Source organism: Musca vetustissima, unplaced genomic scaffold (assembly GCF_032173495.1).
Source record: "Musca vetustissima isolate MV318-11 ecotype Yass unplaced genomic scaffold, APGP_CSIRO_Mvet_v1 utg2259, whole genome shotgun sequence".
Classification (NCBI taxonomy): Eukaryota; Metazoa; Arthropoda; class Insecta; order Diptera; family Muscidae; genus Musca; species Musca vetustissima.
The window spans coordinates 2,164-63,831 of record NW_026885331.1 but is presented as its reverse complement, the minus strand read 5'-3'; the positions used below and the strand labels follow the sequence as shown (position 1 = coordinate 63,831).

The 61,668-nt window shown below is 35.3% G+C and overlaps 3 protein-coding genes across 3 annotated transcripts; 1 reads left to right on the top strand and 2 right to left on the bottom strand.

Moving 5' to 3' along the window:
- Positions 1-17,243: 17,243 nt before the first annotated feature.
- On the bottom strand, positions 17,244-18,121 carry LOC133332561 (follicle cell protein 3C-1-like). The gene is made up of 4 exons (XM_061540936.1): positions 18,118-18,121; positions 17,822-18,053; positions 17,494-17,665; positions 17,244-17,429 (listed from the first exon to the last, which is right to left on the bottom strand). Exons 1-4 carry the CDS (start codon positions 18,119-18,121, stop codon positions 17,244-17,246), a joined length of 594 nt encoding a protein of 197 aa, XP_061396920.1.
- Positions 18,122-21,886: 3,765 nt separating this feature from the next.
- On the bottom strand, positions 21,887-24,229 carry LOC133332563 (dolichyl-diphosphooligosaccharide--protein glycosyltransferase subunit STT3B-like). The gene has a single exon (XM_061540937.1). It carries the CDS (start codon positions 24,217-24,219, stop codon positions 21,889-21,891), a length of 2,331 nt encoding a protein of 776 aa, XP_061396921.1. The 5' UTR covers positions 24,220-24,229; the 3' UTR covers positions 21,887-21,888.
- Positions 24,230-26,584: 2,355 nt separating this feature from the next.
- On the top strand, positions 26,585-27,982 carry LOC133332564 (thioredoxin domain-containing protein 17-like). The gene is made up of 3 exons (XM_061540938.1): positions 26,585-26,729; positions 26,795-26,879; positions 27,832-27,982. Exons 1-3 carry the CDS (start codon positions 26,585-26,587, stop codon positions 27,980-27,982), a joined length of 381 nt encoding a protein of 126 aa, XP_061396922.1.
- Positions 27,983-61,668: the final 33,686 nt, after the last annotated feature.

Here is a 61,668-nt window from a genome sequence, read left to right as displayed (position 1 = left end):
GACGAACTAAGGGCAGTTTTTGATAGACCAGCTGAAGGAAGTCTTCGATAGACGAGCTTTAGGTAGTCTTTCATAGGCGGGCCGAAGGGAGTCTCTATAGACGAGCTGAAAGGAATCTTTGATAGGCGAGCTGAAGGTAGTCTTTTTATAGGCGAGCTGAAGGGAGTTCTTGATATGCGAGCTGAAGGGAGTCCTTCATAGACGAACTGAAGGGAATCTTTCATAGACGAACTGAAGGTATTCTATAGGTGAAGTGATGGAAGTCTATAGACGAACTGAGGGTAGTCTTTCATAGACGTGCTAGTCGAAGTTTATTCACAAACTGAAGGCAATTTCTAAAGACAGTCGGAAGTAAGTCTTTATAGACGAGCTGAAGGAAGCTTTTATAGACAAAACTGAAAGGAACCTCTCCTTGTAGACTTGCTAAATTAATTCTTTATAGATTTTGTGAATGTCACTTTTCTTATCTCTTTTTTTAACTATTTTTTAACACAACTTTAACTTATCATGTCTGTCTTTTACAATTTTCTTCCGGGTTGTGTAGTTTCCCAACTATTTAAATAACTATCTTTTCTCTACATTTTTTTTTCAAAACATGTCGATATCTTTAAAGTATCGATACAACAACAAAACCTTATGCAAACGTAAACGTATTTGATAAAAAACAATAATGTAAACAAATTAGAGTATATTGATAATAAAAACAAATAATAGATAAATTTCACAGACACGTTTATTATATTCTCTAAGATATAGATAGCTTATGCAATTCCATTGACGCACAATATTCTTGTCAGTAACAATTAGAAAAAAATAAGAATATAATAATACTTTTTTATGCAAAAAATAACTCAAGTGTTATCTATTTATATTCGTTCGTTAGAAGGGATCGAAGGGAATAAATAGGGTTTTTCATTTTATTTTTAGTGTGCAAAGTCCAGAGCTTAGTTAATAAGGTTCTGATATTTTTCCATAAGAAACGTGATATGGGGTAAACACACTCATTATATATATATATATATATATATAGCGTGCGAGTTGTGATGTGTCTAGTCAAGAGCTGGTTGTTTTGCAATTTTTTATCAATTAGTTTTACGATCTTTTATCGATATGTTTTTGTGAAGTTCGGAAATGTAGCGTATGTACGTGCTACAAAATTTTCCACTTAAAAATTGGTTGTTAGATTCGATGTAAAATGTATGCAAAGTGATTGTAGGTAGAATATCTTACATACAGCATAAAAGGTTAGGACAGGTACATGAAATGAAAATATAGGGAAAATACCAAAAAGTGGACCTATAGCGACATCTCTACAAACCGATTATGTAAACATAATACAAATTTCAGAAATTTTCAGAAATGGATAATTATACCCTCAGCCGTATGGCCAATGAGGGTGTATACACTTTGACACTGTTAAAATGTGCCACATCGAAATATTGGTTCTAGACCTCATGTTTCTTTGGGCCAAATTTGTTTAAAAAATTTTGATTTCATCCAAACTTTGCCCATCTTATTATTACTTCAAAACTTAGTTCAAGTTCGAAGATGGGGGAATATCGGTCCATTTCTAATGGTACCTCCCACACAGGGGCTAGGCCTAAATGCGGGTTATAGTTCATATATATTTTTTTATGTTGATATCCTCCGCAGGTGAAATGATTACAACAGAATCTTAGAACCAAACCGAAAACGCGGAACAAATTGAATAACTATTTTAATATAAAAAAGAGGGGTTATATGTGGGGACTACACAAAGAACAAAAACAAAAAAAAGGGGGGGCGAATATTAATAATTTTTAAAATACCAAATTACAGCGAATTCGGTAGAAAAACGCGCTCAATAACCCCAAAATACCGAAAAATGGGGGTACCCTTATATGGGGGGCTATACGAAAAAATTGACCTATATTTATAATTTTTTGTGGAGAGATTTGGCTATTAAGAACTCAAAATACTAAATTACATCAAATTCGGTGGAAAAATACGATCAAAATACCCCAAAATACTGAAAATTAGGAGATACCGTTATATGGGGGCTAGCAGAAAAAGTGGACCAATATTTATAATTTTTAGTGGAGAAATTTGGTACCCAATTGGAACCCAATGTAACAAATTTTAAGGAATTCAGTCGAAAAACGCAATCAAGAACCGCAAAATATCGAAAATTGGGGGGTACCGTTATATGGGAGCTATGCCTAAACGTGGACCGTTATATCCCATCTTGGAACTTGAACTGCCTGCAGACAAAAGACAAACCTATACAAAATTTTAGCACCCTATCTCAATTCCTTCAGAACGTGATTACAACAGACATACGGACCGACGGACATGGATGGCTATATCGTCAGCATGTTTACCCTGATCAAGAACATATATACTTTATAGGGTCGGAAATGATTATTACGATGTGTTACAAACGGAAAAACAAAACTAATATACCCTCCATACTATGGTGGAGGGTATAAAAAAATAGGAGAATGAGTCTTCTATCACCAAGGACCCGAAATACCAAATTAAAAACACTCTTGTTGGAATGTACGCCTATTAAGATACAAAAAAAAAACCAAGGACCTTTATATAGGAACTATGTCGAAACATGAACCTATATTAAAATTTGTTGCGAAGAAGCTTTTCAATCACCAGCGATACTACTGAATGTCACATTACAGTTATTTTTTAGTTGGGAAAATGGGGTCCAGATGTATAAAACACCGTAAATGGATCGTGACTGACTGGATCGTGACGTATTTGCTGAAGCATTTTCAATAACCAAGGTATTATCAAAAGACGTTTTTTATGTGCAGGCCAGGGTATATTATTTATTTTACTTTTGACCTCTTAATAGTCCACAAGTTATTGCAAGTCCGTGCCTGCAATACTATCCTCTGACTGGGCTGGTCATAAGCCTATTGAAAAATTATAAAAAAATAATAATTTTCTATTTGTTTTGACTAATTTTAAAAAATCCTTATGGAGTTCTTCCGAACATATGGTTAAATATTAATGTTTGACCTTCATAATTTCTTCTTCAGATTATTTTCTCCAATTCCATCATAAATAATCTGGACAAACGAACAAATGTATACTCTTGTCTTTATGGCATTTCACAGCATTTAAAAAAAATACCAGCATACAAATAATTCCTGTTCTTAAACAAAATTAAAAAAAAAAAAACTAATATCAAAATCTTCACACGAATAAATGGAGCTAGGAGTCACATACATATCTATTTAAGGTTAATGGTATTTAAAAAAAAATAATATTTTCCTATAGCCCGAACGTAATTCGTGATAAAATTTATATATTTGTTTTCCGAACCATTAAGTAAGCATTATTTCCATCCACTGCACCCTAATGTTTTCAAGGTTTATGGTAAAAAAAAACAACATCCATCCAATTCGGTTCGGTTCGTGATGAAAGTTAGAGCACACATCTTTTTTTGTATATCCCCCACACACAAATTTGTTAAGGGGTTTAAGGAAAGAAGAACAACATTCACATCTCACTCGTACTTACATGTTTTACTGATGTTCGTTCTTAAAGAAAACAAAAAAATATTGGCGGCTTTTTTTTTTAAATCATGGCACATGTTCACATTATTTTGCAGCACATTTTGAACTTGTACAATTTGCACTCCTCATAAATCAAATTTTAATTAATTTATTTTTTTTAATAAACACAATCCTATTTTTTATTTTCTCTATGTGTAGCCCGTCGAAGACTTAGAAGAGGAAGAAGAAGAATATATAGAGGAAATAGAAGATAGTGAGGATGAAGTGGATGAAAGTAGCTCTGATCCTGATTGGTCCAAGACACCCATGGTGCGCCGAAAACGTCCAAATGTAAGTATTAAAAATTACATTTTTGTTTATTTTTTGTTTCAAACCCGAACTTTAAATTTTTTTTATCTCGAATATCAATAATTATATTAATGACAAAAATCCTTCCCATCCCCCCGAACACCTTTCCCTCCATCATCACAAATAAAAACCCAATCAAATTAAATAAAAATAATATATAATATGTGATTACAAAAAAAGGTACGACTTGATTTCAGAACATGCGGACCACCGCCGGTGTCAGAGCATCAACATCCATCAAGTCCATCTCCCAATCAGATATCTCCCACAATATGGATGAAGACCAACAACAGAACTCCTTTGACTCCACTCATTCACGAACACTTGGAGGAGCTGCAAAAACGTCTGGCAAGGGTCAGCACAAGCGGAAGTCCAAGGGCTGCCAATGCCGTGGTGACTGCCGCAACAAGCGTTGCGGATGTAATTCGCTCGATCAGAAATGTACGGTAAATTGTCAATGTACCTCGAATTGTCTCAACCGTATTATAGGGCCAGTGAATGAACATCCCGATGACGATAACTATGACATGATGATGGATGCCAACAATGAGGCTGGTGGTGAACAAACAAACGATGTTGCAATAAAACTGGAAAAAGACTCACCTCCTAACACAGCTGATAGTGATAATGAAAATGCAAATAAAAGCAATGCTACCGATGATACATATGTTACAACAAAAACCACAATAACTTCCACGTCATATTTAACACCGAAAATGGCTAGGTAAGTTGTGACAGCATAAAAACTAAATTGTCGTCAGATACTAATGAATATTTTGTTCGTTTACAGACTCTCCACAATTAACTTTGAGACTGCCACGGCCAAAAAGAAATTTTTCAACGATTAATTCCACATTGAAATACAAAAGTGCCTAACAACCCAACATCCTTACATTTGTTATACAAATATTATCCTGTGAAAAAAAAAACAATACTTGTTATTATCTTATTTTTCCGTTCAACACCAGTTGCTTGTTCCCTGTATTTACTTAAAAAATCTCATTAAATTGTAATATGTTGCTTTAATATTTTATAAAAAAGAGAAAAACTAATTTACATTTTTTAAATTACTTACAAATGCAGGTCTATGAATCATAGAGGCCTTAATTTCATTTTTATTAAAACAAAAGATTTCTAATTATGAAATTTAGACCTCTAAGATTCTCAACAATACTGCTAGACATATACATATAATATATATACATATAATATAAAAACTTAATTTCTCAACTAGTATTATTATTTTTGTTTTAATGTAATTTAATTTCCCCCTTCGCTTCATTCACATCATCTCTTCATAAATTAATTATTTTTCGTTTCTTTTTTATTTATTTGTCATCATTATTTTAGAAAATAATTTATTTATATATATGTGTAACTATGTATTCATTTTAAATATTAAAAAACACAATTTGTTTATATTACCTCTATTTGTATTTAATTTTTTATTAACAATAATTCCATCTTGCCCATTTACACCAACATCATATGTTCCATTCCATGCCATTTCATTGCACACACATCTGATTTGTTCATCACAAACATCATTGTTCATTTCAAAACCAATTAATTCGAACAAAAAATTAATATATTATTTTTAGTAGTTATATATATATGTGTATAATTTATAAGTTCTTTAGTTTTATGGAAAAACACACAATTTTTATAAATACATGATTTTTCTTTTAATTATATATAAAAACATAAAACAATGTGATTTTATTCTTAAAGATCGGTGTGGGAAAGTAAATAGTTTTATAGCTCAATATTCGTATGCCTTAAAAATTTGGCATTGAAAAATAATGTTTAAAAAATCCACGCCTTTTAATAGGTCTTGAAAAATAATTTTGAAAAAATTATTTTTAACCAGTAGAAAGGTGTCAGTCGGTGTTGCCGACAGATATATACCCCCAGCCTATGATTTGCGGAGGTCTTCGGAATTGCACACAGGTTTTATTATTAACTTTATATAAGAAATATGTTTTTATAAAAGAGGTTTCAGATTTAATGTTGATAAATTGTTATAAAATATTGACCATTTGTGAGGGAGGTACAATTTTGTGGGGGAGGTGCCAGAAATAGTGGACCAATGGGTCCCATCTTCAAACTTGATCTAGGCTTTGTAAAGGTTAATAGGTTGTGCAAAGTTTGGTTCAAAAGGACACTCCATTGATATTGGTATTCACCCTTATTACGGATGGCGTAGTCGTGTTGAAAAATTGGCACTGTCGCATTTATACGACAAATCGGTATTATGAAAGGCGTTACAATACGCCAAATCTGTCGTGAACGATTTTTTTGACGACAGCATACAAAAATATATAAAAATGTGTTAAAATTGAATTTTAAAAATATTTACTGATTAACTGTTACATTCAACTTTATTTTATTGCATTACTCAATATTCATAAGAATTACAATTACCACAAAAATTAATTAGAAAACAAACAAAATTACATAGTTTTTCCAATACAATATAAAAAGGGTTCTAAAAGAACAATTTTTGATTTGGTTTTGTAAAAGAGTAAAAGAAAAATCTATTACAATATTTGGCGTTGTCGAAAATTTTACATAATACCGACCAAAAACGACTACGACAACGCAATCGATACGCCTACCGTAATAAGGGTGATTATAAATATTGAAAATGTTGACGCTCTGTGGGGGAGATAGTAGAAAGAGTGGACCAATGGGTCCCATCTCCATCTGGACGTAACGGTTGCAGTAATTAACTGCTCTCCGGTACATCTTCTTGGCATCGACTTGCCTAGCAGTTACTGGTGAGGTGAGGAATTGGTGCTGCATGTGAGGGATTAAGGTCGACCATAGCATAGCCTCTTACCATGGCAAGGACTTGGTATCTAATCCTAAATAAGCTGGTTGAGGTGCCCAGGTATCGACAAGGCTCCGTTCTAATGCAGTCGGGACCATGACTGCAAACCGTACAACGCTGATAGGCACGAGGTCGCATGGCACCCAGCGTTAGGTTGGGGCACTTTAAAAAGGTAGTGACCCAGACCTTTTGAGATGGTTATATAGGGATCATAGGCACTCGATCATTTCCTCCGAGACTCTCCCCTGAGCCCGTCCGCGACTGTTTATTTGTTATTCACAGCTACCCAATGAATAGTATTGAGCAACCTGTTAACGCGTCCGTTAGCATTCAGCTTAGAGCGGGCATTTAAAAATAGTTTTAATAATTTAAAATATAAATGTTGTTTTTAATCCTCGCCTTATAGCAGGCATTGAAAAATACTATTGAAAATGCCTTGAAATTATTTTTTAAACCTCGTCTTACTGTTAGCCCATAAAATTAATTGTAAAAAATATATGTATATTTTTTTGAAAATTTGAGTTTTAATGATTGATTTTCCACGCTTAGTGTTCTGAAGTTGGCTAAAAATAGTCTATAATAATTAATATATCCCTATGGACCTGCTTTAAAAATCCAGGTGACATAGCTACTATAAAAAAAATCGACAGAGAATTATATTTTGATTTTTGTAAATCAGTCTTTTTCTTCTAAAATTTTGTTCGTTCTCTTAAACTGCCTATTTGCAAAAGCACATCATTTTCTCATATGAACAATAGTTTGAAAATAAAAGAGAGTTGGCAACACTGTTTTTCGCAAACACTAAATTGCATACTTCCTGTTCATATGTTTTTTTAACAACACAAATGTCAAGAGAACGCAACGACGTTGGTGTGCACTGGAATGTTCTCTCCGCATTAGAGAGTTGGCAACTCGGTATTTTGCATACTTCCTACATCCTATGTCGGCAAAGAGAAATTCTCATTGGAATCTCTTGATTATCGAGGATCTGATCAGAGAAGAAGAAACTTATTTTGTTTAGTTTTCGGGCGACTTTTTAAACGGACGGACGTGGTTTGTCTAGCAGATGAAAGCGTACAAGAAAAAAAAGGGAAACAAAGTTAGCATTGAAGATATTAGTGAGATTTTAGTTGTCGCGTACAAGTAAATTTAAGAAAGAATTATTGTGTTTTTAAGTAATTCATCCTATATTTTTAATGGTAATTGAAGTGAATATTATAAAATCGTGAAAGAAAGAAAGGAATATCCAAAGCGTGATAAAAATTTTGGAGTAAATAAAATGCTTTAAATGGTTGAAGTGTGTGTGTGTTTGGTTTATAGCAAAATGCAACAACTCGAATGTATTTTTGGCGGGAATTTCGTGAGCTTTCGTATGTACATGTGTGAGTAACTCTGTTGTTTGTGAAGTTTCTCCGTTGATGTGTGCTTTTGAAACCAATACGGCTATGAGCACTGTATGCAACAGAAAAATAGCCATTGCAAAAATCGAGTTGTTCGGAAATGCAAGGAATATTGTTGTTGTTTTAAGAAGGGAAGGAACAAGTGTGTTTGTGTGTATTATACACACATTACACAAACAATTTGCGAAGCTGTGTTTGTCTATGGATTTAACAAAGTAAGTGATAGGATAAATTGTTGTTTTTCTTCTGTATATAATATGTCAATATAGCGATACCAGAAGAACTATAGTTTAGTAAAACCGAACAGATTTTTTTGATTTTTTATCAAAAATTTGATATTTTTACCCTAATTATGGGGATTTTTTCTTTCTGGGTGTTATTTTACCCAGATGTTCGAGCAAGGGTATCCTGGTTTATGGACCCGTTTAATTTTAAAGCTTATGAAAATACATTTACATACAGTAAAAAACCCGTTCTTGGACCCTGATTTTTTTGAGAACCCCCTAAAAGTCGAACAAGGCTCCATTATAGTCCATCACCAATTCAGACCCTTTCTAAAATGGTGCGATATGGACCTTAGAACCCTGTAAAAAGGAGACAATTCGCGTAGCCGAAAATTGTTGAAGGTTGAAGGTTTTCAATATTTTTGGTGGTCTTCGCAGAAAAGGATTGTGTAAGATATTCCAACAAAATAACTAAGAAAGATCTGAACATCGAACATGTGAACATAGAATTTTACCTAGAGAAGACCTATAGAATGTCTTCTATTCATAATAAACCTTTGAACGTTTTACATTTCTGCAACCTTTCGATGACACTTTCAAAGAAAGGCGTGGATTTTTTAGCAATATAAATAAATAAAAATTTTCAAGGGTACAAAAAGGCGTGGATAAAAAAAATGTTCAGGGGTCCAAGAAGGCGTGGATTAAAAACATTTTTTTCAAGGGTCCAAAAGGGCGTAATTTAAAAAATCAAGGGTCGAAAAAGTCGTAAAATTTTCAAGAGTCGAAAAAGGCCTGGATTTTTCAAATATTTTTTTTTCAAGGACCAAAAAGACGTGGATTTTCTAAAAAAAAAATAAGGCGCCAAAAAGGCATGGATTTTTTAAAAAAAATTTCAGGGGTCCAAAAAGGGGTAATTTTGAAAAAAAAAATTCATGGCGCCAAAAAATGCATTTATTAAAAAAAATCAAGGCGCCAACAAGGAATTTATATATGGGTAGCTTTAAAAAAAAAACAAAAATTTGATTCTTTAATAATATTTTTTAGGCATCCAAAATGCGTAGTTTTCGAAATGCCAAGAAAGGTTTATTTTTTTAATATTTTATCAAAGGCCTTCAAAAAGTTTGGAATTTTTATACCCTACACAACTATGTTGTCAGGGTATTATAGCTTTTTGCATGTAGGATGGGTTCTGGCCAATGAAGACCCCTATTGTTTTTGGGAAAGATCGGTTAATATTTAGGGGATGAAATGGACCAAATACTAAATTTTTGTCGGTTTTTCTGGTCGCTCCACAGGCCGCAATAATGACCCGAACATCGTGAAATTTTGCATGGAGAACGGGGTCGGGCCAAAGAATAAGCATGCCTGTTTTGATAAAGATCGGTCAATATTTAGCGGGTCAAATGGACCCTGACTTTTGTGTGAAAAATGACAAAATTTGTATTCTATAGCGTATATATTTACCCCTGAAGGACATAGACCCGAAAAATTGATATTATATCCAAGAGGAGTGGTTGACCTTTAAATTAAGACCAATTATATTGTCGCATGTGCTCTGATGTGGGAGTTACACCTAAATATTTACAGGTATCTTCGTATTTGTATGTTATTTAGTAACCCATTATCACTCTAGAGAGCCGAACATAGCGCTGATCGCTTTGAAATGTTTCATGAGGTTCCAGTTATGGTCAAGGACAACGCCTTTAATTTTCGGTGATGATCAGATAATAATTTTGGATTGAACGTGACCGAAAACTTAATTTTTTTGTGTTATTTTCGAGTCGATCTACAACAACACAACCCACGGTGAAGGGAATCTGGACAATAACTGTACTGAATACTCGTAATATTCGGAAAATATGTCAGTGTGAGGAAGAGGTGCTGTTTACCTCTAATCGGGCAAGAGTGTGCAAATATCACGAAATATTGCCCAGGCTCGGAATACACATCCGTAGAAAATTTGAGTTCAGTGGTAGTTGTGTAGGGTATCGTATGGTCGGCCCCGTCCGACTATACTGCTCCGCTCACTGGTTAAAAATGTTTTTTTAAGGACCTAACATGACATATTTACAGAAGGTAGTCTCATCTGACCATTTGATTTTGATCCTCTCCTTACTATGTATGATATTTAAATATGCTCCTATTTAAAAGCTGAAATGAGTATTTTAAGAAACAACATTTCAAATATGGGACTGTTTTTACCCTCCAATATCTAGGTTTGCCAAATTACAGCCACTACAAAGGAAAATGCGTCTAGAAACCTCAAAATATTGGCAATGAGGCGCTACCTTCTTAGGGGATTATGCCCAAATATGGATCCAACTTTCAACGCCAAACCTCTTAGGAATAATGACAATGTATGTGCAAAATATCAAAGCTCTATTTTCAACAGAGCTACGGCGATTTCAACAGACGGACCGACAGGCGGAAATGGCAAAATCGACATAGAAGTTCCGTCCCAGAACCTAAAACACCTTGTACATTAGAACTTTTTATGAGGATTTTTTTTACATATATGCAAAGGAATTGACAATTGGAACCCACTGAGTTAACAAAATCCGGTTAAATGTAAACGTACTATAAAATAATCTATTAATTTTACATGTTTTGGAACTTTTTACTCCGAAACCGTTTCTGAACGCATAAAACTGTTAAAACATTGAACCAGATTAAGGAGAGCACAAAACAAAATGGCGTTCTCTTTGTAGATTTGCGTTCCCAAACTTTTCAAATTATTTTGTACTCAGAGAGGGATTTTGAAATGTTTCCCTTTTACTAGCTTTACTATTAAAAAAGTACTGAAACAGACCAAGAATTTTATTCCGATCACGAATGCATTTTGTAATTTCAGTTTTCTCTTCGAAAACATTTTCTTTCTCTTCCTTAAGCTGTCTATTTCCAAAAGCATAGCATTTTCTCATATCCACAACAATAATGTGAAAATATAGATAGTTGGCAACACTGTTTTTTGGCAAACACTAAATTGCATGCTTCCTATATCCCATGCCCTTTTGTTTCAACAACAACAACGAATGTCAAGAGAACACAACAATGTTGGTGTCCGTTGGAATGTTCTCTCTGCAATAGAGAGTTGGCAACTCGGTGTTTTGTCAATTGTAAATTGCATACTTCCTATATCCTATGTCGGCAAAGAGAAATTCTCATTGGAATCTCTTGATTATCGAGGATCTCATCTGAGAACAAGAATCTTCTTTTGTTTAGTTATCGGGCGACTTTTAAAACGGACGGACGTGTTTTTTCGAGCGGATGAAAGCGTAAAGGAAGAAAAACAAATTTAGTGTTTTTTTGTAGTTGTCATGTACAAGTAAATTAAAATAATTATTTCGTTCTATATTGTCAAAGGAAATTGAAGTGAATTTTATAAAATCATGAAAAAAGTCAAGAAATATCAAAAACGTGATGAAATTCTGGACAAAATAAAATTAAATGTTTGATCTGTGTGTGTATATTTGGTTCATTGTCAAAGATCTATCATTGTTCTAACAGCCTGTTTTTGTAAATGTAAAATGTCCATTCGTTCGTCGAAGAAACGAACGATTACTCATTTTGGTTTTCGCAAACAAATTACCGGTTGTAGTGAGTGAGAAATAGGAAAGAGCTTTTGGTATTCGTATTTTTTTGGTTTTTGTTATACAAAACGGTGCGTTATTTACGAACAAAAATGTCAAAAACAAACGAAGAGAAAATACCATTCGTTTAAAAAATAATAATAAAGAAAACTATTTGTTCATTACAATTTGTGTGTTGTTAGTGAAAAGAACGTAACAAATATGGAAAATTCTGATGAAATATATAAGAAGAAATGGTTTGTAAAAAATTATATATCCCTATGAAATGTAAAAAATTATATTGAATTGTTTGAACCCCTAGCAACAAAAGGACAACGATTGCCCAATTCCAAAAATTGGTTGATCTCATGGAACTTTACCCACAATTAGCAACTGGCCGTCCTGTTTTCGGATCCAATAAATTTGAAGTGGATAACAAGTGGAATAATGTCGCTGTATCATTAAATGCCATAGGTATTCTCCTTTGGGGAATATTTTGCTTTTCTTTATAATTAAAATTAATTGCAATCGTACCAAACATTTTGAATTTTCTATTTTGACACTTTTTATGTAAAAAAAAACTGTTTGTAAACAATAAACAGAGTTACCCTCATTTTGCAATAATTCTATTGGAAAATTTGCAACAATATACCAAAAGAAACACTTTGGCACTAATGGTTAAACACGAATGAAAAAGCTCAATCGTTTCTAGACGAAAGCTTTTACAATTATTACAAAAACCAAATTTTCGACGTATACGTTTTAATACGAACGATACGTGTGACTGCCGGAACAAATTACAAAAACAGGCTGTAACACACAAAATGCAAAAACTCGCATGTATTTTTGGCGGGAATTTCGTGAGCTTTCGATGCGTTTGAGGAATATTAAATCTACGTGTGTATGTGTGTGTAACTATGTTGTTTGTGAAGTTTGCACGTTGATGTGTGCTGTTGAGCACTGTATGCCACACTGTATGCCACTATGTAAGCACTGTATGCCACAGAAAAACAGCCATTGCAAAAATCGAGTTGTTCGGAAATGCAAGGAATATTGTTGTTGTTGTTTTCAAAAAGGGAAACTACAAGTGTGTTTGTGTGTATTGTACACGTATAACTCAAACAATTTGTAAAGCTGTGTTCGTCGATGGATTAAATAAAGAAGCTGTGGCGTGAAAATGTAAGTGATTGAATATGTTTTTGTTGTTTTTTTTTCTGAATATAATATGTGAAGGAATATTTTTAAAATAATTTTATAAGACTTAACATGTGTATTAATGCGATATGGGGTAGTGCATATTGACATCTCCAAAGTTATAAAAATGTGGTGATTTTAGATTTAAGTTTCAATCTTAAAGCATGGCTATAAGTAGGGATTACAGAGAAAAAATTATCACTAAAAAACAGAAAAATGAATAGCCCAATAGCTTGTAGCTAAATTTTCAACTAAAGTTGCTGTAATTTGGCAATCGTGGAGCTATGAGCAACATATTCCATTTTCCCCATAATTAGAACAGTGGATCTATGAAATAATTATCACATGTATGGTTTTCGATGAGGCTTATTACGATTTTTTTTAAATGAATTAAAAATCAAAACAATTTTTTTTTTTAAATTTTTATAATTGAATCGTTTAAACGACATGTACATTAGAACTTATTTCAGGGTTAATCTACTTTAAGAGGATCTATTTGACAAATATGTAATGGAATTGACAATAAAAACCCACTCGGTTAACTTAATCCGGTACAATGTAAACGTACTATTACATTCCGTTAAATATTTGCTATTTTTTTACGTTCACCTTCCTTATTCATAAAAAACACGGTAATAAAGAAAATTCCTGGAAAAAATATTATTTAAAAAAAGTACCCTTAAACTTTGGACTACATATTTATATAGGGGTGAGAGGGGCACATATGAACAGCGCTCATAAAATCTCGGTTTAAAATTTTTCCGATCCCCAACCATTTTTTTTTTGTATGCCAATTATGTTCTTTATCTGTGTAAACCATTTTGGGGTCAGTTTTGAACACTTTGACTTCGTCCATTAAAACAGTAATATGTATATTCATTGTAAAGGTTACAAATGTACCTATTAGTTAAAATTTATAAGAAACCAAAAATTATAAAATAAAAAATTTTATGAGGCTTGAAAGAAAAAAGTGTTCAAAGGTGCCCTCCTCTCCACTATTATTTTTAAGTAGGGATAGAAAAATATTTTTTTAAAAAAAAATCCATGACATATTGAAAAATATTTTTGTTTTTCCACGCTTAGGACTCTGAAGGTGGCTCAAAAATAGTTTACAGTGGTTAATCTATCCCTATGGACCTGCTTTAAAAATCCAGGTGACATAGATACTACAAAAATCGACATAGAATTATATTTTGATTTTTGTAAATCAGTCTTTTTCATCAAAAACTTTCTCGTTCTCTTTCTTAAGGGGACCCCCCCCCCCCTCCCATTCTCGGGGTCAAAATTTTTTTTATTTAATTCGAATCTACACTAATAGTACGTTTACACTTAACCGGATTTCGTTAACCCAGTGGGTTTCAATTGTCAATTCTTTTGCATATATGTCAAATAAATCCTCATAAAGTAGGTTAACCCGGTAAAAAGTTCTAATGTATATGCCGTTTAATTCAAGAATGTCCCTACAAAATTTCAATTGAAAATCTCAAGAACCCTTGAAGATATAGACGATTTATTGTGTCAGCATCAAGTGACGGCTAAAGGGCTTCTCAAACGTTAAACGCGTTTTTCACAAAACTAATAACCTAATCGATTCCAAATTTTTACACGTTTCTCTGTGAGTGTATAGCTATCGTATGAACTAGGATAAAGCCAATCGGTGAAGATCTTCCTTATTTTTTAACTCAGCTTTTGGTCAAAAATCGGCAATTTTCCAAAAATATTTTTTCAAAGGTCCACCATTTTGTAAATTTTAGAGCGAAGTCAATAATCTTAGTTCATACGAGAGCCAGACATGTACTCTTTGTAACACCGTTGGAATTTTCGGATTCCGATGTTCCAGTTAGGAGTTATCATGCCCGCCATCAAAAATAAGGACTTTTCTTTAATTACAAAAAACAACAACAAAACAATAACAAAAATGTTTTGTAAATTATTTTTCTTCTCTTTTAAATCTTCAAATATATATGTGCAAAGTAACAAACCTTAACAAGCATTGGTATTGATTTACCAGCCCATTGAAAATCTTGAAAAATTAAAATCGAGAATGGGTGGGGTTCCCTTAAACTGCCTATTTCCAAAAGCTCATCATTTTCCCATAACAACAATAGTTTGAAAATAAAAGAGAGTTGGAAACGCTCTTTTTTCCCAAACAGAATATTGCATGCTTCCTGCAATGGAATGTTCTCTCTGCAATAGAGAGTTGGCAACACTGTTGTTTGCATACTTCCTGCGTCCTATGCCGGCAAAGAGAAATTCTCATTGGAATCTCTTGATTATGGAGGACGATCTTATCTGAGAACAAAAAACTTCTTTTGTTCAGTTATCGGGTGACTTTTAAAACGGGCGGACGTGTTTTGTCGAGCGGATGAAAGCGTGAAAGATGAAAAAAGAAAAACAAAGTTAGCATTGAAGATATTAGTGAGTTTTTAGCTGTCGCATACAAGTAAATGAAAAAAAATTATTGTGTTTTTAAGTTATTCATTCTATATTATCAAAGGTATTTGAAGTGAATATTATAAAATCATGAAAATAAGTCATGAAAAAAAATATGAAAAACATTATGAAATTTTGGGCAAAATAAAATTAAATGTTTGATGTGTGTGTGTATGTTTGGTTCATTGTTAAAGATCTATCATTGCCCTAACACACAAAATGCAATCACTCCAATGTACTTTTGGCGGGAATTTCGTGAGCTTTCGACGCGTTTGATGACTGTTAAATGTATGTGTGTGTGTAACTATGTTGTGTGTGAAGTTTGTCTATTGATGTGTGCTGCTGAAACCAATACGGCTATGAGCACTACATGCAACAGAAAAATAGCCATTGCAAAAATCGAATTGTTCGGAAATGCAAGAAATATTGTTGTTGTTTTCAAAACGGGAAGAAACAAGTGTGTTTGTGTGTATTGTACACGCATAACCCAAACAATTTTCAAAGCTGTTTTCGTCGATGGATTTAATGAAGAAGCTGTGGCGTGAAAATGTAAGTGATTGAATATGTTGTTGTTTTTTTTTTCTTCTAGTTTAGTAAAAACGAATCGATTTTTTGGGCATCTTCTCCGAATTAAGTATTTTTATCCTAATTATGGGGATATATTTTTTTCTTGGGGGACCGGGTTATTTGAACCAGAAGTTCGATTACGGGTACCCGGTTATATCCGGTTCTATAAATCCGATTAATACAAAATGGGTATCATTTTAAAGTTTATGAAAATACCTTAACATTGAGTTTGGGAGATACAGTCAAAAACAGTTTTTGGACCCCGATTTTTTTGAGAACCCCCCCAAAAGTCGAACAATGGTCTATTATAGTCCATCACCAATTCAGACCCAAAAGATAGACTACACAATGCCCTTTCTAATATGGTGCGATATGGGCCTTAGAACCCTATAAAAAGGAGAAAATTCTTTCGCGTTGCCAAAAAATTCTTTCATTTATAAAAACCCGGTTGTAGGTTTTCAATATTTTTTGGAGGTCTTCACAGAAAAGGATTGTGTAAGATATTCCAACAAAAGAACTATGGAAGTTAATCTAACTAAAGAAGGCCTGAACATAGAATTCTACCTAGAGAAGACCTATAGAATGTCATCTATTCATAATCGACCTTTGAAACCTACCACCAAGAACAAATTTGGCATACCGTACTGAATTAAGTCTGGAACGATGTGTATTAAATTTCGTGAAAATATGTTAAGATTCGATGTACCTCCCGATTGAAATGAAATTTATCATAGGTTGCAGAAACACATGATAATGTTCCTTCGAGGGAACATTGGCATGCCATTGTAAGGATACATATGTAAGTGGTGTCGGTCCAGTCCGATTTAACTACTTTCCTTACTGGTTTCAAAATAATTTTTGGAGGGTTAACAAAGGCGTGGATTTCTTCAAATATTTCAAAATATAAAATATTCAAATACCTGATATTGAAGTGTATAGAAGACCCGTTCATGTGGATTGTTATATTTGACTAGCTGAACTGATCTGGATACATAGGACTGTCCAGGTCCAATATATATTTTTCTAAGGGAGTTGGATTGTTGTCCTAATTAAGTCGATTAATTTTTTTTTTTGAGTTCTGGAAATCAAGAAGCCATTCTATTTTTCAATCCTATTAAACATTTTTTTAATATTCTAAAAATTACATATCTTTCCCTATTCTACTGTGGTAATTTACAATTATAAGGTTCACGATTTTTACAACAATATTCTCGTCCTGCAGCTAAATTGGTGTTTACCCAAATATCCTGGCAATTCTTGGTAAACAAATAGGCTCGCTGTTTATGTATGTCATGGTCCAGGGCAGCACAAAGAATATTGGCCGAATTTGGTAGATGGCGGACAATCTGAAGGGGACAAATATTAGAATATATAAATAAATTTTTAAAGTAGTTTTTCTTAGTCTCTTACCTGTTCCAAACATTTCGTCTGACAATGTTTCTGTCCGATACCATTACAGGCGAAAGTACGATCCAATGAATTTGAAACCACCGCCTCACCACGTGGTGGATCTGTTGAACCCTTTGTAAATTGTGTATTAAGGAAAATACCACAGGTACAGGGTACAAGTTCGGTTGTGTTTGTCGAACGATTTGTCGTAACACGGGAGGGGTTCTTTTTCAATTTTGTTAAAATTTGTTTGGGTCCAACAGCAGCAGAAGTTGTAGATTTTAGAATTTCATCATTTTCCTCAGTTGTCAGAGATAATGTTAATGCTGTGGAGGATTCCAGATTTGATTTTAGTGTTAACTCGTTGGGACTGGTGGTAGTGTCACTACTGGTTAGTGGGATAGATGTTGTTGTTGATTTGTCATTTATTCCCAGAGGTTTCTTCAGGGTTTTATCTTCTGCCAAATTTGTCTTCTTATAGGTTATTTGACTTATGGCTGCCTCGGCGGTCAATAAATAAATACAAGAGGTACAGAAAATTAATTTCCACAATGGGATTTGATTGCAGGGTTTATGGAACGCTGTAAAGAAAATAAAAATATTTTTTATTTTTTTTAAAGAAAGCTGCTGATGACCTGCACTTACCCATTTCAGAATGATAAATACTGCTGATGCTTGAAACAACCCATGCTTTTATTCTCATTGTATTTAAATGATTGGACGCCACCACCTTCGTTAATATTCTCAATTACAAAATTTCTTCCACAAGAATTTTGCTGATGTCTGAAAAATTTTACTACAAAACGTCTATGCTACGCTTTTTTGCTTGGCAATCAAGAATGAGGTGTGTAATTTGACTTTTTAATCTTGAGCTGCGAGTTCAAGTTTAAATGCAAGAAAATACACTTAAGAGGTCTAAAGGTAATCCAATATTTCGCTTGATTATTTTTTTTTTTTTCAAAAATCCACGCATATGGTTCAACCTTAAAAATATTCACAATCTAAAGCCTTTAGAAATATATATTGGACCTGGAAAGACGCATATATCTAAATCGATTCAGCCTAATATAAGGCGTGGATTTTTAAACATGATTTTTTCCTCTTTCATCTCAATTGTGGACACTGACCTCCCCGTGTTGCCACATGGGGTACCTGTTTTCATCACTCGAGAAAATAGTGAGCTAATATGTGCTGCGAGTTCACCCATAAGAACTATAACAAAATGGGTTGAGGCGTCGGGTTAGTTGCCCACACTCGGAAAACCGAATCTACTATGAAAAAGAAAATCAAACCCACCTAATGTTGACTACCCCCGGAAACGTATAAGGACCACGATCTGCGAATCTGCACTTGGAATGTGCGCACGTTGTACAGTACAGGCGAAGTGTTCGCTATGCGGATGTACTCAGGAAGTGCAAAGCCGATATTATTTCCTTACAGGTAATACGATGGAAAGGGACTGGCGTAAGTAAATCAGAAGATTACGTCCTGTATTATAGATGCCATGAAACGAGACGTGAATTTGGCTGCGGATTTATGGTTAAAATGAGAATAAAAGACCTCGTCTCCAGATTCACTCCACTAGATGAGCGAACTGCTATAATTCCCATAAAAGCGAAGTTCTTCTACATCAGTCTCATTTGCGCCCATACTCCGACCGAAGATAAAGATGAACAGACCAAAGACATATTTTATGAGCGCCTAGAAACAGCATATGACCGCTGCCCTGGCCATGACATTAAAATATTGCTAGGAGATTTTAATGCAAAAATCGGAAGGGAAAATATCTTTGGCCCCGTCGTCGGAAAATTCAGCCTTCATGAAGAAATATCCGACAACGGCATAAGGTTGAATGACTTCGCGGCAGCAAAAAACATGCTAGTTAGCAGCCACCAGGATTTCTCCTGATCAAGCAACGAGAAATCTAATTGACCATGTTGTGATAGACGGAAGGCATTCGTCCAGTGTTTTAGACGTTCGATCGATACGAGAAGCGAATATCGATTCAGACCATTACTTTGTGGTAGCCAAGGTTCGCACCCGTCTTAATGTAGCAGCAAAGGTGCGATCTAATGTAACACGGAAACTCGTCGTCGAAAAGCTACAAATACAACAGGTAGCCAAGGCCTACTCCGCTCAACTTACCCACCTGCTTGTCGAAAGCACCACTTGTCCCGATAATAGTATAGAAGCAGAGTGGCACATGGTACGATCAGGAGTGTCGTAGTGCTACTGATGTGAAAAACGCAGCCTATAGGTCAACCCTGCAGACAGTAGCAACACGTAATGTGATGGAGAATTATCGGAAGAAACGATGAGAGGAGAAACTGTTCTCAGAAAAAAGAACAAGAAAAACGTGAGCGCGAGCAAATCGAGATGTACAGGAGTCAGAATGAAGTCCGGAAATTTTACTAAAGAGTAAAACACAAAAGCGAAGGTTTTGGTGCAGGCCAAGATGAGGTCATAAACGCAATTAATCGGCTCAAGAACAATAAAGCAGCAGAAGCCGACGGGTTACCAGCCGAACTATTCAAGACTGGTGGTCAGATGCTGGTAAGGAGCATGCACCAGCTGATTAGTACATTTTGGCTAGAAGAATGCATGCCCAATGATTGGAACTTCTTTGTCCTGTGTCCCGTGCACAAAAAAAGTAGACAAGACGATATGTGCCAACTATAGAGGAATAAGTATCCTTCCCATCGCATATAAAGAGCTATCCCGCGTGCTGTGTGAACGATTGAAGCCAATGGTCAATGACATTATTAAACCATAAAAATGTGGCTTCAGACCTGGCAAGTCCACCATTGACCAGATTTTCGCTCTGCGCCAAATCCTGGAAAAAACCCACGAAAAACACATCGACACATTCCACCTATTCGTCGACTATAAAGCCGCATTCCTTCAGAGGTGTTTGGCCATGTCTGCGTTTGGCATTCCTCTAAAATTAATTCGGCTATGCAGGATAACTTTAACTGTTACAAGATCAGCAGTTAATGTCGGAAAGGACCTCTCGGATCCCTTTAATACCGAACGAGGATTCAGACAATGTGACAGTTTGTCGTGTGACGTTTTTAACATCCTGCTGGAAAAGGTCATACGACAGGTAAAGGTGAACAGAAACAAGGCCACCTCACGCCAGACCAAACTCACACTCTACCAGACGCTGATACTACCCGTGCTGTTATATGGATCTGAAGCATGGGTACTTGCGCAAGCAGATGCTCTTGAAGTGTTTGAGAGAAAAATTTTCCGAAATATCTATGGACCGATCTGCGTTGATGGTGAATATCGCCGTCGAATGAACCATGAGTTGTACCAGCTTTGTTGTTTGACGTATTGAGCTGCAGCGACTACATTGGCTAGGTCACGTTGTGAGAATTGATGAAGATACCCCAACCCAAAAGGCATATAAAAGCGAATAAGATGGAAATATCAAGTGGAAGACAACATTGCCGAATATGATCTTTCAAACTGGAAAAACTGCGAAAAAGACCGACGCGCCTGGAAATTTGTTTTAAGCTTGATTTATGGAACGAAAGTTCTGTCACGAGCCAGCTAATTAAAGTAAGTAAAATCTACGCATATTATGGTCCTTGAAAAAAAAAATATTCTTTACAAAGTCTACGCCTATTCCTGGACCTTGAAAAATACTCTTAAAAAATCCACGCCTCACGTGGCCCTTGAAAACATTTTTTCAAAAATCCAGTCTTTAAAAAAATCCTAAATTTGCGATCTCTAACATGATATCAGCATACAGACGGGCATTTCGAAATCGATATAGAATTTTATTCTGATTATTAAGATTCACATACGCCGATGTATACCTCGACACTTTTGACGGGATGACAAGTTTAATTTAACGTCTGCATATAGAAACCTCGGGTAGATTTCTGTCTTTAGAATACCTTTTGAAGGTCTCTGTCTATAGAAAACCTACTCAAGTTCTCCTATCAGTTGAAGGCCTGTTAAATGAATTGAATTGAACTACAATAAAGTACAAAAATCGATCTTATTTTTTTCCTTATCACTTAATCTTGTTAGCTTTGCATTAAAAGTTTTTTGTTGTTTTATTTTTTATTATTTTGTTGAATAAAAACTCATTCATTTATTTATTAATTATTTTTTTAATTTGAAGTCACACATCGATTGTATAATAAATTGGAAATCATAATAGTAATAATATTTTTAATTCTTCTTCTTCATATAACGTATAAATTTTCAAACAGAAAAAATGCACTTCTCCATCGATCAAATACACAATACATACAGATCTATATTCTACGATCCGACTTCCTTACTCAGTCCGTCAGCAGCAGTATTCTACATTTGTTTCTTCTTCTAGTTGTTGTTGTTGTTACAAAGGAATTCTATAGAAAATTAAAATTAAATACAAAAAATCGAATCGAATCGGCTCATTTATTTTTGACTTCTTTTGCCTTTGACTACAACGGGTCTGCTCTTAATATAACCACGCTTGCGTTTCGAGTTTTTACGTGATACAAAGTTGGTGGGCGATACAAGACGTTCGTCAGCCTTAAGGGCGGGTCGATTGAATTCGTGCAGTTTTTTCACGCGATATATGCGTACCAACCAATGTTCGCTGGTATAGGCCTCTTCCAGATAGGTTAAATCAAAATCTTTATTACCAATTACAGCATTACGTGTTCTATCATATCCAGCGGGTCCTCTATAGTCCAACTTCAACTCACCAAAACGATAGTAACTTAACTTGTACATCAGACAATTGAGTAGGGCTGGGGCACCTTCACTGTCGACACGGAATTCACCACGATCGGTAAAGTAATCACTTTCCTTGATATCCTTGGGATGTTCACCCTCGGCAATACGTACCATCCACAGGAATTTGTTGATATCATCGCCCGAATAGCCAATAACACCACCAAAGATTACTAAAACGTAATCCACATCCAAGGAGGTCATAATTTCGTAAGCATTCTCTTCGGTGGAGGACATGGCCTTACCCACCAAGGCTATGTGACTGTTGTTCCAAGTATTGTTATCCACCAGGGTAGTTCGATTTGCCATACCGGCTATTTGATAACCATAATCCCACCAGGACATAATGCGGGCATCATCGGCGGTGTTTTGCGACAACCAATAGTAGGCCTCACGGAAATCATCCAAAATATTACGAGAGCCATCCTGGCTGTTGTGGAAGGCCAAAACAATGGAGGGACTAGAATAGGCATTGCTGGTTACCCAGGTACAATGAACGGCAAACATCATGAGGATCATTAATATGGCCAAGATGACAATGCTACGGAGATTCGAACCCACGCCATTGGTACCCTCTTGCTGTTGGGGATCGTGCTTCACACGATGCTTCAATTTGCCAGCCTTGTCATACAACAACTTCTTTTCCGTGGGACTTTCATCATTTTCCTCACTGTTGGCGGCAGCATTTACTGCAGCAGGACAGGTGTTGTCCTCTCTCAAATACACATCCAACAGTCCAGAGAATGCCACACCGGCCAACATACATACCACAGGTGTCAGAGTCAGCATTAGACGCACCATAACACCGGCAAAGTATACCGCACTGATGGCATATAGCACCACAAAGACACGCTCATCGTTGATCTTCTTCACACAATACCACACACCCACTGGGAAGGCACACACCAAAATGTGCAGGTCAAAGAAGAATGAGAACCAAGTGGTCGGTTGATGTTCCGATACGGAGGCGATGATGGGAATGTGGATCTTAGCATAACCAGTATCCCACAGTGAATAGAAACGACCACTCCATGGAGCAATGACTCCCATGATGGTCAAAGCCACAACACCGAGGAATACCACAGCGGCAGCACAAAGACCTCCCACAATAAACAGCCTCTTGAATTCACTCTTCGATAGCACCGTCTGTAGATGTTTCAATGCGGCCACAGCCATCAGCAACAAGAAGACACCCGCAGCAGCCATATGTTCACTGGTGCGAATGGGTTGGAAGCCGACAAATGGAATCTGCATCGACAAGATCAGGCCCAATATATAGAAGGTACTGTAACTGGTCAACAGGCGTAGCGAATAACGGCCCATAATCAGCAACACAAACACATGCAAGGGGATCAAGTTAATGATGAACACATAGCCACCCCAGGCTGAGACCATGTAGAAGTAGGACAAGGCAGCTCCCACCGACCAGAACACCGAACCCGTCTTCACCGCTCTCACCCACAGGAAATAAGTAAACTGCAGGGCAAAGATGGCAATGCCTTCGTTATCATATGAACCGGCTACCGAACGACTGATATAGCCCGGCACGATGGCAATAAAACTGGCCGCAAATAGACCAGCACCCGATGACCACAGCTCTTTGGTTAGCAAATACGTCGAGATGGCGGTCAGACCACTGAATACAGGCGCAAGGAATACGCATATATCACGTATATGCACTGGAATGTTCAACGCATGCAGCAGGTAGTGGATACTGCCCGATGTTATCATCAGGCCGGGGTAGACGGTACCGCCCACAATGCGGCCCAACGGATACCACGCCCGCTCATCGAACCAGTTGAGGAATTTGTAGAAACCATGCTGGACCATATAGGCCGTGGCCCGGTAATTGAACCATGGATCGAACTCATGAATAATCGACTCGAATCGGATGACGGCAAAGAGACGCGAGGAAAAGCCGGCTAGCCAGGCAATCAATAGCACCGCAAAGGTTATCAAACTGCTATAACCGGCAGTTCTATTGAAGATTTTCGACGCAGGACGATTCATGTCGCTCCGCCAGTTTTACCACGAAGATGAGCTGGAAGCAGAAAAAAACCTATATCACAGTTTGCCTTTTGCTGGTCTGCTGGACGACTTACAATTATCGATTAGAATATCTGCCTGTTTACTACAATGACACGTAATTCTTTCTTCTTCTTCTTCTGGTGGCTGCTATGGGCGATTGTTGTGTGTGTTGGTCGTGTGGTGGAACATTTATCGAACCACACATCTACCGGCAAACAAAAATTGTTTTGTGTTATCAGTTCGCGGTGAGTGCCGATGGCCGTTTTGTTTGACGTGGTAAACTTTCACCGGTTGTTCGCTGAAAAAATAATAAAGATGGCGTGCGGATGCATGTTAGAGAGAGATTTTAATGTAGTGTTTACACACCAATAAATTATATTGACTGATTTATGGGCATTTTTATACCCTCATATAAAGGTATTTTGAAGGTTTTAGCTGTATTTTACGAACGATTTTTGGATTGAGAGAAAAATATTTGATATAAGTCCATGTCCACAAATGGTCACCTTGTCTGAAACCTCGTTCGGTATTAAAGGTTCCGAGCCGTATTAATTTTGCAGGAAAGCCAAACGCAGACATCAGTTTAAACACCTCTCAACGGATACGGCAGTCAAATGCGGCTTTATATTCGACAAATAGGTGGATGTGGTTTTCATGGGGGTTTTCCAGGATCTGGCGCATAATGAAAATCTGGCCAATGGTGGATTTGCCAGGCCTGAAGCCGCATTGGTATGGTCCAATAATGTCATTGACCATTGGCTTCAGTCGTTCCTACAGCACGCTGGATAGAACTTAATATGCGATGGGTAGGAGACTTATTCCTCTGTAATTGGCAAATATCGTCTTGTCTCCTTTTTTGTGCTCGGGACAAAGGATGCTGAGTTTCCAATCAATGGGCACACATTCCTCTAGCCAAATTGTACTAATCAGTTGGTGCTTGCTTCTGGCCAGCATCTGACCACCGCCCATGAATAGTTCGGCTGGTAATCCATCGGCACCTGCTGCTTTATTGTTCTTCAGCAGTTTAATTGCTACTCAGACCTCATCTTGGCTAGGTATTCACTCTATACCGTCATCTATTATTGGTTCCGGGGTATCCTCTTCACCGCTACTATTTGATACCAGAAGCTTTTCAAAATGCTCCTTCCAGATCCTCAACACGCTGTATATATCTATCACCAGGTTTCCATCTTCATCTCTACAGGACGATGTGTCTGCGCCAAAGCTTTCGGTTTGATGCTTTACTCGTTGGTAAAATTTTCGCACTTCATTCTGACTCATATACATCTCGATTTTCTCCCGCTCACGTTTTTCTTGTTTTTTCTTCCTTTTTTAGAAAATGCGTTCCTCCTCCCTCCTTTTCTCCCGATAAATATATTTTATTTTACGAGCATAAGTCTGTGGTCTGCTCATCCTCGTCTACGGTCCGAGCATAGGCACTAATAAGACTGATGTAGAAGAACTCCGCTTTTATGGAGATTTTAGCAATTCGCTCATCTACTGGAGTGAATCTGCAGACGAGGTCTTTTATTCTCCTGTTAACCATAAATCCGCTGCTAAATTCATGTCTCGTTTCATGGCATCTGTAATACAGTGCGTAAACGTCTGATTTACTTACGCCTGCCCTGTTCCAAGTGCAGATTCGCAGATCCTGGTCCTTTATACCTTTGCGGGGGTCGTCAACATTAGTGGGTGTGGTTTTCTTTTTTTGCTTTTTCATAGTAGGAGGGGTTTCCAGAGTGTGGGCAACTAACACGACGCCTCAGCCCTTTTTTTATAGTTCTTATGGGTGAACTCGCGGCACATATTAGCTCACTATTTCAATGGGTGATGGAAATAGCTACCCCAGGTGACACCGCTAGCCAATCGGAGCTGTTGCTTGGTATCTATCATCGCCTACGCCACCCATAAAAATGTCCTTGTATTTTAGGTCTCACAACAGCTTAGCGTGTGAACATGCTATTATTCTTTATTAAATGCAATATTTTTTAGTTGGCAACTATTATCTGATATCAGCTGTTCCACAAAAAATCTCGACGTTGCCTTCAGGTGACCGCATCAGTAAATTCCTTATTATTCCACATATTTTCAACACCAATTTCCACACAATTGACCAACAAGGTCACCCCATGTTTACGCCTTATTAAGAAAACAACTATTGCCATATTTGCCGGTTCGATTTATTCCATTATTATCAAAATTATCAACACCAGTTTATCTCTGGTCAATAAAAAAAGTTTTGAAAATCACTTGATTAGTAACAAATCGATTGATGAGATAAAACTAAAAATTTTCCCTCACTATTCGTTCAGTAACAAATCGGTGAACAAGTTGTGTGAAAACAAAAATGGTGCAATTGGAAAATACCAAAGGTTTTGATGGCTTCCAAAAGTCCGTCGAAGAGCTGAGTAAATGTGGCAAAAAGTTGTTCATTTACTTTACCGGTGAAAAGGATGACAAGGGTGTTAGTTGGTGTCCTGATTGTAATGTGGGTAAGTAGAGGATACAATTATTATCACTGAAATAAAAATAATATGATCCATAATGGTCCTTATAGCTGGTCCCAAGGTTGAAGCTGCCGTCAAAGAATTTGCCGGGGATGATGCTGTCTTCCTAACTGTTGACGTGGGCGATAGGCCTTTGTGAGTATAGTTAATCTGTTTATTTTGATTTATAAATATATATGACGTTCGGAACAACTCTAGTTTAGTAAAAACGATCAAATTTTTCTGAAATTTTTTCCAGATGTAGGTATTTTTACCCTAATTATGGGGATATCTTTTTTTCTTGGGGGACGTACCCGGTTACCCGGTTATTTGACCCGGAAGTTCGGGTGCGGGTACCCGGTTATATCCGGTTCTACGGATCCGGTTAATATAATATGGGTATCATTTTAAAGGTTATAAAAATACCTTTCCATTGAGTGGTAATATGATGGGGTTATCTCAAACCATTTTTGGGATATAGTCAAAAAACTGGGTTTTGGTCCCCGATTTTTTTGAAAAACTCCCTAAAAGTCGAACTTGGGTCCATTATAGTCCCTCTCCAAACAGGACCCAAATGATAGACCACAATTTGCCCTTTCCAAAATGGTGCGATATGTGGCTGTATCTGTTGTGGATCAAAAGATATGGGCCTTAGAACCCTATAAAACAAGGAAATTCTGTCGCGTAGCCGGTGTTGGTATCTGTCCATAGGAGAAAGTCTTAAATCCCCGGCCGAAGGCCGGCTAATGGGCCCAAGTTCGACTTTTAGGGAGTTTTTCAAAAAAATCGGGGACCAAAACCCAGTTTTTTGACTATATCTCCAAAATGGTTTGAGATAACCCCATCATATTACCACTCAATGGAAAGGTATTTTTATAACCTTTAAAATTATACCCATATTATATTAACCGGATCCGTAGAACCGGATATAACCGGGTACCCGTACCCGAACTTCCGGGTCAAATAACCGGGTAACCGGGTACGTCCCCCAAGAAAAAAAGATATCCCCATAATTAGGGTAAAAATACCTACCTCTGAAAAAATTTTCAGAAAAATCTGATCGTTTTTACTAAACTAGAGTTAAGCCTGACGTTCTATTGTTTTGCAGCTGGAAGGACATGAAAAATCCCTTCCGTGAAGATCCCCGCCTTAAATTGATGGTCATCCCCACTTTGATTCGCTGGCAAACCGTCATTCGCTTGGAGGGAGATCAATGTGAGAAACCCGATCTTTTGGAAATGTTCTTTAATGAAGACTAAAAAAGCATTGCACGCTTCGTGTGTGCTATTTTATGATGTTGTTCCACAATCATTGACTGGTTGATTGCTTTCCTATACACATAACGAGATAAGATTAAGTTGCACAGTTATTGAAAAAGAAACGAAGCTGAATGATGTAAAAATTCAACAATAAACATATTTTGTAATTTTTTATAAAATGAAAATTCTTGGATGTTCTAGATGTTCTTAGCCGACCAGAAATGCTACCCACCTACCTATATATCCATCAACATAGGGCATTACCCACAAATTCATGGCAGCTTTAATTTTTTCTTTTCGATATTACGGTCTACAATATAGGTCAGTATAGAAAAAGAAGGACAAAGACCAGGTCTCGTATCGTTTTGAAATCGTTAGCACATATAGGACTAAGGTTCCTGATTGCCATCAAATACATTTTTCTCGAGAAAATTCATACTATTTGCAATGTGGGCTTCCAAAGTTCCGTTGAGAATTTGGTATTTTCCCGTGCCTTTTTTAATTCACCATGGCAATATGTGTATAAATTAAAAGCGATTGAAGACCTAATTACGAAAAGGCATTTTTGCTTCATTAGGTGTTGGCTTCCTAAAATCCACTGTGACCTTTATATAGGTATTCTCTCGTGGACATATAAAAAATTAAATTTAGGATTGTTATATCCTGAGCGTATTGCTACTGAAGGTTTATACACATCGATAGAAATATCGACTTTTAGACCTCAAATGCCTTTGAACCAAATACTTTAACCGCCATATGTAGTATATGTAGAAATATTCTTTTTAGTATTATTTTATACAAATCCGTTTCAAAGAAGATAGAGGCTATCGATCGATTACTTCTGACAACTCTGCCATAAAATGGTCAACATTTTAAAAGAAAAAAAAACATATATGATATTATGAGAACGCTATATCGACATAATTCGAACTTCGCATATTTCATATGAAGCGCATGGAGTATCCGTGAAAGTCCTAGAAGTGGAAGTGAAAGTCCCCGAAAGCATTGGGGGTATATGTTATTTTAAAAAGGGACTGAAAGTGGTATACATCGGCCTAAGGGTATTTTTAATATTTTTTCCCATAGACATATATTTTTATACCCTACACAACTATGTTGTCAGGGTATTATAGCTTTGTGCAGCCCCAAGAGTTTGTAACACCGCGAAATATTGATTCTAGACCCACCTTTAAGCACACCAATCATCATATCTCGATTAGCTGAGTCGATCTAGACATGAGTGTCCGTCCGTCCGTCTGTCCATTATAATTTGTAAACACGATACAGGCCACAGTTATGGGCCAATCTTCACGAAATTTTGCATGTATACCCCTAATCGGTTAATATTTAGGGGATGAAATGGACCAAATACTTAATTTTTGTCGGCTTTTCTGGTCGCTCCAGAAGCCACAATTATGGCCCAAACTCCAAACAACAATTTTTACATGGAGAAGGGGATTGGGCCAAAGAATAAGCATGCCTGTTTTGATAAAGATTGGTCATTATTTAGCGGAACCCCGACTTTTGTGTGAAAAATGACAAAATTTGTATTCAATGGCGTATATAGTTACTCCTGAAGAACATAGACCCGAGAAGTTGATAGTGTGCCCAAGAGGAGTGTTTGACCTTTAAATTATATATACCAATTGTTGTATGTGCTCGGATGTGGGAGTTAGACCTAAATATTTACTGGTATCTCTGTATTCGTATATTATTTAGAAACCCATTATCACTCTAGTGAGCGGAAATATAGCGCTGATTGATTTGAAATGTTTCATGAAATTCCAGTTATGGTCAAGAACAACGCCTATAATTTTCGGTGATGATCAGATAATAATTATGGAATGAAGTCGACCGAAAACTTAATTATTTTTGTTATTTCCGAGTCGATCTATAGACCACAAATGCTGTACTGAATACTCGTAATATTCGGTGGCCGCGTCCGAATTTACTGTACCGCTCACTGGTTTAAAAATAGTTTTTGAAGGCGTAGTTTTTTTAAAAAATTTTTTCCGAAGGAGTAGATTTTTTAAAAATATTTTTTCCAAAGACGTAGATTTTTTAAAAATATTTTTTCCAAAGGCGTAGATTTTTTAAAAATATTTTTTTTCCAAAGGCGTAGATTTTTTAAAAATATTTTTTTCCAAAGGCTTATATTTAAAAAAAATATTTTTTCCAAAGTCGTAAATTTTTTAAAAATAATTTTTATGAAGGCGTAGATTTTTTAAAAATAATTTTTTGAAAGCGTAGATTTTTTAAAAATAATTTATCGAAGGCGTAGATTTTTTAAAAATATTTTTTCCAAAGGCGTATATTTTTTTTAAGAATAATTTTTTGAAGGCTTAGATTTTTTAAAAATATTTTTTAAGGGGGGAAATTTTTTAAAAATATTTTTTCGAAGGCGTATATTTTTTTAAAAATAATTTTTTGAAGGCGTAGATTTTTTAAAAATAATTTTTGGAAGGGTTAGATTTTTTAAAAATAATTTTGGGAAGGCGTAGATTTTTTAAAACTAATTTTTGGAAGGCGTAGATTTTTTAAAAATAATTTTGGGAAGGCGTAGATTTTTTAAAAATAATTTTGGGAAGGCGTAGATTTTTTAAAAATAATTTTTGGAAGGCGTAGATTTTTTAAAAATAATTTTGGGAAGGCGTAGATTTTTTAATAATAATTTTTGGTAGGCGTAGATTTTTTAAAAATAATTTTGGGAAGGCGTAGATTTTTTAAAAATAATTTTTGGAAGGCGTAGATTTTTTAAAAATAATTTTGGGAAGGCGTAGATTTTTTAAAAATAATTTTTGGAAGGCGTAGATTTTTTAAAAATAATTTTGGGAAGGCGTAGATTTTTTAAAAATAATTTTTGGAAGGCGCAGATTTTTTAAAAATAAAATAAAAATATATTTTGAAGACGTAGATTTTTACGAATTTTTAATGTCCACTTCATTGTAACAGGATTAACTAGTTTTTTTGCTTTAATTTTATTCCTTAATAATTTTGTATTTATAATACCACCCACTGTGACCATAATATTTACTCTGCGATAACCGAGATATTTACACATGAACTTGGCGTATAGATTTACACAAAAACAACAGCAGCACCATAAAGAGATAAAGGGGTTGAGAAATAATAAAAGGGATGATGCGACAATTTAAACGATTTAGGTTTTCATTACAATTTACTTTTGACACATACTGGTCATTTGGGAATGCAAACACACGCATGCACAAATCTACGCACACATTCACTTGTATGGTGGCTATACGAGAAACGGAAGTCAATTTTTAGCACTCGATAATTTCCGTAATAATACGACTATGGTTTTTTGTTTTGCTTTGCTTTTGTTTACATTTCGCTTACGTTACGTTCGTTACTCTTACAACAGAGCACACACACAAAATATGGAGAGAGAGATAACGGTTTTCATCGAGTAATGTTTTTCCGTTTGCCGTTACTATCTGCATATAAGCTCTCTCTCTCTTGATCTCTTTGTGTATGCTTTGGGGAAAACTCACTCAAAATCACTACCCATGAATTGAGTGTAACTCTGCCAAGCTGTGCTGTGAGCAGTGACGCCGCTGTCGCTGCGGCAGCGGTCCTTCTAATCAGAATAAACAAATCGAATGCCAAACGACCGAGAGCTAATGGACAATTTAGCGTACTTTCGAACGTCGGGGTAGAAAGACCAAATGCCGTGTGCGTTTTCTTTTTTCTGTCAGTTTTGCGGCGAAAAAACTAAAAAAAGCAAAACTTGTGAAACACTAAATAAGAAAAATCGCGCGTGAGTGAGTGTGTGCAAAAAAATAGAATATATAATGAAGCGAAAAATAAAGTTAAAAAAATGAATTTAAATAAATAAAACATTTAACACAAGTGGTGTTTTACAATTAAAGTAAGACAACATTACAACAACATCAACAAATATTGGATATCTTTATAGTTGTCGAGAAAAAAAGTATGTGAAATAAGTATTTCTACCTCCAGAGGCATATCTATTGTTGTTATTATTATTAAATGTTATTATGAAACAACAACAACAAGAAAAAAGTTTATTTTGTAAACAAAAAATGAAGATACAAACGGTGTTTTAGCAGTTGTACAATTTTCCCCCTGTTGTGTACTTAGCAGAAGGGTAACGGTAGCAAGCAGAGGGGGTTGATATAATCGTAATCGTGTAACAGATGCGGTTTTGTTGTGATGTGCATGGAAGGGTAACTGTTGCGTCTGTATTGGTTACCATGATTTGAATATGAGAAAAAAAATTTATGAGCTATTGAAGGCAAAAAAGAAAAAAAAATTAAAATTTAATATATAAATAAATAAAAATAAAAAATTAAATTAAAAAATAAAATAAATAAAAATTATTTTTTAACAAATAAAACAAACAAATATTAAAATAAATAATATTTTTATTATATAAAAAATACAATATAATTAAATTCTAATAAAATTTTCTAAAATTATTTGTGTTTAAAATTGCAATTATATTTTTTTTAATATTTATGAAAAAAAAACAATATTATGAAAATATGAAAAAAATAAAAAAAATAAATTTCGAATTTATTTAAATTGCAATATTGTCGATGATTATCTTTACGTTATCAAAACAAGTTTATTGTGCTAATGAAAAATGAGTGATAAACAACAACAAAAAATAATCTTCTTAATTCATAGAATTGAGGTTGCCCATCTTCGTTTGAATTTTGTAAACAGTTGGATATCAGTGTGTTCAAATGGATGTTAATTTAATTTATTAATACAAAAAATAATAATAAAAATAATAATAACAAAATAATATAAATGTTTTCAAAACAAAAAATAACGATTGTGTAAAAAAATAAAAGACAAGTACCAAGAATGCAGACAATTATCATTTTTCGGTCATATGACATAAATTTTGTTTTTAGATTTTTTCGCAAGCGAAAAATTAAAAAAAAGTCGAAAAATTTAAAATGTTTTTTTTTTCTAAGGCAAACAATTAAAAAAATATATTTTTGAAAGCGTGATTTTTTTCAAAATAATTTTTTTTATTATTTTTAAAAAAATACTTTTCGAACAGACTTTCGATGGTGTAGATTTTTCAAATTTATTTTTCAACGGTTTTTCGAAGGCGTAGATTTTTTAAAATATTTTTCAAAGCCGTCGATGTTTTAAAAATATTTTTCCGATGGCTTGGAGTTAAACAAAAATATTCAGAAGACGACGAATTTTTAAAAATAAAATTTCCAGGGCATACATTAAAAAAATCGATGGCGTAGTTCTTCCAAAGAAATTTCTTCGATTACGTAATTTTTTAAAACAATTGTTTGATTCGTATTTGAATAAAAACATTTTTCGATGGCGTAGTTTTTTGAAACTAATTTCTTCGAGAGTGTATTTTTTTAATGTTTCGAATTCGTTGATTTTTTATACCCTACACGACTATGTTGTAAGGGTATTATAGCTTTGTGCAGCCCCAAAAGTTTGTAATAGAAAGAAATATTGGTCCTAGACCCACCTTTAAGTATACCAATCGTCATATCTCGACTAGCTGAATCGATCTAGACATGTATGTCCGTCCGTCTGTCCATTATAATTTGTAAACACGATACATGCCACAGTTATGGAACAATCTTCACGAAATTTTGCATGTAGCATGAGTTCTGGCCCTATTTATTTTTGGAAAAGATTAATTTAATATTTAGGGGATGAAATGGACCAAAAACTTTATTTTTGTCGGTTTTTCTGGTCGCTCCAAAGGCCGCAATTATGGCCCAAACACCGCGAATTTTTGCATGGAGAAGAGGATCGGACCAAAGAATAAGCATGCCTGTTTTGATAAAGATCGGTCGATATTTAACGGGTCAAATGGACCCTGAAAATTACAAAATTTGTATTCTATGACGTATATATTTGCACCTGAAGGATATAGACCCGAGAAGTTTATAGTATATAGAAGAGGAGTAGTTGACCTTTAAATTGATACCAATTATATTGTCGTATGTACTCGGATGCGGGACTTACACATCAATATTTACAGGTGCTTATGTATTCATATATTATTTAGTAACTCATTTCCATACTAGAGGGCGGAAATATAGCTCTGATCGCTTTGAAATTTTCCATGAGGTTCAAGTTATGGTCACCGACAACGCCTATGATTTTCGGTGATGATCAGATAATAATTTTGGGATGAAGTGGACCGAAAATTTATTTTTTGGTGTTTTTTTCGAGTCGATCTATAGGCCAAAATTGAAAGCCGAACATCACAACACAACCCACGGTGAAGGGAATCTGGACAAGTGACTAGAAGGGCTGTACTAAATATTTTTAATATTTGTTGACCTCTAGTCGGCCAAGAGGGTGCAAATATTGCGAAATATTGCTCAAGCTCAAAATATAGAACGACAGAAAGTTACAGTTTCGTGGAAGTTGTGTAGGGTATCATATGGTCGGCCCCGTCCGACTATACTGCTCCGCTCACTGGTTTAATAATATTTTTTGAAGGTGTAGATTTTTATACCCTTCACCACACTGTAGAACAAGGTATTATGTCTTTGTGCATATGTTTGTAACAGGCAAAAGGAAACGAGATAGACACATGGTTCCTTTTGAGAATATGCATAGAATCACTTTTTAAGTCGATTTATGTCTGTCCGTCCATGTATTTTTGTTAACAAAGTACAGGTCGCATTTGTGATCCGATTTGGATGAAATTTGGCACAGCTCATCTATTTGGCCCAAGGAAAAATCGGTTCAGATTTACATATAGCACCCATATATATTTTCGTGTGATTTAAGGTAAATGGGGCACCAAAGTATCTATATATCTTTCGATTTGTACGAAATTTGACATAGCGTACTAAATTAAGTCTAGAATAATGTGTGTTAAGTTTTGTGAAAATCGGTTCAGATTTTGATATAGCTCCCATGTATAGGTTTGTCCGATTTTATGTAAATGGTGCACGAAAGTTCCTATATATCTTTCGATTTGCATGAAATTTTGCATAGTTCTGAATTGTGTCTAGAGCGATGTGTATCCAGTTTCGAGAAAATCTGTTCAGATTTATATATATATATATATATATATATATACAGTTCCTACATATCTTTCGATTTGCACGAAATTTAGCATAGGGCACTGAATTAGGTTGATTTAGATATAGCTCCCATACATAGTTTTGTCCGATTTTAAGTAAATGATGCACCAAAGACCCTATCTTTCGATTTACACAAATTATGACCAGAGTGATGATAGCTCCCATACATAGTTTTGTCCAATTTTTTGTAAATGCTAGAAAATCGGTTCAGATTTAGATATAGCTCTCATACTCTAAGACCCTATATATTTTTCGATATGCGGGAAATTTTGCATGGTGTACTCATTTGAGTCTAGCATGACGTGTGCCAAATTTCGAGAAAATCAGGTCAGATTAATATATATCACCAATATATATTTTTGTAAATAGAGGTAAATAGAGCACCAAAATCCCGCTATATCCTTCGATTTGCATGAAGATTTGCATAGTATACTGAATTATGACTAGAATGACGTGAGCCAAGTTTCGAGCAAATAGGTTCAGATTTAGATATAGCTCCCATATATACTTTCGTCCGCTTTAATGAGTGTTAAATTTCGTGAAAATCGGGTCAGATATACATATAGCACCCATATATATTTTCGTCCAATTTTATGTAAATAGTGTACCAAAGTCCATATATATCTATCGACTTGCACTTGCGATTTAATATAAATGGTTCACCAAAGTCCCTTAATATCTTTCGGTTTGCACTAAATTTGGCACAGCGTAATGCATTTGGTGTAGGATGATGTGTGTTAAGTTTCTTGAAATCGGTTTAGATTTAGATATAGCTTCTATATTTGATCAATTGAAAAATTTTGTATCGGTTGTAGAATGACATTTTTATGGATCCAATTTCATTTTACTGGTCCTTTAAAAATGCGATGTCTGTTAGGATTCTTCTGTTGAATATACCCACAGTGGTGAAGGGTATCATATAGTCGGCCCCGTCCGACTTTACTGATTTCCTTACTGGTTTTTGAAGGCGTAGATTTTTTTGAAATATGCGAACGAATTATGACAAATTGTTAGGAAGGTAACAGAAGGATTACAACGATAGGTTCCGCCTTAGGAAACTGTTGGCAAAACTTTCCAGACACACATACAGACAAAAATAAATCGAACCATTACTTTCAGATCATATCGAAAATACTTTTCATAATAAAAAATATATATAAATTCGCAAACATGTTTATATATATATATACATACTTATATATTGATTATAAAATATTTTTTTTTTGTCTGAAATGCGAATATCTTCACAATCTCATAAATTATTAAAAAATTACTAATTATGAGAGAAAATATAAGGAAAATATGTGTCAGTGTGCGTGCGTGTGTGTGTTTTTTTTTTGTTAATTTATTTAGCTGGTGACAATGTTGAAGGTTATTTTTTTTCTTTTGTTAAAGTCTATAAATTATTAATTAGAAATCAAATGCTTGCCAAAATCAGAACAAGATATAAAGACATTCTACAAATCCATTGCCGTTAAATCAATAAAAATTTTGTATTAATTTCGAGGAATTAAAAAAATAAGACAATGAAAAAAATATTTTTTAACAAATTATTAGATGAAAATTTTTTATGGAATTGGATTTAAGGTTAATATGTTTTGTTACACTGTTTAATCTCTTGAAACATCAACCAACCATCTCCAAATGTCAACAACAATTCTGAAATTAGTTATCAAGAAAAAAATGACAAGGCGCTACAACAATTAGTCCAACTTAAATTATGTTAACAGCTAACGCACACACATATTCATACACACTCGTACACTGTGTATGTGAATAATATGTTGACGCCTTATCCAGTGTTCGCTCCAGTTGTTTAAAGATGTGATCTTAACTGTTTGCTTATCGTTTGTCAACGGCAGTAGTCTATGAGTTGGAACGTGCGTGAGTCCGTCCGTCCTATTTATTTACAAAATTTGAAAAACTACAACTTTAACTGGCCAGATAAGATGCGAGTTGTTGTTGTTTTTGTTATTGCTTAGTGTGTACGAAACCCTTCATCTTTGAAGAAGATTGATTACTGTGTATGTGTGTATTTAAACAATTAGAACTCGATTTGGATGGATATGGATGATTATGAGCAGAAATGAAAAAATCGAACTAATTCGATTCGGACTTATAAAAAAAATAATAATTAATATAAAATAATAAACATAAATAAACAAATATTATGGATAGTAATTTAAACTTTATAGACGAGCTGATGGAATTTTTTTAAACGACCTGAAGGAAGTCTTTATGGCTAGTCCTTATAGGCGAGCTGAAGCACAAGTATTTGTTTGCGGGCTGAAATTTGTATACCCTACACAACTATGTTGTCAGGGTATTATAGCTTTGTGCAGCCCCAAAAGTTTGTAACGCCGCGAAATATTGGTCCTAGACCCACCTTTAAGTATACCCATCGTCATATCTCGACTAGCTGAGTCGATATAGACATGTGTGTCCGTCCGTCCGTCTGTCCATTATAATTTGTAAACACGATACAGGCCACAGTTATGGACCAATCTTCACGAAATTTTGCATGTAGGATAGGTTCTGGCCAATGAAGACCCCTATTGTTTTTGGAAAAGATCGGTTCATATTTAGGGGATGAAATGGACCAAAAACTTTATTTTTGTCTGATTTTCTGGTCGCTCCAGACTCCGCAATTATGGTCCAAACTCCGCGGATTTTTGCATGGAGAAGGGGATCGGTTCAAAGAATAAGCATGCCTGTTTTGACAAAGATCGGTCAATATTTAGCGGGTCAAATGAACCCTAACTTTTGTGTGAAAAATTACAAAATTTGTATTCTATAGCGTATATATTTACCACTGAAGTATATCCGAGAGGAGTGGTTGACCTTAAATTGATACCAATTATGTTGTCGTAGGTACTCAGATGTGGGAGTTACACTTAAACATTTACAGGTGCTTATGTATTCTGATATTATGTAGTAACCCTTTACCACACCAGTTATGGTCAAGGATAACGCCTATAATTTTCCTATATATCGCGAAATATTGCCCAAGCTCAGAATATAAAAATGTTTTTTGAATAAAAATATAAAAGAATATATGAATATAAAAATGTTTTTTGAAGAAGTAGATTTTTTAAAAATATTTTTTGAAGGCGTAAATTTTTTTAAACGATTTTTTGGAGGCATAGATTTGTTTAAATATTTTTTTTGAAGGCGAAGATTTATTTCAAATTATTTTAAAGGCGTAGATTTTTTAAATATTTTTTGGAGGATTTTGGAGACGAGCTGCAGAATGTCTTTATAGGCTAATTGAATTGAAGGGAGTCTTTATAGACAAGCAGGGACGAGACGAAGAAAATATTTATAGAGAAGCAGAAGGGAGGTAGACGATTTGAAGGTAGCCTTTGTAGGCGAACTGAAGCAGGGAATCTTCATAAGACAGCTGTGTTTATTGTAAAGACAGCTACGGAAGGGAGGCCTTATAAGCAAACTGAAGGGAGTCAACATAAAAGAAATTTTCATTCCACACATTTATATTTTTATATATCCTCCATCATAAGGCGGTTGACATTTTTATAGTTCTTTTTCACACCCTTTTTACCCTTCAATACTCGGTAATTTTGAGATTTTGGACGTATTTCCAACCGAATTGGCTATAATTTAATATTTTCAGTTCTCATTGGGTAACAAATTTCCCAACTAAAAATTCTCTCCTCTTAGCTGATTTGAGACATAAGCCTAGCTTAATAAATATTTTAAGACACGTCGGTTTTGTGCGCAGCCATGTTTCGAAATGCTCTCTTCCACTTGATCTTTCCATTGAACTCTTGACCTTCCCCTTCTTCGTGAACCATCAGTTGGCTCGCTTTGACATGCCTTTTGAGCTGGGACATCATCATCAATTCTCACAACATTACCTAGCCAATGTAGTCGATGCAGTTCGATACTTTTATGTCGATGTCCGACCATAGTAGCATCTGTTGACCAACACTATTATTCTCCTGATCTCAAAGGTGACGTTATTAGTTTTGTTAATGGCTAGGTATATAGCCTTTTTTACTGTAATTTTTTATGATTCAAATCTTACATATACTATTGGTTAAACGGACTTCAAAACTTATCATGCAATTATTCAACGCCTACTTTACCCTTAACAGTGACTGTCTCAGCTTAGCTGGGGACACGACCAACTCACTGAAAACTATGCCCTACGGCTACTACTACAAACTATGCCCCGAAGCGATGTATATTAAAATCTTTGACTACTCCGATACTGCAGTTTTCAAGTTACACAGTTGGTCCGATTCTACTGGAAGTCTTGCGCTTTGATACCATCAGCTTGGTCTTTTCGCCATTTACTTCCAGTCCCACTTTGGCAGACTCCTCCTCAATTCGTTCTAAAGTGGCTGTTACCGCTCGCAATGTTCGATCCATTTTGCTGTTTGGTATTCAGAGTGACATTTCTGTTCACATTTGTGTCTCGTATGGCCTTTTCCAGCAGGATATTAAACAGGTCACACGACAAACTGTCAACTTGTCTGAATCCTCGTTCGGTATTGAATGGCTCCGATAAGTCCTTTTCGACTTTAATTGCTCAACTTGCAATTAAAGTCGAAAAGCCGTATTAATTTTGCAGGAATGCCGAAAGCAGACATGCCTTCAAACACCTCTGAGCGGATTGGGTTATCGAATACGGCTTTGTAGTCGACGATTGGGTGGAACGTGTCGATGTATTTTTTGAGGGCCTTTTCCAGGATTTGACGCAGAGTGAAAATCTGGTCAATGGTGGTGAATGGTGAAGCAGCATTGGTATGGTCCAATAATGCCATTGTCCATTGACTTCAGTCGTTCACACAGCACGCTGGATAGCACTTTATATGTGAAGGGAAGAAGACTTATTCCTCTTTTTTCTGCATGGGACACATGAAGCTGAGGTTCCAATCATTGGGCATGCATTCCTCTAGCCAAATTGTACTAATCACCTGTTGCATGCTCCTGACCAGCATCTCACCACCTGTCTTGAATAGTTCGGCTGGTAAACCGTCGGCTCCAGCTGGTTTATTGTTCTTGAGCCGATTAATTAATTTTATGGCCTCATCTTGGCTAGGTGGTATACACTCTATACCATCTGTTATTGGTTCTGGGTTATCTTCTTCACCGTCATATCCTCAACACGCTGTCTGTCACCAGATTTCCTTCTTCATCTCTACAGTAGGATGTGCCTGCACCAAAACCTTCGGTTTGGTGTTTTATCCGTTGGTAAAATTTCCGAACTTCGTTCTGTCTCCCGTAAATCTCGATTGTTCAAGCACAGGTTTTTTGTTCTTCCTTTGGAAAATACGTTTGGTAATATTTCCGAACTTCTTTCTGTCTTCGGTAAATCTCGATTGTTCAAGCTCAGGGTTTCTTGTTCTTTCTTATGAAAATACGTTTCTCCTCTCTCATTTTCTCCCGATAATTCTCCATCGCATTACGTGTTGCTACTGCCTACAGGGTTGACCTATTCGTTGCGTTTTTCACATCAGTAGCATTACGACACTCCTGATCGTACCATGGGTTTCTTGATGGTGCTTTTTGGTACCCAAGTGTTGCTTTTGGTGAAGTTTGTAGGAGTGGGCAATTCTCTGCCACTGTGCTTCTATATTATTATCGGGACAAAAAGTGCTTTCGTCAAGCAGGAGGGTATGTTGAGCGGAGTAGGCTTCTGTTATTTGTTTTGTAGCTTTTTGATGTCGAGTTTCCGTGTTACAATTCCGTGGACAATTCTTTCCAATTGTGCTTCTATATTTTTATCGGGACAAGGGTTGCTTTCGTCAAGCAGTTGGGTAAGTTGAGCGGAGAGGGTTGTTATTTGTTTTGCAGCTTTTTGACGTCGACTTTCCGTGTTACATTAGATCGCACCTTTGCTGCTATATTAAGACGGGTGCGAACCTTGACTGCCACAAAGTAATGGTCCGAATCGATATTCGCTCCTCGTATCGATCGGAGCTCTAAAACACTGGACGAATGCCTTCCGTCTATCACAATATAATCTATTTAACTTCTTGTTGCTTGATCAGGAGAAATCCAGGTGGCCTTGTGTATATCGATATGCTTGAATCTGGTGCTCGAAGTCAATCAACCTCATCTTTGTCTTCGGTCGGAAGATGGGCAAATTAGGCTGATGTAGAAGAACTTCGATTTTATACGGATTATAGCAATTCGCTCATCTACTGGAGTGAATCTGGAGACGAAGTCTTTCGTTCCCCTATTAACCATAAATCATGTTAAAGCCAATTAGAGCCGTTGCTTGGTATCTATCATCCCCTATCATCAGGGAAGCACGCCCTTGCATTCTATGGTGGTGCGCGTCATGTTGCGGCTACGCTTAAGCTGCCCACACACGTCAAACGTGTACGTTTGATCGGTGTGTAGTTGCTAGACCACAAACGGATCAACAAAACTTAATTTCGAATTTGGGTTTTTAAGATTGAAGATGGACTGCGATAGTGACGACGCAAAAAAGAGCGAACATTTTACTTTTATTATTTTTTTTAATTTCATATATACCGATGGAACGCACTTGTTTGACGTGTGTGGGCCTCTTTAGCTTTGTGTACTAGTCTCACAAATACATTTACAAATTGCCATCCTCTCACCGTGTGCATCACTGATCTAGGGTGTAGAAATTGCGATACTGAAAAATCGCATCTTGTGATAATTGGAGTCCGGCTCAATAAATAAAGGACGAAAAGGACAGACGAGGAATCATGTTAGAAGGACGAAATGCTCTACGAAGAAATTCCTCATATGATTTTATATAGATATAATCTCATTCCTTAGCTACAAATAAAGATATGAAGCTATTTCTTCAAGTATAATAGGGTCGCAAGGAAAAAATTATCTCGTCATATCTCCGAACTTTGATCTATGACGAATTTTTCTGGGCATGCACAAGAAATAATACTCGAACACCTCCGCTCTCTTCAATGGCTTATTCGCAACAAGCAAGGTATATTTAATAAGGTAGCCGCATCGGCCCAGCTGTTGGACAAATAAATGTCAAAAATGTTGTTGTAATGCTGAACCAAAAAATTAAAAAACAAAATTATAAATGAAAATCTCCGAATTTCGAAGAGCTTTTTTGGCAATACTTTTATTAACATTTTCTACAAGAATTTGCGTAAAAAAATCTTGTCAATCTGTTTGTTTTGGCAAAATATTTTTGACATATCAAAATACAACAACCGATGTTTGTTGTAGAAATTCGCCGATGCGGCTACCTTGTATATCTACCTTGGCAACAAGTAATTAGAAAATATGCACACACACACACAAAGTTAAGTTTCAGTGTTGTAAATATTGGCATGGTAAACAGAGTTGCATTCTTAGGGTATACTTATGATTACCGATTACTAATAGTTTTCATATACTCACCAAGATCTTTCATGCCCAATAGGGAGACTTATTTATTATTAATTATTAAATATTTGTATTTACACTTCTTTTAAATTTATTAAAAATTTTCTTATCTATTTTTTTTTTTTTTTGTATATTTACAGATTACAAAAAATCTTTTTGAATAATATCCCAGAAGAGATCATATCGTTAATACTCGTGTGAATAAAAAAAAATAATTTACAACAAAGCCAAAAAATCATCCCAAAAATATATCTGCTGAATAAAAATAATAATTAATATTGATGTTTTCACATTTTGAAAAGTGACAAAATTCAGCAACAACAACAAAAATTTCGGAATGAAAGAAAAATTTCCCCAAATAGAAAGAAGAAAAAAACCCGAAAATCATAACAACGGCAGCAGCAATAATAATAATTTAAACTATAAAAAAGTCAAACAACCCACAGAAATCCATAAATATAAATAATTCAGAAAGTGTTCGACATTATGAAGGAAAGCAGACTTCATATCTTTGATAGTCATCGTCGTCGTCATAATTGTCAAGAGGTGAGGTGGTGGCATCGAGATTAGCCGTAAGACATAGAAGCAGCAGCAACAACAACGCGGAGGAATAACATAAATTTGGATTATAACCCCCCACCTGCAATGTTCTCCTCCACTAAATCAGAACGCCAATAATATTTGGAACAGCAACAAAAAATAAGTGCTTCTGATATTTAATAAAACTTATCGCGTTTTAAAGAAAATTTAATAATACAAAAATAAGAAGAATAAAAAAAATTAAACAAACCAACACGTAATTGACAACAAAAAATTCATGTTCAATTGTGAAAAGAAAAAAGTACAAATTAAATCCATTGTTATTATTTTGAATTTTGTTGAACATCACTCCATCAAATTGAAAATAATTAACACATCGTATAGTACTCGGTCATTTACGCTCGGTTGAATTTTCACATAAGTGTTTTTTGTTTTGTTCGAATTGTGTCGCATTCGTTTCTATATGTCTGTCTCGTCGTGAAAAATATATCGATATCGAATTGTTGTAAATTATATTTTATTCAATTTGAAAAGTACGCACAAACGAGTAATTTTTTCGTCTAAATTGTTTTTAAACAACGTGTAGGTCGGTTTTAATTAACGGTTGTGTTACGCGATTTGTTTTTTTTTTGTTAACTTTTTGATGTCGTTCCGGGCGCGTTTAACGTGAATGTCGATTTTTCGAATTTTTTTGAAATATTAAAAAATTCGTATTTTGCTCAAAACTATATCTTGGATCTAATATACAAAAAAGGTGAGTTGAAATATATTTTTTCTAATGACATATGAAAAAACCTGGACATTAGACTTGTGTCGTTCGTGAACGACCTAGTTCAATTGAACGAGTCAGTCCACTGGACGAGTGAACGACATAGTTCAGTGTTTATTATTGTCGTTCACTGAACGATTTTGTTTACCAAACTCAGGCGGTCTCTGAACGACGTTGCTCACTGACAACTTTGCTCAATGAACGCCGTCGGTCACTGAACAGATGCCCTGACATTGATCGGCGTCAAATAGGAACAATTTCATATAAAATCTGTTAAATTGAATGAAGGTACGTGTAATATATAGTTGTCCCATTTCATAGAATGCTTTGCTTAAAAGAACAAATGCTGCAGTAGTGTTTTACGAATGACTGGAGGGTCAGTAAATAATATGAAGCGACATTTAAAAGCAAAGAACCCCCATAGACAACCGTGGAGCTAGAAAATACGGAAAAGGGGCAAAGGTGTCCGGAGCAACAACAGCAGCGCAAACAAATGTGCCATCGACCACCACCCATTAACAATATGGAGAAAATAGATAGGAAAGTCATTCGAATGATTGTGAAAGGTAATCATTCATTACGGTTGGTTGAACTGCCAGAACTTAATTGGAATAAGCTGTCATGCCAATTGAACTGAGTAATCATTTGAACGATATAAGCAACTGAACGAGGTGAACGACCTAGTTCACTTTTAAAATATAATCTAGTTCTTTCGATCACTGAACTGAACGAGATTGCCCAAGACTACTGGACATATTTAACGAAGGCTCCATAAAACTTAAATATTTTCTTGATTAGCTTAATATTCTCATTGGGTAGAAGATTCTCTCATTCTTACTCCTCTTATTAATACTGCTCTACTTTTTTGGTTTATCCCCATATGACTGTAGGTGCCACCTCATTTCAGTGTTTTGGGTCGATGTTTAGTTTTCCCGTAGATTTGTATTAAAAAGTTCAACCATGCATATTACGTCAAGATCACTATTTGTCTACGAAGCACTTTATTATCCGTGTATTTATATAGAAGACACACATCGTCTGAAAATATAAACAGTTTTTCGTAAAAGGGAGCATTTTTTAAATCGTCGGTATATAGTTTAAATAATAGTGGACCTAACACATTTCCCTGTGGAATACCACGATTGACCGGTGGCCTACTACTTTCTTCTCTTCCAATTTGCACATATTAGTACCGATTATTAAACAAAATTAAAAAATAACAATGTGTCCTCATTGCACCCAACATATTTCAGCTTCTGTGGTCCGAACGCCTTAGTGAAGTCAAACAATACTCCATCTACGCCTTTGCTGCCTGTATCCAATCCCTTGCATATGTACTCGATTATGTTAAAACCTGCTTCGTCTGATCCGAAGCCAATCCAAACTGGTTCTCAGATATAATTTTGTTCTTCTCAAGGTATGGCGACATTTGCTCGTACATAATCCTCTCAAATACTTTAACGATCACTGATAATACTGCAACAGATCTGAACTCATCAATACTCTTGGAGTTAGTTTTCTTAGGTACTCGTATCACTCTATGGATCTTCAAACAATCGGTATCTGGTTAGTACTTCAGCAATCTCAGATAATCTCATTAGCAACATCTTAGGTTTAATGCCATCTGAACCGATTTCCTCAAAGATCAAAAGTCGACCTCGACATTTAGACTTTTAAATACAAAACATCGATTAGTCGAAAGTCAATTTACTTATCCCTAGCCAGTATCCAATACCTTGCATATGTACTCGATTATGTTAAAAACTGCTTCGTCTGATCCGGAGTCCGTTTTGGGTCCAAACTGGTTGATGTTCAATGCGTTAAGCTTCTTAATGACTTGATCCTTTGACACTTCCAATAGATCAAACCGACTCCGCTCAATCACCAGTGTATCAATCATTTATTATATTATTATTATAGTCGGTCATAGCTATAGATAGTCGAGAGGAAACGTTGACTTTTGGATTTTTGCCTCCGACTTTGTCAAACCTTTCAATTTTCGACTTTTATCGACTAATGCAAAATCCATAAAAATAGTTTTGTCGGATGTATAGATGACATAAACGTACATATCATGGGCCCAAAAGAAGATGTTCGCCACTCTCTGCCATTCATTTGGAATGCAGTTAAGGTCCTCTGAAATGGCCTTCCACACATCATCGAAAGTGGCGTTGGTTTAACGAAAAGTCCGCAAGCCGCTTTGCTTTTCAATACAAAAAGTCGATTAGTCGAAAGTCGATTTACTTATCCCTTGCCGGCCAGTTGTATAATAGACAGGAGCAGTTGTTTTGCGTCAAAGGAATTTACCGATTTGTTAATAGAGAAAAATGTTGATTATGTAAAGGTGGCGGTACATTCACCTCAAGGAAATGGCAAGGTGGAAAGAGTAAATAGAAAAGAAATAGAATAGGTAGGAATGTTGGCCAAAAATTCAAGGGACAAAGACGCTGCCGAATGATCGATAAGTTATAAAAGATATTGAGAATGGTTAAATTACGCAAATTCCCTATGACGAGGTTAAAGAAGCTTGCAATATAAGACATTAGAAAACCGAAGAAGGTTTTCAGCAAATAAGAGATAGGCCTGAAGGCGCCATCGAAATCGATTGTGGTCAACTCATTTGATTTATCAGATTTTGTAGTGATTCGGAATGTAGTCACCACTGTAGGTTCACAAGCTGCTGCCAAATGATCGATACGTTATAAAATATATTGAGAATTGTTAAATTACGCAAATACCCTATGACGAGGTAATAGAAGCATGCAATATAAGACATTAGAAAACCGACGACTCTGGTATAGTCACCCAATGCTACTCTGCCTAGTAGTATTATTGTTTTTTTATATTATATATGTTGTTGATGGTGTCCGGATCGGTTACTACCGTCAAGTTGGCCGAGCTGTAGTAGACTAAATTAAGGAAATAAGCTATTGTAACAGGATGATTACCGATTACTAATTGATATTGTAGCCTATGCAACCGTGTTACGATGTAAGAAAAGAACCGATAAAAAATGATGAAATAATAGATGACGCCATTCATTCGAGTGACGCTTAAAAAGCTTAGAATAGCAAACATTATCAGTATTGACTAAGGTTCCAGATTATGTCCTATGTAATGGTTCTCCCACATTTGTTGGTATTTTGTAATCCAATTGCGTGTAATTTGTTATTTTGGATAGCAAATCCTCATACCAAAAAATCATAAATTTTGGACCACTCTTTTGGGTAGCCCCCATATAACGTCACCTCACGAATTCGGAATTTTGGACAGTATTTGAGGAAGTGTTGACACAATATGGTTGTAGAGGTAGATCTAAATGATAAATACGCCATAATGAGCTGTAACGTAGTCCTAAAGCCTGAGAACGACGAAAAATCGTCAAATTCGGTTCTTCGGCAGCACTTTCACTTACTGCAGCGATATTTTCAGCGAAATGTACAGGCCCTACAGTATTTGTAGCCGCTCCAATCTCTTCGAATTTCTTCACATTTTTGCCAATAGCTTGAGTAGTTGTAATCAAAGTACAGGTTGTACTTATGATACCAATTAAATGAAATTTGGCACAGCTCAGAGACGAATCATATTGAACTTGGGAAAAATCGGTTCAGTTTTAGATAAGATGGTGTCTTTATATATCTTTCGATTTGCATGAAATTTGGCATAGCGTACTGAATTGCGTCTAGAATGATGTGTGTTAAGTTTCGTGAAAATCGATTCAGATTTAGATATAGCTCCCACATATATTTTCGTCCGATTTAATGCAAATGGTGCACCAAAGTCCCTATACATCCTTCGAGTTGCACGAAATTTGGCATAGCATACTGAATTAGTCTAAAATGATGTGTGTTAAGTTTCGTGAAAATCGGTTCAGATTTAGATATAGCTCCCGTATATAATTTAATGCAAATGGTGCACCAAAGGAAAGTCCCTATATATCTTTCGATTTGCATATCATATTGAATTAAGTCAAGATTGATGTGTGTTAGGTATCGTGAAAATCGGTTCAGATTTAGATATATCTACCATATATAATTTCGTTCGATTTAATGTAAATGGTGTACTAAAGTCCTTATATATCTTTCGATTTGCAAGAAATTTGGCATAGCGTATTGAATTAAGTCTAGAATGATGTGGGTTAATAGCTGCAGGTATTCTTCTTCCTTTAAAAGAGCTTCAAATATTATGCTTCTTTTGAAAGAGCTGGAGATGCAAGTATTCTTCCTCCTATAACAGAGCTGCAGGTTTTCTTCTTCCTATGAAAGAGATGCAGGTACTCTGCTTCATGCGGAAGCGCTGCAGGCATTCTTCTTCCTATGGAAGAGCTGCAGGAATTCTTCCTTTCAAATATTCTGCTTCCTTTGAAAGAGCTGGTGGTATTTATCTTCCTATAGGAGAGCTGGAGGTATTATTTCTCCTATATAAGAGCGACAGGTTTTCTTCCTCCTATAGCAGACCTGCAGGTATTCTTCTTCCTGTGGAAGAGCTGCAGGAAAGTTGGAAGTATTTTACTTCCAATAGGAGAGCTGGAGGTCTTCTTCTTCTTAGATGAAAACTGTAGGTATGCTTCTTCCTGTGAAAGCGATGCAGGCATTCTTCTTCCTGTGGAAGAGCTGCAGCTGTTCTTCTTCCTATGGAAGAGCTGCAGGTATTCTCTTTCCTGTGGAAGCTATTCTTCACCATTTGAAAGAGGTATTCTTCCTCCTATAGGAGAGCTGCGGGTGTTCTTCCTCCTATAGCATAGCTGCGGGTATTCTTCATTCTGTGCAAGAGCTGCGGGTATTCTTATTCCTATGGAACAGCTGCATGTAATTTTCTACCTATAGGAAAGCTGGAGGTGTTTTTCATCCTATAGGAGAGCTGGAGGCATTCTTCTTCCTGTGGAACAGCTGCAAAACTTCGTTTTCCTGTGGAAGAGATGCAGGACTTCTTCCTATGGAAGAGCTGCTGGTAGTCTTCTTCTTGCCGATTTACATAATTTTTTATACACAAACAATTTTAATCTGTCCGTTTGAAATGATATTTATCTTAGGTTGCAGAATGGTATATGTGTCGATTGAATTGAGTGCGTTCATATATAGAAAAAAATTACATAATTAATTGTGAAGCCAGTGGTCCTTCAAATATACACCGTCTCGATGCATAGTGGTGAATGGTATGATATAGTCGGCCCGTTCGACTTTACTACTTTCCTTACTGCTTTATAGTAGATTCTGATAATTTTTATACGTTGTGCTAAAGTTAAGCTATCCATTTTCGTCAATGTCAGACTTTCATTTGAAAAAAATATAGTTTAACAAGTAGTTGGACAGATTTCGAATTCCGAATTCTCATGCTTTTGAAACCATGTTAACCCTTATATAAGGCTCATCGATAATAGTTGGGCTTCATTGACCCAATTTAACTATCAGATATTCTACAGAGGTTCTCTTACATCAATATATAATTTTTTTGTTTACAATTTCATAAATATCCACATTTATGGCTTTTAATTAAAAATTCCACTTATATATGGGCAATATTGCCAATTTTTTAATATTCCATTTTCAAAAAATCAGCTTTTTTGTTTTTGTGGCACATCAATGATTTTTGGTACACATATAGAGAAAAATGTTCTGACTCCGAAACCGTTCGCGATCAAATTTTTGGTTGATGCGCGCAAAAGTTATCGAGGTTTTAATTTTGGGCATAAGAAAAAAATCTTAAAATTACGCCGTTTATTATATTGACCAAAAACGCTGATATATATCTTCCTCCGTAAAATAAGAATATGAATATATTATAATAATCACGATAAAGTTGCACATCTTCGCGAAATATGAGAAAAATAATAAAAATATAGCAGATTACATCAATATTTTCATTATATTAATGACATACACACATCTACAAATCAATTTAAAAATATCTACATAATCTAAACACCATGATGAATCAAATGATATCAAAATCACACAAGTCCGTGTAGCGGTTTCTAAATCACAGCGGCAACAAAACAAGATATTGAGGAAAAATATTTGTTTTTGGTTCGAAAAAATAATGTCATCATATTTATTTTTTTAATTGTATACATGAAATTTCAGAAAAAAATGTTGGGGTTATTCTGCTATTTTACCCGAATTTCGCCGAAAAATTTACACATATATTATAATAATAACTTTTTGTGTATAAGTATACGCCTTGCGGATTATATCAAGACCCTTCCGATAAATCTTAGTATTCTATAAATAGGAATAAATCTTAAAATAAAATAATATTATGAAATATACATTTTAAATTGCGTGTAAATCGCGTAATTCTCAAAATCATTTGATGCGCATGCGGTTTCCAGGATGTACTGAAGTTTATCTTCCATTTCATGTATATTTTGCGAAATTTCATTTGACGGCTAAGATGTGCCACACGTTGCATTGAAGTACCTAAAAAATCGTAAAACGCGAATAATTTCCGAAAACTCCATATGCCATTAACGCGCATCCGATTTCGGTGTGCACCCTAAAAAAATACATCGATCTATACCGATTTCAATGTGGTCCATTAAGAACCATGGATGTGCCAGCTCACACTATTTTTGAGATAAATTGAGTCTAAATCGCGTAATTCTCAAAATCATTTGATACGCATGCGGTTTCCAGGAAGTACTGAAGTTTATCTTCCAATCCATATATATTTTGCGAAATTTCATTTGACGGCTAAGATGTGCCGCACGTTACATTGAAGTACCCAAAAAATAGTAAAACGCGAATAATTTCCGAAAACTCCATATGCCATTAACGCGCATCCGATTTCGGTGTGCACCCTAAAAAAATACATCGATCTATACCATTTCAATGTGGTCCATTAAGAACCATGGATGTGCCAGCAAAATCTATTTTTGAGATAAATTGCGTACATCTCTCTTTCGGCTGAAGTTTTTAAAGTTATCTTTTCGAAAAAGATCAATATCCGTATGAGGTCATTTATTGAAGCGGAAATGATACACAGAAAACGCAAATAAATCCGCGATATTTTCAAAAACATTTTTTTCCAAATTTCGTGTTTTTGGAAGGGCAGTTCCCGCCGTTCTAGTAGATGGATTTTCACGAAGAAGATTTTATATCATCCGAAACGTAAAAAACCTTATTGATCGCGGGTACCCATGTCATTCAGTTGACAGATCTAAAAATTTGGCCCGAAAAATAGGTTTTTTAGAAATTTGATCGCACAAAATTCGCACCTTCGGATGAGTATTACTCTGAAGCTGTGCATACTACATACACAAAATACATATCAAATTACGCAGATTCGCGACTAAAATAATCTTATAATCGATTTTTATAAATTCCTGTTTGCGTATTAAAGCTAGAAGTAAAATTAAAAAAACACTCAAAATCGAGCTTCAAAATGTCAGCATCATTTAAAGGTAGATGCAGTGAAAATTTTTAAAAATGATATATAAGGGGCGTAGTCTCCATTTTGTTGGATTTTAGTTTTATTTTGACGCGAAGACCGTGCAATGAGTGGCTTAGTCACAAATCGATAGAGAACATAAAAAAACTGGTTCGCCTCAACGTGTTTTTACACATTTTTTTACATTAAAGTAGACACAGCTTCCACCAAAATAAAGTTTGGAGGTCAATATCATGAACAGTTTGCAACGACAGTTCAATTTACCCAAAACTATTCACTTTTTTTCATATACTTAAGTAATTCCCGAGTTATAAAGGGGTGAACCTCCGCTTCAGCTATGTTAAAAAATTGGCAATATTGCCCATATATATTTTTTTTTTTTCAAGATAAAAACTTTAAAAAGTATTTTAATAAAAAACATCAAAATTACTTTGCCATTGTCTTTGGCAAGTTATTTAATTTCTTTTAAGTTTTTCGTTTCTTGTTTTTTTTTCTGCTTCACATCAAATTTTTTCTTCATTAGCTTTCAATGAAGTGTTACTTAACATTGATGTACTTTTTGTTGCTGCTAAAATCATACTTATTCGATTTTCATTCTTCTTATTTCATTTCAGGTCTTTTAACAAAAACAACAACAACAAAAATAATATCTTAAACAAACCACCCACCAAAACCCACCAAACAAACCAAAACCCAAAAAAAAGTAACTAAAACAACACACACACACAAAAAGAAACAGCAACAACAACTAAGTTTTCTTTTTTCGACTCTCCTGCGAACGAAAACTGTGTCCTGCACATATTTCCTTTTATTTTTTCTTACAAATCAATGGAAAATATTTTTTACGGCAACATTTTGAGGAGAGCAGAGAAAAATCGAAATTAAAAGAAAAAAAATCGAGAAAAAGAAAAACTTTTTCATTTCCGGTTCATTTAAAAATAAAGTTCCCTCCAAAGTTTGGCTGTATAGGGGGATGCACAAATACATGCAAACCGTGGCCGCTTTACGTAGAGAAGATAGTTTGTAAAGAATTAAAAACAAAACGAAAATAAAGAAAATAACCAAAAAATCAAAACAAAACCAAGCCGAAACAAAATATCGAACAATTCATACATTCATTTTTTGGAACGAGGAGAGTAAATGCATAACCCAAAACCAACAGGAACTTTATAGCACTCTGCTTGTACAACAAGAACAACAAAAACAAATACGGAAAGAAATTCACCAACAAGTCAGCAGCAGCTGCAGCTTTGAGGAATACCATTCAACATAACCATCGTCGAGTTCTTTAACACTCATCCAACACGGTAGTTAACACATTCTCACAACTCCACCACCAACAAACAACAACAAGAATAATAACAAACCCCATCGTGTTTACATTTGTTTGAGTGAGCCGAACAAGAGAGTTCTCTTTCTCTCGGGACGTAATCATCAGTTGCCGAGTCTTGTTTGTTCATCGTCATCATTGAGTAAGGTGAGTTTCCCGTTAATGCACGACCACTAGTAACAAACAAAAGAAGAAAGTAAGAGTGAGAGAGCAAGAGAGAGTACATATTTGTTTCCGTTGGTTGTAAGTAAGCAAGGCGATGTTACACCGCAACACAAACAAAACGCACTATCTCACACTCACACATGTACCGCTTTGTAGTTGTTGTTGTCTTGAATAGGGGTTTCTATTGGAATTGAAAATGGAATTTCATTTGTTTACATTTTAGAGATGTCTGTTGTGGCATTTTTTTGCATTTTAAGGCCATTTGAAAGGGGTTGAGAACGTTTACATGTGGGTTATGTGTATTAAAAAGGGTTATTTATGAAATATGGAAATAAATAAAATAAATTAGATATTTGCGGATAATTTAATTTTTGTAATTTACGGAAATTTTTTTTAGCCAGAAAAATGAAAAAAAAAAATGTAATAAATAAATAAAAAAGCAATTTATATTAATTTCAGTTGGTTTTGATGCTAACATATTGTTGGTATAATATTTTTTTACAATGTCGAATTTCAATATGGTAGAAAAACCCCTTGGAGAAAAATTGGCCTTTACAAAGATCCACCTTTTTTGAGCCACATTTTTATTCTTGGAAAAAAAGTGTCGACTGATTTTCTGATTGATTTCAAATTTATTTTCATGTTTTGTTACAGTTCTCACGTGACGTTATCGGTAGATTTTAGACAGTTTAAACTCAGAAACACTAATATTTAAAAAATCTCTGTGAATAGCATGCAAACCTTCAGTGGAAGGTTTTTTAGAACATTCGCTTAGATCATTCCAGGTCATATAAAAGAAATCTTTAATATATTCAGGTTTAATAAATGGCTCATCTTAACCTTTTAGAACAAACCTTAAAAAATTAAAGAACAATGAGAGAGAATATTAAAAAAATAGAATAGAATAGAATAAAAGAGAGCAGCTATTCAAAACTTAAAAAAATTGAAGTCTTTGAAAAAAATTAAGAAAAATCAAAATTTTTCAATTTTTTTAATTAATATATTCTTATATATAATCACATTTTAATAATAATTTTTAAATATCAAAATATTAAATTCATAAAATCTTTAGAAAAAAAATTGAAATAAAAAATCTGAAGAAAAGTTTTTTCTAATTTAAAAAAATTAAAAAAAAAATAAAACTAAAAAAAATTGCCAAAATCTACAAAAATATTTATTTTAAAATTTGGATTTTTAAAAATATTTTTTTTTCAGAGACAAATATTGCACTTCCACAAAAAATAATTATGAAAATTAAAAGTTCATTAAAAAAATTATAAAATTAAAAATATATATATATATATTTAAAAATCGATTATTACATTTTTTTATACCCTTTACCACACTGTGGTACAGGGTATTATGTCTTTGTGCATATGTTTGTACCAGGCAAAAGTAATCGAGATAGACCCATGGTTCCTTTTGAGAATATGCAGAGAATTACTTTCTGAGTCGATTGACGCATGTCCGTCCGTCCGTCCGTCTGTCCGTCCATGTATTTTTGTGAACAAAGTACAGGTCGCATTTATGATCCGATTTGGATGAAATTTGGCACAGTTCACTTATTTGAAATTGGAGAAAATCGGTTCAGATTTAGATATAGCTTTCATATATATTTTCGTCCGATTTTATGTAAATGGTGCGCCAAAGTCCCTAAATATATTTCGATTTGCATGAAATTTGGCATAACGTACTAAATTAAGCCTAGAATAATGTGTGCTAAGTTTCATGAAATTCGGTTCAGATTTAGATGTAGCTCCCATATATATTTTCGTCCGATTTATGCACCAAACTCCCAATTTTTGTCCGATTGAGACGAAATTTTGCAAAGAGTACTGAATTGGGTTCAGATTGATGTCTGCGAGGTTTTGTTAAAATCGGTTCAGATTTAGATATAGCTCCCATATAAAGTTTCGTCCGATTTTTTGTGAATGATACACCAAACTCCCAATATTTGTCCGATTGGGACAACATTTTGCATACCGAATGCAATTTAGGAAACAATGATGTGTGATAAGATTTGTTGAAATCGGTTCAGATTTCAGATATAGGTCTTCTATATATTTTCGTTCGATTTTATGTAAATGATGCACCGAAGGGCCTATGTTTGTTCGATTTACACGAAATTTGACAGAGGGTATTATAGTGTAGGTATGATAGAGGTATGTATGGTGTATGCAACGGTTGCTCAATTAGCTCCATGTGTTTATATTTAGCTCCCATACATAATTTTATTATTTTGTCCGTTAGACTTGCATTGATTTTCATTGATTTCCGAATGGTATGCGTATGAGGTTTTTTTTCATTTGGTTCAAATACCTATCTAGATAGAACATTTAATTTCGCCCGATTCCATCTCAATGGTCCGATTCCAAAGATTCTATGTCTGTTATATCCACAGGGTATTATAAATATTATCATAGAGTCTGTGCCGTCCGACTTTTGAACTTTCCTTACTGGTTTTTTAATGACTATACATTTTATACCTATATTATTTTTTGCAGGATACTATTTTATATTTTTGCAAGACAAGAAATTGTCTACAAATATGACTTCTCATAACTTGTTGAGTACACATTTTTTTACAAATTCCCATTTATTTTAGGATTATTTTAAGGTCAAGTATTTTTTATAAATAATCCTAGTGAAAAGGTTTATTATTGGCCTTATATTTTTCTTAGGTATTTTTTAGCCCACTATAATCAAACATAGCAACTCCGATCATGTAGCTCATTTCGAAAGAGAAATTAATAAAAAATATTTACATGAATGATCCTTCGGCCTAAAAAGGCATAAAAACAAAACCTAAAAAAAATAAATAAAAAAAAAATTACAACGGAATTTTTTCCATAAAGGGAATTTTGTATGAAATTTGTGAATTTTATTCTTCCAAAAGCCTAATTTTTTGATACCATTTATCTGAATTTTATTCTAATATTTATCAATTTCCAAAATTATTTCCTTAATTTCTCCAAATAGTCATACTGCACTCCATTGTACATTGCGCAATATTTTCCCTATTTGGTTTTGTTTCCTTATTTTTTATATGCGAATAGTTTGCCTTTAACTTCTCTTCAATTACATTGTTAGGCTCCCATTGTATGAATTCAACTACAACGCTCTTTAATACTCTTTATAGTGGTAGGCCGCTCTCTCTCTCTCTCCTTCGTCTTCCAATGTATTCCTTTTGCTAACTACATTTCAAACAAAACAAATCACAACACATTGTTTGGTTATTTTGTTATGAGAAGAGAGAGAGAGAGAGACACACACAGTTGGTCGCAAATCCAATAAGAAACCACAGTTATATGCAACAACAAATTAGACATAACGGCATCTCTTAACTGTTAATCTCTCTCTGGTTGAAAAAAGTAGGGAAAAAAACAACAGTTTTTTTTTTGCAATGTTTTTTTTTGTGTAGTTATTGTAAGGTGTAGTGGGAGTGTGTGCTTGTTTGTGCGTGCCTGCATGAGAATACAACCATGGATGGATAGTAAAAGTTGTGTGGCAGTCAGCCAGCATCGCCGTTGTTTGTTTTTTAGTTCAGTGATAGCCCGCGCCTTCCTTGTGACAAACACTCTCTCTCACACACAATATTCATAGAATACAAAAAAAAGGATAATCACAACAAAACAACAACGAAAAATTGTCACAAGAGAATGAAAGAAGAAGAAGAAAAAAAAACGAAAACAAATCACAGAGTCACGCGAGACCGAGACCACACCGCACAGCACATTTGAAAATATCTGAAGAGCTGCTGCAAAAGACCTACGAAGCGGTATTGGCAAATAGTTTCATTCCGCAAATCGTATGAAAAAGTAATGCAAATTAACACACAGAGGAGGAATAATAACAAAACGAAACGAAGCGAAAGGGGGAGTAAATAAATAACAAGACGACGAGACACAGCAGCAGAAGAAGAAGCAGAAAAGTGATGTTGATGGCGTGTCAAGCTGGCATTTAGCAAAATAAAAAAAAAATCGGATAAAGGAAAAAATAATATTTTAAATCAAGAAAAAAAAAAAATAAATGAAAAAATAATAATAATAATATTAAATAGAAGAAAAAGCAAATATTATAGAGTGTGTGAAAAAAAAAATATTAAGTGTAGTGTTGTAAAGAAAAAAATAAAAAAAAAAATCAATATTGAAAAAATATTTAAGAAATTCCTCGTAGGAAAATCCTTGAAAATATGTGTAATAAATCCTAGAAGTGGTCAGTTCAAAAAAAAAAATCTATTTCGTGGCATTGCAAATCTTTAACATCAACCATCAACCAAAAAAAATATATTCCTATACCCTATAGTCTTTGCTGCCATTATAGTATATCGTATGCCTACTGATTGCCAGTGTTTCGTTTTTTTTGTGTGCCAAAATCTCTCAGCTGAGTGTTAAGGAATCAAGGATTTGCCAACATCTCTTTTGACAAGGCAGCAACAAAAAAGAAAGAAAAAAGCAACAGCAACAACAACACTGTTGTCGTCATCGACATTGATTGTAATAGCAGCAGCAGCCTCAGCCCCAGCACCCCTACCAACACCACCGTCATCATCATCGCCATATTAGGTGTTATCCTGCAGCCACAACACAGCAGCTTACAAATATTTGTCGAGTCATTTTTTTGTGTCTAAAGGTAAGTCCATTCTTTTGTTTTTATTTTATCTCATTCTGCACCTCAAAAAAAAAAAAAAAAAAAAAAATGTTTTGGGGGTACAAATCTCTTTTCAAATTTACTTTTTTTTTAAAAAATTATATAAGGCTCTTCGGAGGATATATTACTTCTCATGTTATATATATATTATATGTATATTTTGTAATCTATTACTTGGTCATAATATTTTGTCAATCCATCTTCACCACAGCCCATTTTTGTTATTTGTTTCCTAATATGCCTTGGGTTTGAGATACGAGTTTGCAAAAAAAAAAAAAAAAAAAAACACAAAAATCCGAAAAGAAGGGAAAGGGAAAAAACAATATGTACACATATTCAATAACATGTGTTGTTTCTTTGAAAAATCCTTAAAAAGGACTGCTCCCCCATTTTCACTTTGATGTGCAAAAACGGAACTTATTAACAGATTTTGGGATGGCCCTACGTTTTTTGCATTCCCTCTGTATAGATTAAAAAAAAAATTTAAGATATTTTTTCAAGAGTCTAATAATGGCGTAAAAATGTTTTTTCATGCGTCTAATTTTGACGTAGGCGTAGGGGATGGTAGATACCAAGCAACGGCTCTGATTTGCTTTAACATGGTGAAGTCCAGGCTTATCTTGGTCCCTCTTCATCAATTGTGGACACTGACCTCCCCGCGGTGTCACCTGGGGTAGCTATTTTCCATCACCCGTTGAAATAGTGAGCTAATATTTGACGCAAAATCACCCATACTTACTTGCCTGGCTTATGACAGGAGCCGAGCTTAGAAAAGATTTTCAGGCGCATCGGTCTTTTGCGCAGTTTTTCCAATTTGAAAGATCATTTTCGGCAATGTTGTCTTCGACTTGATCTTTCCATCGTATTCGTGGCCTTCCCCTTCTGCATGAACCATCCGCTGGTTCGCTGTTATTTGCCTTCTGCGCTGGGGCATCTTCATCCATTCTCACAACATGACCTAACCAACATAGTCGCTGCAGCTCAATACGTCTAACAATGTCGATGTCCGAGAATAGCTGGTACAACTTATGGTTCATTCGATGGCGATATTCACCGTCAACGCAGATCGGCCCATAGATCTTTCGGAGAATTTATCTCTCAAACACTCCAAGAGCTGCCTCATCTGCCCGCGTAAGTACCCATGCTTCAGATCCATATTACAGCGTCTTGTAGAGTGTGAGTTTGGTCTGGCGGGAGGTGGCCTTGCTTTTGAGTTGTTTGCTCAGACCACACGGTTCTAACATAGGTATGGATTTTTTAAAAATATTTTTTGCAAGAGTCTAAAATAGGCGTGAATTAAAAAAAATATATATTTTTTTTCGAGGGTTTAAAATAGGCGCGGATTTTTAAAAACTATTTTTTCAAGGATTTTAAATTGGCTCTGATTGGCTTTAACATGGCGAAGTCCAGGCTTATTTTGGCCCCTCTTTCATCTCAATTGTGGATACTGACCTCCCCGCGGTGTCACAAAATAGCTACCCCATTTTCATCACCCGTTGAAATAGTGAGCAAATATGTGCCACTAGTTCACCCATAAGAATTAGTTGCCCATACTCGGAAAACTTCTCCTACTATGAAAAAGCAAAGAAAAAGGAAACCAAAACCAAATCCCCCTAATGTTGACGACTTCGCGGCAGCAAAAAACATGGTGGTTAGCAGCACCAGATTCAAGCATCTCGATATACACAAGGCTGGATTTCTCCTGATCAAGCAAAGAGAAATCAAATTGATCATGTTGTGATAGACGGAAGGGATGGTACGATCAGGAGTCTCGAAATGCTACTCATGTGAAAAAACGCAGCGTATAGGGCAACCCTGCAGACAGTAGCAACACGTAATGTGATGGAGAATATTCGGTAGAACAGGAGAGGGGAGAAACGTGTTTTCAGAAAAAATAAGAAAGAACAAGAAAAACGTGAGCAAATCGAGATGTACAGGAGTCAGAATGAAGTCCGGAAATTTTATCAACGAGTGCAGGCACATCCAGGTCACCAGGTTTCCTTCTTCATCTCTACAGGAGAAGAAGGAAACCTGGTGACAGATACAGACAGCGTGTTGAGAATCTGGAAGGAGCATTTTGAAAAACTTCTGGTATCAAACAATAGCGGTGAAGAGGATACCCCAGAACCAATAAAAGATGGTGGTATAGAGTGTATACCACCTAGCCAAGATGAGGTCATAAAAGCAATTAATCGGCTCAAGAACAATAAAGTAGCAGGAGCCGACGGATTACCAGCCGAACTATTAAAGACTGGTGGTGAGATGCGATTGAAGCCAATGGTCAATGACATTATTGGACCATATCAATGCGACTTCGGACCTGGCAAATCCACCATTGACCAGATTTTCACTTTGGAAAAGACCCACGAAAAACACATCGACACATACCACCTATTCGTCGACTATAAAGCCGCATTCGACAGCCCTATCCGTTCAGAGGTGTTTAAAGCCATGTACAAGTTCGGCATTCCTGCAAAATTAATATGCAAGATAACTTTAAGTGGCACAAGCTCAGTAGTTAAAGTCGGAAAGGATCTGTCGGAGCCCTTCAATGCCAAACGAGGATTTAGACAAGGTGACGGTTTGTCGTGTGACCTGTTTAACATTCTGCTGGAAAAGATCATACGAGATGCAAATGTAAACGGAAATGGCACTCTGTACACCAAACAGCATATGTTGCTCGCCTACGCCGATGACATCGATATAATGGGCCGAACATTGCCAACGGTAACAGCCACCTTTGAACAAATTGAAAAGAAGTCAGCCAAAGTGGGTCTGGCAGTAAACGGCGAGAAGACCACACTGATGGTATCAACGCGCAAAACGTCCAATAGACTCGGACCAACTGTGGAACTTGAGAACTACAGCTTCGAGGTAGTTAAAGATTTTATATATATATATTTTATATACGAGAAGGGTTGTGATGGCCAAAAGGTCCTACTATTGTCTAAGTAAGCAGTTTAGAAACAAGCCACCACCCGCCAAACCAAACTCACACTTTACAAGACGCTGATACTACCCGTGCATTAATATGGATCTGATGCATGGGTAATTGCGCAAGCAGATGAGGCAACTCTTGGGGTGTTTGAAAGAAAAATTCTCCGAAAGATCTACAGGCCGATCTGCGTCGACCGTGAATATTGGCGTCGAATGAACAACGAGTTTTACAATTTATACGCGGACATCGCCATAGTCAGTCGTATTGAGCTGCAGCGACTACGATGGCTAGCCCATGTGGTGCGAATGAATGAGAATACCCCAGTTAAAAAGGCATATAAAAGCGAGCCTACTGATTTTTCCTGTAAAAGGGGAAGGCCACGAATCAGATGGAAAGACCATGTAGAAAACAACATCTTGGAACGTGGTCTTTCAAATTGGTGGAGATGCGCACAAGACCGACGCGCTTGGAAATCTGTTTTATGCTCGGCTTATGGAACTACCGTTCTGTCACAAGCCAGCTAAGTAAGTAACGTAGGCGTGGACTTTTTAAAAATATTTTTTTATGTGTCAGATTATCCTTGAAAAAATAATTTTAAAAAATCCACGCCTTTTGGTCAGATTATCCTTGAAAAAATAATTTTAAAAAATCCACGCCTTTTGGTCAGATTATCCTTGAAAAAATAATTTTAAAAAATCCACGCCTTTTGGTCAGATTATCCTTGAAAAAATATTTTAAAAAATCCACGCCTTTTGGTCAGATTATCCTTGAAAAAATACGCCTTTTGGTCAGATTATCCTTGAAAAAATAATTTTAAAAAATCCACGCCTTTAGGTCGGATTGTCCTTGAAAAATTAATTTTAAAAAATCCACGCCTTTGGGCGTGGAATCAGATTATACTTGAAAAATTAATTAAAAAAATCCACGTCTATGAGTCAGATTATCCTTGAAAAATAAATTTTAAAAAATCCACGCCTATGCAGGGCATTTAATATTCGTAGTATTCCGCCACCATCAACAACTGGCGAATATTTTTCGGTGTCTTTGACGTTTTGTTTGTCTTTTGACTTTCGTGATGTTAATGACGGTGGTGGTGATGACGACAACAACGACGATGACTACATTCTTGTTGTTGTTGTTTTTGTGATTTTTTGTTAATCCTAAAACCGCTTTTAGTTTTTCTTGATTTCGTTGTTGTAGTTTTTTGTTGTTTTGCTCCTTTAAGTCCCTTTTCATTCACTATACGCCACTGAATAGCACGATGCCTGCCGAGGGTAAGGCGGTGTGGGATATGTAGTTTATTTCAATTTTGGTTTATGCTACCAACACATACACGCACACACCTCTAATATTATTTAGGTTGTTTGATATGTTAGTGCGTGTGTATGATACACATACATACACATGTTTTTTTTATGATTTGTTTGTTTTTTGTGGTTTTTGAGCTGTGCCCAGTTTTGCAATCGC

Coding starts and splice junctions, on each gene's coding strand:
- LOC133332561 (XM_061540936.1), bottom strand. Junction 17,666..17,821: donor CCCAACGAGTTAACACTAAA/ATCAAATCTGGA, acceptor AAATCGTTCGAC/AAACACAACCGAACTTGTAC. Junction 17,430..17,493: donor AGACGAAATGTTTGGAACAG/GTAAGAGACTAA, acceptor TGTCCCCTTCAG/ATTGTCCGCCATCTACCAAA.
- LOC133332563 (XM_061540937.1), bottom strand. CDS start 24,219: ATGAATCGTCCTGCGTCGAAAATCTTCAATAGAACTGCCGGTTATAGC.
- LOC133332564 (XM_061540938.1), top strand. CDS start 26,585: ATGGTGCAATTGGAAAATACCAAAGGTTTTGATGGCTTCCAAAAGTCC. Junction 26,730..26,794: donor GTGTCCTGATTGTAATGTGG/GTAAGTAGAGGA, acceptor TGGTCCTTATAG/CTGGTCCCAAGGTTGAAGCT. Junction 26,880..27,831: donor GACGTGGGCGATAGGCCTTT/GTGAGTATAGTT, acceptor ATTGTTTTGCAG/CTGGAAGGACATGAAAAATC.